This window comes from Dermacentor silvarum, chromosome 11 (genome assembly GCF_013339745.2).
Source record: "Dermacentor silvarum isolate Dsil-2018 chromosome 11, BIME_Dsil_1.4, whole genome shotgun sequence".
Taxonomy (NCBI): domain Eukaryota; kingdom Metazoa; phylum Arthropoda; class Arachnida; order Ixodida; family Ixodidae; genus Dermacentor; species Dermacentor silvarum.
The window spans coordinates 75402696-75474784 of record NC_051164.1 but is presented as its reverse complement, the minus strand read 5'-3'; the positions used below and the strand labels follow the sequence as shown (position 1 = coordinate 75474784).

Sequence of the window (72089 nt, the reverse complement as noted above, 5' to 3'; positions counted from 1 at the left end):
ACTTGAAGTCATCGATGTTTATTTGACGCGCGAAAGCTTCTGCCTTTTGCTTCAAGATGTAACCCGAGACCAGGATTTGCTTTGCGATCATGGTATTCAGCCACACAAGGAGTGCTTCCTCAAGCTTCGGGTAAACACCCTGACTCGCACTCATTTTTTTGAACCCCGCTTGACTTTTTGGCCACTTCCAAGATCTTCAACTTGCTTTTCATGAAATCCGAAACTGTTTGCTTCAAAATTCCGAACTCCTTGCCCACATCAGCTTGTGACCAGCCGCTTTCAACTTGCTTGACGATGGTGACTTTCTTTACCATCGTCAGCCTACGGCTTTACGTGCTCTGAAGCCATGGGCGAAGATGACGAAGGCGTAGTCGGCGCCATCGCCAGATGCTGCTGACGCGCTCCTTGTGAGCTGTAGATGCTGACGCTTCAGTACACTCACTTGATGCTTCTCCTGGAGAGCTCTGCAACTCAGTTCTTGCAAGCTCCAAGAGCCTTGCTTCCTGGACGTTTGAGCACAAAAGAGGTTCTTAAACCTTGGGTCATAGGCGATTGCCAACACATACTCCTTTAGCTCGTCCTTCCCTGGAAACCTTGTCCTCATGCCTTTCAGCAAGTTTCTTGCAAACTCTGAGGTGTCATCATCAGTTGCAATGCAGTCTTTCAGGACCATCTGTGTTCCATAGAGAAATGGTACTACATACTGACAACAAAGTTGCATACTTCTGGCCACTAGGATCTTTGGTCGGAGATGCAATTGGTTCAAGAGCTTTGACGAGCCCAGCCACTGCTTTCCACTCCTGTGGTGTCAAGTTGGCCACAGTTGTCTCAGAGGTGGCAAGCTCTAAACAGACGGCTTCTTTCAGCTGCACAAGACAAGAGAGCATGTCATGCTCACTGTTTTATCTTGTTTCCACGTCTTGAATAAGTTACGAAACTGAGAGCCCCTCCGTCGCTGGCAGTCCTGCAGTTTTGCCGCAGCTTGGGCACTGTGTTTGTGATGACCAACAATTGCGCGACACTTCTTGAGAATGGCAGGAACTCCTGCTGTTTCTTCCTTGGCATCTTTTATAGCTAGTTGCAGTGTATGGCCCATACACTGCATTGGGACGCAAGAAATGCCCCTAAGGGCCGCACGGAAGTTTCGTGTATTATCTGTCACCACATAGACTGGCACTTTCTGCAGTGACAGCTTCCCAGTTATCCATCATTGCTTGCAGGTGCTCCGGGATGTTGCAAGCAATGTGGCTCTCGGTCACACTCCAGCTGTCCAATGCAAAGCTTCTCATCGCGAAGTTGGAGGTTAAGAAGTGGCAGGTGAGGCTGATGTAACTTTGGTTAGACCTCGACGTCCACATGTCACTTGTAAACGAGATCGACTCTATGCCTTCCTGGAAGTCCGCATGCATTCTCTCCTTGACAGCCGTGACTGTGTCTCTGTACAACTCCGGGATGATTGTCCTCACAAACGTCGTGCGGCTGGGTATCTTGTACAACGGCTCTATCTTGTATCTTGTACAATGTGGTTCATCAGCTCTTTGAAACCTTGATTTTTGACACAGATGTAAGGTTGAAGGTCGAGAACCAGCATTCGGGCAATCTTGGTGGTTATCGCCGTTCTCTTGCGCTGCGATAAGTCCTTGCCCGACTTTAGCGCACTTTTGATGAGCGGCTGTGCACCGTCTGGTCTTCCTTACTTCCCGCTGTCTCTCAAAAACACACCGTGCAAGGAAAAATGCTCATTCTTGAAATAGTTCGCAAGTGGCAGCGTCGTACTCGATGGTGTTTGAAGTTTCATTTCACAGCTTTTGCATGTTGCCTCTTGGGCCAAGTTCTTTACGAAATGTTTCCAAACGGCTTCGTTCTTTCAGTCATGTCGCCCCTGACCGAGAGCAGGATCGTCGGACTACATTTTCGAATATATAATGCAGATGAAATTCGGGAGCAGAACACGTCGGCTTGGTTTTTGATAGCGAGGGACTTGGTGGTTTAGGATCACCCGTCGAAACGACGCCAACGGCCAACGAGGTGGAGCGCGCAGGGGAGACGGGGGAAGAGAAACTGGCGCCACCTCTATTCCACTTGCAAAAGCAGGAGAGAAATTGGTTGGCTCTGTGGCCGAGAGGTGGCGCGAGTGCCGCTGGCGCCGGCCACGCAGCGACGCGACGCAGCCAACACAGCCCGCCGTGGTGCGCGGTTTCGCAGTTCGCAATAGCGCACTTTGGTTGTTTTGTGCTCGCGAATTGCGGTCTCCAATTCCTCTCAAGTGTAACTACAACTTTTACTTGAGAAGAAAATGAGACATGGTGCAACCTGTGCGAGCGGCGCAAACAAAAGGCTGTTTTAGTTGAGTTTCACAGTTCAGCTGTGTCAAGACCACAATTAAATCTGCATGCTATCAGGTTCACGGCATTCAAACTTTTTGTGTATTTAGAGTCTGTGCGCTAGACCATGAGGGAACAGTAGAAATGAAATGTGTTTCGCATATTACCCGCCAACCAGGCTCGCTGAATATATGGAATATTCAAATAACCGAATACTTAAGATTCAATTTGCGAAGCTACAATTCGATTCGTATTGGTATATTCGAGTATTCGCACACCCCTAGTTTAAACGGCTCGGACACAAAAGTTAGGAATCTGGAATGCACAATGTGGTTGAAGTGACGGTACTGCAAATTCTTCAGCAGCTTCAGTGTAATATGACAGAATGCCGCATGAGGGTTACTCTTAAACAGCAGAACAACCTGGTAGCTAATGCAGTGCCCTTTCTATATTCATTGCTAACACTCTCAAAACAGTGCTCACTGTCAATGTTCATGTCCAGGGTTGCATTTCTCAGGGTTCTGCATCAAATATTTACTGAAATTGATTAAATTTCACGACACCAAGCGGTGCCCACTTTGATTGCAGCTGGAAGTACTCATGCAGAATTCAATGAAATACTATTTCATTGCCACTAATTCAATGAGCATTAAATCACCTCATGCTGTAAAGGCATAAGCCGCTGCTGCCACAACGAAGTATGGACCTTACAACGTGGCTGACCAGCAATGGCCCCTGTGTCATTGTGTAAAATGTCTGGCACGGCTTCGCAATACATGAGAAAGGGGCACAAACACAGATCGCATCAGTGGTACTTCGGCAGTGTCCATGTAGTGCTCCAGAAAGTGCAGCTTATAGTGGACATGGGCTTTATCTTCAGCCTGCAGCTGACACAGAAATCAGCAGACCAACATACATTTGGTTAATTAACAAGCAGAAGTTTTGAAACGTGGAGAAAGTAAGGAATTTCGGAAGTGTGACGACTGCGGAAAACTTAATTGGGCTGGTGATGATGAAATATCTGATGCCAACCTGGTCATCTGGGTTGTCAGTCTCGGTCAGGAGGCCATGCTCGCGAAGCTCTCGTCGCACACGTCGCTCCAGCTGCTGAGCGAGGCCAGGGTTCGGACCAAGTGGGGGACCCAGCTGGTTTTCCTCCAGGGGAGGGCACAAGAGGTTCTCCTCCAGCAGGCAAGAGACAAGCCGTTGTGTCAGGCTTCCCAGGGGCTCCCCACCACTGCCTCCCTTGCTGTTGTTGCCGCCCGATGATGGCGTGTCGCAGTTGAGGCTGCCCTTCGTCTGCTGTGGCGACCTGGGTTCAACACACCAGAAGTGCAATTTCAAGCTTCAGCATCAAAATGACGCACCTTTCTGAACGTGGAACACAACAGTAGCAATTCATGATGTTTACCTGTGTATACTTTTTTTTTTACTGCCACGCATGATTGGAGAACTTTCATATGCACTTAACTAGAGCACGGGTTAATCGGGCATTCACGCAAGTTTGTCTTAGGCCCAATCACTTTCATGTCCGGCACTAGACTGCGCTGTTTTGAGTTAATGTCTTAGGTCCAAAACCTGCCCAGTGGGCAATAAGTCAAGAAGGTACTGACAATAATGACAAGCTGGAGACGGTATAAGGGATGCCACAGTGCATCCTCAACACACTTTATGTTTTTATTGCGCTACCAGTGAAATACAGCTGTGGCGGCCGGGAATAAAAAATGATCACCTCATACTCGGCAGGAGAACAGCACAGCTAGTGATTCACAACTACACGCATTTGTTGACTGTAAGCCATATCTAAAGAACCTAAAACGTAATCCTGGCAACTGCAATGGCATGAAGGTTTTAATGGCCTAAAATTTTTGCATTTCCTCACCATGCTTTTACATTAAAGCGTACTTAAGAGGAAGCTCTAGCTTGGGAGCTAGAGTTACGCAGAGATGAACAAACCTTTTTCTATCAGCAACCACTGCATTGATTTTGAAGAAGTTTGCCGCATTCGAAAGAAAAGGTTGAAATCTAGTGACTGTAGGAAGCAGATTTTTTCATTTAGGCCAGGCATTCTTTCTGAAATATTTTTTGAAAATTTTCAAAAAGCTGTACTGTCAAGTTTGCAACTCTATAACTCACCAATAAAAAGTGTTATCACAATTCTGTGAACTGCACCTAATAATGCATCTAAAACTCACAAAATTTATGCATACACACTGCTCTGAAATATGCCACTAATTTCTGAGTAGGACTTTTGCAAAACCCTCTAAACATGGTAACAATTTTACGTAAGCTGTAAATTCATATATCAAATCTGCTTGCTTTAAATGCTCTAGCACATGTAGTTTACAGAACTGGCAATATCTGTTTTTGGTGCAGAGTTACAAATCTGTAAACATTACACTCAAATTTTTTTAAGTTACCAATTTTCGGGAATTTCTGTAAAAAATTGCCAGACAGAAATAAAATTTTGTTTCCTAGTCACTAGAATTTTTCTCTCTCAAATGCAACACATTTCATTCAAATTGGTACAGTAGTCGTCTCATAAGAGCATTCCTGCATTTTACACGCATTTGAATAGAGAAATCTGAGTTGGCCCTCAGTCAAAGCTTCCTCCTTGGATTGAGGCTCTTATTGCACCTTGGAAACTACAGAATCACAGGTATATAACAGTGAAAATAGGGCTATAGTTAGTATTACTCTACAAATGTTGGCAAAATAGGTATTATTTACACCTGCGTGCTGAAGCGAGACACTTTTATTCAATGAGCTTGGACAATGAGCTTGGACACAATCAACTGTGTTAGTGCTGAATGATAGGCACTCAATTGCATTAAGGGCATGCTGCCATACAAGAAAACTTAAAGGGGCCCCGAAACACTTTTTGAACATAGTAAGGAAACGCTAACGATCTGTCAACGAGGCTCCTGTCAACATGTGAGCCAAATATTATTGCACTGCATGCAGCAGGAATTTACGCTCTTGTGTCAAAAGCCATCAACAGATGCTTGCTCTCAGATATGCAATGTCGTCATTGAAAGCAGTTGGCCGACCAACGCTTATTGGCTATTTCGTGATCGCGAGAACATTCTCAGTGATACATAATTGCTAATTTTGAGTTAAATGAAAAATATGTATGTCCACAATTTCAAAAAGACAGAAAAATCATTTTATCTTCGCATTAGACATAGCTGCATCTGCAGCACTTGGCCTCCCAGTTGGCAGCAGTGTGCTGCATAGCATAGTCTACCGCGGCCACCATGGGGTGCTGCGACGAGCTCTTTTGCCACCGCGACACTCAACTTTTGGCTTCTAAGCTGTGTAGCTTCGAGCACACTAGCGGAGACGAAAAGAGAGAGAAAACCAGGTATCGCTGCGATAACTCCACTTATAGCTGAAGGATTCGAAAACTTTTCCGGCACGAGATTCGTGGGATGACGTCCTTTAATAGCGAGGCCATTCTATGATCAGTTCAAAAAGTGTTTCAGGGCCCCTTTAACATGCGTCATAGAATGAAAAAAAGGTAACAACAAGCATTCTCAAAGAGTCCCATGGTCAAGACAAGAAAAATGTATGTACAGTAGAACACCGCTGATACATTCCTCGTTCATACATTTTCCCAGGTAGAACGTCGCTGAAACCTGGGGGGGGGGGGGGGGGAAGTATTCTGTAAGAGTCCACCTAGTGGACTGTCCATTTCGGCTTTCGCTGATTGGCTGCAGCTGTACGAGCGAGAAGGAGACTGGCTGGGGGCACCTGTCTTCTCCTCACCAGTGCAGCTCCAGCCAATCAGCAGCGGCCGAAATGGACAGTCCAATAGGTAGGACTCTTCCAGAATAACCCCCTGGTCCCAGCAAAGGATTCATAGACACCTGTGTATTAAAATTACCTTTGATACGTCATCATTCCTGCATTATAAGTTGCAATATTGGTGTATAATTATAAGAAAAATATGAAGTGTACCATCTACACTATAAAAATCTAAAGGTAAAACTTGAACCTCGCTGTACACCATAGCTGCGTACGTCCAACCACCAACATGCAATTTTGATGTGCCCCGGCCTTGGCGAGTGTGTCTGGTGCAAATTTCAGACATCTTATAACGCGTCTATCAATATTGGAGGAATGTTCAGGATATTCAACGTAATGAGGGTATTATCGTGTCCGATGCACATTATAACAAGGTTTGATTGCATATTTTCATGACTGCAAAGGGTTAAAGAACAAGCCCTGCACAGCACCTTGCTCCCTGGGCTCCACCACCTGTGGCTCGTGCCCCCTGCGTTTGTTCCTCCTGAAGGTCCTCCTGCGCCCACCGCTGGGCATAGTGACGGCCAAGGGCTGGCACCTTCAGGTACTCCGAGGCTTCTTCCTCACGGGCACGCATCAGCTCTTCCAAGGCACGTACGTCCTCAGCTGTCACCTGCCAAGTGGCCACAGACGAGAAACAACATAACGCTGGAATGTGGAAGCGCAGACAAATTGGTTTTCCATATCAAGGCTTTTTTTCACCCGATTGTCACTGTTATCAATTTGACACTCAGCGCAAGTCGCGCCTGTCACGCTTGTATATGCAGCTTCGACACGTGCTAGCAGATCAAGACAGCTGCCATGACGACGTCAATACAAACCATGTATGGTCTTGGAATATACAAGGAACGCTTTATGAAAAGGCTTAACCTTTTGGTAATGCCCTTGCAAGGCCTTGAAGCCAAGGATGCCCTCCAATACATAGAAACTATTTTTAAAAGCCTCAGTCATATTACGAGGACCCGCCACGATAGCTTAGTGGCTAAGCTGTTGCACTACTGGGCTCGAGGTCATGGATTCAATCCCAGCTGCCGCAGCCACATTTTGATGGGGGTGAAATGCAAGAGAGCTCGTGTACTTAGATTAAGGTGCACATAGAAGAACACCAGCTGGTAAAAATTAATCCAGAGTCCCCACTCATTACGGCGTCACTCGTAATCAGATCATGGTTCTGACATGTAAAATACCAGAATTTAATTAATTAATTAGTAACATTACACATTACAACGCATTTACAACGCATAGTAACAAGAGAGCATTTGAATCTATGGCTATTTATACAGCAAAGAAAGATTGCAACGAACACAGGTGAATAATTCTCCAGGGTGGGACAAAATTCAAGTACACACGACCAAAAGTGGCAGTTTGCCATAAGACCACTCACTCTCATAAGCTCAAGCAAAGAACAACACTACACAACGTGATTGTACAGGGTGTTCATTTTTAAGTTTTACAAAATTTTTAGAAATCGCCTGTGGCAGGTAGCACAATTCTTATTTAGCTGGGTTAGTCGATTAGGCGGATATTAGTAGCACGAGAAATCGAAACAAAAATTCACTAATTAACTTCTTGGTTAATTACTTTAAGACACATATTGCAATTTACAAATTGTAGCCAGTGAGCTTGTCGGGCAATTATCCACTTGGAATGAATTTCCAGAATGACACTAGTTTGGATATATGCACCATCAAACTCGCCGTAAAAATGCACTGTTGTTCAACTTACTTTTTTACCAAAATGCTGTTTTATACATTGAAGCAAAAAAGTGACTGGAACGCCCATGTATTTCATCCCACACTTTGAGAAATGATATCTCAAAACTAGTGTCATCCTGGAAGTCAAGTGGATGCGTCTTGCAAGCTCGCCGGTTACAATTCGTAAATTGCAATGTGTGTCATAAAGTAATTAACTAAGAAGTTAATTAGTGGATTTTGTTAATTAGTTGAATGTGTTTCAATTTCTCGTGCTAATAATGTCTGCCTCATTGAATAACCCAGCTCAATAAGAATTATGCTACCTGCCACAGGCGATTTTAAAAAATTCCGTAAAGCTTAATTTTGAACACCCGGTATAATGAGAGAGAACAAGAAAGTTTTCAGGCATTAGACGAACTTGCTTTTGTCGCAGCTAGCATGGGGAAATTAAGTTCTCAGTATGAGTCAACAGCGAGTGCAGACTATGAGATGTGATTCAGACGAGACTAATCGAGGCTTGCAATTCTGAGCTTTGTGCACTTCGATGATGCCATCTACTTAAGGCACATGCAAATGCATACTCTCATGCACAACCATATTTAAATAGAATCCGATCTTTCTCAGAATTTACGGAATGAACCTTACGCAGAACCCACACATACGTGATGCATACAGATGCTTATTTTTACATTATAACTAGAATCAAATTAATTTTATCCATTATAAGAGTAGTAATTCAATTTGCCACAATTAAAATGGCACATGGCAGCGCTTTTGTGGTTGTCACTTTCTCGCCCAACTCATTATCCAGAGTTATTTAATATCCATAAAGTTAGTAATACTGACTCTATGATCGCAGTAGTCTATAGTGGAATGACTGGCAACTATGCTTCAATAAGTCACATTTGTCAAGTACCAAAGAAAAAAGTGCACTTTTTTTGTGTGTGTGCATGCACCATGCAAATGCAAGAAAAAATTACCCAACAAAGTTCTAAAGTTCAAGCGGTGACACGCTATCAAAATTCCTAACTATGTCAACCTTAGCACACCTCCCAAGATAACCATTCATCATCCAGACATAGCAGTGAGGTGGTGGGACTAAGCATCATAAACTGTGCCCGATCAGTGAAAGTCTCACGAAAACAGTCTATTACGATGGTAGGCATATAACACAAAAGCAGGCTTACTTGACCGCAGTAAGGTTCCAGAGAAGCCCAAAAACGGTTTGGCGCATCATTACGTGCAACTGACGGCCCTTCTTCAGTGGTGACACCAGTGGCCAATGTAGATGAGCTTGATGCTACCTGCTTGCGTGGTGGCCGCCCACCCGTGAAAACCTGAGAAATAGGGTCGACACGTCATTTCAGTGAAGATGCACACAAAGCAAAAATGCACATTCTATATCTGATAGTTCTTTTAAAGGACGGACATTGGCGCAAATAAGAGCAGAATCTTTCCGGCACAGTCATTGAGCTCTTCAATAGAGTGATTCAGACATTCCGCTGCGCTCGGAAGGAGAATAAAGGCATGGAGCTGGTATGACCATTTCCTTCATGCTGCACAACCTAACCGCTGTAAACACGTCTAAACTAGCTCTATGATGGCAATGGTCTATAGTGGAATGACTGAAAACTGCAGTTAGGTAAAACAAAAACAGGTTTTGATTGGTAAAAACAAGAATGCAATCTGATGTGTGCGAACAATAGTCAATAGTCATCGTCTTCGGTTGGCCCCAAGTAAAATATAATAAACTCCCGATAAACGGAATTTATTTATATGGGACTGGAACAAGAACTACCATAGTTCTCACAGGCTTTTGCATGGCCTATGAAACCGCAGCAGTCCAACGACCACGTCGTAACGTATTACTAAACATAAATAGCCAAGAAAGTCGAATCCGCCTGGCAAGTGTGCAACTTTCTCTGCAACATTCATGTTCCTCAGTTCTGTGTCGGGTGGCTGCGCAATGCGCTTACCAAAGTGATTCTATCAAAGTGATCATGTGAGACCGCACAAAAAGAACCAACTTTTGTCTTCTGACTGGTTGATGCGCTAAATTAAAAATAATGCTGGGTTTTATAAATGAGAGACAACGTTTACCTGCATTTTAACAGAGGTAAAATGTTTGGTAAATTAAACACTGATTGATAACCTTGCTAACAAGACAGACATTCCCCAAAATCTGCCACACATTAATGTCCCCAGTGTGCAAGGAATTTAAGCACGCGCACCAAAAGCGCCGAAACCGCCCTTTAAGTACACAATCGCCGCACAGCCGAAACGCGCTTTCGAAAGTGCCGCCCTCTGGCCGCCAGCCATTCCCTATATATCCCTAAAAGCGCACTGCTTACCTTTCCACCGTCCCTGAACTTCTTCGACGGCTTGCCATCAGGCGATACTCGACTACGTTTTCCCGGTGCCGACGGTGTGCCACTACCGGTGACGGGAATCTTTTTCTCTTGCCACGAAAGTAGCAGCTGCGTCTCGTGCGCCAACCGCCGGCGCCTCTCGCACACCGACACCAGAAGCGTCTCGAGCTCGAGCTGCAACGGCTCCAAGTCCTCGAGAGAGAGCGTAGCGTCTCCTTGCGCGATTGCCGTGTACCGGGGGCATTCCTGAACGTGGTCCACCGGACTCACGTCTGGAAACTGCAACGGACACTCCTCGGAACCTTTGCCTTTGCCCTTCATGAGCGCACTTCTACGTCACAACAAACAACAGTGCCACAAGTGATTATGAAAAAACGCGGAAGCGGCGATGCGTTTACGGCGTCTCCACACCACTCCTAAAGAAAACGCGGGCACCGCTGCAACGCACTGTGTTCACCCAGCTCACGGGTCTCCTCCTTCTACGTTGGCCATTTGTGCACTTTCGAACCGGTAGCAGGTCACAAATGTTGGCGGTGTAAAGCCTTCTGATGGCAACTTTCGTAGTGAAAGAGAGAACGACGCGTCACGTCTCACGCAGCGGCCCGAAAACGACTAACGTCCGCCATGACAGGCAGAAAACAATGTAGGCGCTATATGCGCTGTCAGTAGACGCGTATTGAAGTAAAAATGTAAGCAGCGCCACCTGTGAAACCTCTTCCCCCATGAAAACTAGAAAACGGCAGTTAGACGTAATTGTTCATCAAGGTTTTTTTGACCGACAAGAGTGTTTGCTCTTGCGTTAGTTGTTAAACAAAAAAAGAGCACAAACTAAACCAACACAGCAGTACGCAAAATTTTGGCTTTCGAGATGGCTTCTGCCCTTCGGCATTCGTTTCAAGTGTCGCGTTGTGCCTGACCACAATTCCCGAACAGGCATTGCCCGAACTTATCGTGCACCGCCGTGAACTGGTTTAGAGTGGTGCAGGCCAATTGGGTGGATCTTGAGTAGTAACCAAACCCATGCCCCAGTGACTGATCTCGGAGGCTTTTGCTGGCGGCATGCGCCGAAATAGATTGAAGAAGCCGGAACACGTCATGGTCACCATGTCTTGGCAATAATAAACGTTGTTATATAGCGCCAATCAGCGGCATTGTACGTAGCAGGCCTGTGGGCCAATCAGAGCTGACAAGGTGAGCGAATTTGACAGATCATCCCCGGTTTGCTACCCTGCCCTAGGGGAGGAGAGAAAGAGGAAGAAAAGAAAGCAAGAAGTGATGCGCCCATGACAGCGTTCACTGCGCAGTTTTCTGAAAGCTGCAAAAGACCTCAAAGATCTTCACCGTGCACTGAAGACGGGGTGTACACGAGGACTCCAGCAGCAGCTATGTGATCTGTAATTATGAGGAGGAGGAAACAACTTCATTCAAGAGGAACAGGGCTTTGTAGTTGGTCATTGTCTGCGGCGACCTCTTCCACCCAGACAATGATTGCTTTTTTGTAGTTTTTCTTTGGGAGACCGTATTAGGGTCCACCATGTCGTTTCTTCTTTCTGGGGTTTTACGTGCCAAATACAGTTCTGATTATGAGGCACGCCGTAGAGGAAGGCTCCGGATTAATTTTGACCACCTGGGGTTCTTTAACGTGCACTACAACGCAAGCACACGGGCGTTTTTGCATTTCGCCTCCATCGAAATGCGGCCGCCGCGGCCGGGATTCGATCCCGCGACCCCGTGCTCAGCAGCGCAACGCCAAGCTGACTGAGCCACCCCAGCGGGTACCATGTCGTTTCTGAGGGAGCTGGCAGATGCTCTCTGGGTGGGGGAAGGCCCTCGCATTCCCAGAGGGTGTGGCTTCGGTTTGCTATGGCATTTTAAAAGCGTAGCTGGTTAAGCCGGCCGTTAGTCCGTCCAAGCGCAATGGCACATACCCCTGTGAACAAGCAAAGCTGAACCTGGATAAGTCTAGTTAAGCATGGTTGGGACTACGTAAGTTTACTCAGTCATCGATAGCCAATAAATAATCAATCAATAATCAATAAATTCTGGAAAATGCTGAGGATGACTTGGTAGTGCTTAGCCTAGTCCAATTACGTGGCCAATACCTTGTGACAGCCAATCGATAGTCAATACATAGCTAATCAATAATCAATAAATTCCTGAAAATGCTGGGGATGACTTGAAGTGCTTAGCCTAGCCCAAATACGTGACCAATACCTTGCGATAGCCAAGCGATAGCTAATCAATAATCGATAATTAATCAATAAATTACGGAAAATGCTGGGGATGACTTGGTAGTGCTTAGCCTAGCCCAAAAGCCAGGACTAGCTAGATTAAGCCGGCCGTTAGTCCGTCCAAGCTCAATGGCTATGCTAATTTTTTATCGCAGTTTTCCATCTGTGAAGACCGCTTCACAATAAGAGTTTTCATCCTCCTGGAATGGCTATACCAAGTTTCAAGCGTTAATTTCTTAATCACACACACTGGAACATTCTCGTGTGCACCCTTTCATCTACAATCAAAGTCCCCACGTACACATTTATGAACGGATAGCTTTTGCGAGCATCCTCTTTACGGCAGTTGGTGCTATCAAGCTCATTTATTTTTTTACTTCTGCATTTTCTCTTGACAGTAATGTTATTTCATCATGTGGTTTCGCCACATACCTTACTCTTTTACTGGTTATATATTTGTCACACCTATATAATTACATTCACCTTTTCTCTACTATCCTTAAAAACCTAACACATGTGACATTCTTTTTGCTTTTACTTAGATACAGCAACACACTAATAAAATATGCTCAATGGTATTGGCACTATTTATGCACATTTCATAGGTCGCCATACTCACTCACGAGTGCACTGGCTCATATTTGCTTCACACTTATTTCACAGGCGTGAGACAGAGCATTAGTGAGTGACAAAGGGTGTGAGTGGACGTGAATATGAACCGGAATGATCGAGTGCCAATGAATTTGAGCAGATGTGCTGTATGAGCAGGAGAGATGGACTGGTTAATGTGAGTAAAGATGTAAGTAGTCAGTGCCGGTAATTTATAGTGGGTGTGAGTATGAACATGGGTCACTGTCAAAAAGTGTGAGTGGACGAGAGTATGTATGTGAGCGAGTGGCAGTGAGTGGGAGTGGATTAAAGGATGATTGTGAGTTGCGTGCCGATAAGTGTGAACGGAATTAAGAGACTACGAACACAAGTGGGCATGAGTAGGAACTTTAGCGAGTGCCAACAAGTGCAAGTACATAGCCTGTGAAAATATTCGCGAGTGAGTATCCACTTATTCTGTGGACAAATGCATGCTGTGCAATGGTGCACCGAAGGGGGGGGGGGATTCTAATACCCCCCCCCCTGAGGCCGAGTTAACCCCCCCCCCCCCCCCCCCGCCGCTTTTGTTTGACCACTTTACTTTCCTTGCGCCTTTGAGTACTGCAACCAAGGTGTAAGACCCGCAATCGTGTGCACACTCGCAACAAGCACATTTTTTGACAATTTTCCTTGAAGAAATTTAAATTAGTGCTGTTCAGATGGTATTGGCAAACTAAGGCAAACTGTCAACGCCCCCCCCCCCCCCCCCCCCTGGCAGAGATCCTGGGTGCGTTACTGATGCTATGTATAGATAATTGTAAGTGGCAAACCACCGTTGGGGCGGTTGCGCCTTTATGGGAATGATGGACAGTACATTTGGGTTGTCTAACTTTCTTTACACTCGCTTCAAACGTCTTTCTGGTCTCCTAAATTAACCTTAAGTTGACTAGTGAAAAAAATAATCTGTTGTAGCCTCGAACTGTTCCAACTGTTTCCAAAACACAGAAAAAAAATTTCAGAGTGTCTAAAATACCGATACAATCATAGTTAGAGCTGCTGCAGGAAGTTATTCGATAAAATTAACTGAGAACAAACACACAGCACTTCGGGCTAAAAAAAAACACACACACACAAACATTGCAACACACGAAAAATAGCTTCAAAGAAAAATGAGCAGTAGTGCATAACCTCAACGAAGCTGTGCCAACAGCAGACAAATTTATGTACTACTCACAATTGCCTATTGTGGCTCTAAGGTGGTTGCAGTGCCACATTTTAGTTAGACTCTATATGGTTTATACTGGCCATGATGTGCTTGCCCATTGACATGATGCAGAACTGCATTGCTGGTGCCAACCAACATCTTAGTTTTTAAACAAGGTGTGCAAGGCTTCTTTTTGCCACGAGCAGCTGTGTTTAACTTAACTGCTTTTGTAATGCTTCTGGCAGCAATGTAGTCTTTGTGAAGAGCAATCTTTTTCTCATATTTCTTTCTGTTAAGAAGAGTGCAATGGGAAAATGTTAGAAACTCCTTGTAGTCCTTGAATACAGTCTAAAAATGCTGCTGATAGTTGTTTCCAAATCATCACTGATGTCACTCACAATAAGCACTTCTCTGGATTGCCTGGTTCGGTTTTCATTTGCCAATAAGTGTATTTGTGTGTTGTAAACACACAAATACAGGGAGTTTCAGCGAACACTTCCGAAGAGTTTTAGAGGCTGCCTGTGGCAGATCCCACAATTCTAGTTCATGAGCTGGTCTACTCGAAGAGGCGGACATTACTTGCCCAAAACATTCAAATGCATAACCGACTAATTGACAAATTTTTTTATACTAATTACTGTATATTTGCTGGGCCTTATATTATATATGGCCCATATTGCAATTTACAAATTCTAGCCCTGGAGTTCGCAAGGCGGATCCACTTGGAACGAATTCTCAGGATGACACCAGTTTCGAAATATTAATTCCCGAAGTTCGCAGAGAAATGCATTGGCGTTCCAGTTACTTTCATTAGAAAACGTCGTTTTATGCATTGAATCACGTAAGTAGCTGGAACGTCAAGGAATTCATGGCTCCCTGGAGCCTGAATTCCTCGACAGCGCAACAAATAATTAATTACGTCGCCTTTTAAAGTGACTAGTTCAAAACGTGCTCAAGGTGCAACACAGCTTTCAAAGAAGATAAAGGAGAGTATTCACATCTCAAAAACGTGATGTGCCAGTCTTTTACCAGACACTACCTATGTGTAGCACGCACTATTGAGGTTCATAAACCTCTTTGAAATCCTTGAAAACCCTTGAATTCGGAAAACAAGAACCAAGGGGCCTTGAAACTCCTCTAAAATAATTGCGCTCCTTCATGTCCTTGAAAACTGGGGTTGGGGGTGGCTTCTGAACAGTCAGAGTAACGAACTTCGCATCAGTGGTATGCTGTGGACACAGTCCATCAGGAAATGATCCTATATAGGTATGCTCTTTTGAAAGTTTCCCTAAGCGATTGCAGTCCGACATTTCCGCATGTAGACACCAACTTGTTTTAAATCGCCATCGTGATGCTACAACTGCTTGTTTTCCTAGTTGGTTTACATTGCAGCCATCTGGGCTCCCTTTTTGAGGCCTGGACTCTAGAAATGCCTGTAGTTAAACCCCCCAAAGCCCAAACACCATTTCACATCAAGTAAAATTAAAATAACTTATTCACATTTGTTTCTAACAATGGAGAGTATATTGATACGAAGAAAACAGTGAAATGAAAATTTATGAAAATTTTGTACAATAATTAATATTGTTGTAATTAATTTGGTTAACTATCCACAACTGATAATAGCCTCCAGCATGTAAAGAATGGTAGTATGGGCTCTACATTGGGTTTCCAGCGTTTAAATCGGAGTTCTTAGGCATCAAATTCAGCAGATAAAAAATGATACGTTGGGCTTTGTGGGGCTAAGTAAGGTTGAGCCATTCTACTTTAACCTGACGAGTATCTTTTGGTGAAGCCAGACACTCCAAAATCCTCATCGAGCGAAGTGTCTGATCACTGATGTGCCACAAGGCAATTGACATCGTTACAATGAGAAAGTCGACATTGAAAAGCCACCAGAAGAGCTTGCAGCAGGTGTGCAATTCAGTGGCTCCTTAGCCGAAAAGAATTGCTGCTAAGAATATCTGAATATTTTTTAGTTTATGTGTATGACTGAAGTTTGTTTCAACCTCCTTGAATTTTGGTCTTCAACAACCTGGAAACCCTTGCATTTGACTATCGCTGTGCTGTCCAAAGCCAAGTGCATTCAGCAACACGACAGGACAAGATGGGAGAAAAGGTTCCCTGCATTTCCAGGAGAAGCACAATCAGAAAGGCCAATTTGGCAACAGAGTCATTGTATGGCCTTCAATCACTGTCTTGTTTGTGATATCATGCAACTGCCACGTCCGCTTACAGTGACGTGAATAGTCTCCTTTCTCATGTCTGAAGCTGCGTCACACTTTGCGTGTGCTTCGATTAGATCATATAAAAAGTGCCGTAATTTGTGGCATTCTCAAAGAATTGAGGCTCTATACCATAATTATGGAGTAGACAGCTATGTAAAAAGAAAAAAGAAACTGTCAGCCCTTCCACTGAGGTGGAGATGGAAGACCAGCAAAGCTGTACTATGGTGGGAATTATGTATTTCCAATTATGACTATTAAGATGTGATGGTGTAATTGGTTATTTGAACTATTAAAGAATGAGAAATATATATGATCCAGTGGTTTTCATTTATTTAGTGACCACAGAGACCATGTCCTTATGGTCGCTACGGTACACTGCCATAAGTGTACGGCAAAGGTTGGCACGTTCTTCATAAAAACGTAACCAACGCCGCGCGCGTTCGGTGCGAACGCGGGCAAAACGCCGCCGCCGTCCACAACAGTTCTGCGCATTGTTTGTGTACCGCACACTACCGCTGTCAAAACGCTGGCTTGAGCAAGCATGCCAGCAGCAGCGAGCAAAGGTTCATGTGGTCTATCGCTTCAACGGAGACTGAGTGGCGAAAGCACAGCGCATACAAAGGTAGGAGCCGTGTTGCAGATCACTTTCAAGATACGACGCGACTGCCCAGCGCCGTGCAAAGTACAAGTTGCTAACAGAGCAGAAGCCGCAACTCCTCCCTCCCGCGCTGCCTTCGCGCTGTCCTCCTTTCACGTGGGAGATTGAGTCGTCAGTTCCTCTTGCGCCCGGTCGCAAGATATGCATTCGGTGCCGCAGCTAAACGTCGCCTCCCCTCTCTCCCTCCTGTCCCCCCACAGCCTTTTGTGCGACGGAAGAAGTGCGTTTGCTCTCCGCCGTGCGTTCGCTCCCCGTGAAAGTGCGTGTGCCTCGCGCGCTTTCACTCACACATACAGCATACGGCCAATGACAGTTTTTTTTGTACTTCCGGACGCGACCATCGAAGACTGAGCCCTTAACAGCTTTGCTGTAAAAAAATAAAGGACAAGATTTTTGTTCAGTATTTCTTTAACCAGACTATGCAACAGCGAAACCAGAATCAAGGCAGTAACAGTAAAAGCAACTCATTTATTGCGGTCCTGAAACCACGTGACACCATCTTGAATTGCACTGAATATGTTGCAGATTTCTCTCATAAGAGGCGATCATGGCACAGCTACCAATATGTCCATGTTGACATGACTCGTGCAAGTGACATGCTGGCAGAAATGGTCAAGTCTATGGGCCAAACGCCAAGTGCCCATGCCTATCAAAGGCAGCTGGTCAAACAGCAATGCGTGGTCATATAGACATTGTGATGACTTACGCAAAGTGCTAAACAAGGCATCCTCCTCAATGATGCACCGACCATTTACACTTTCCAAAAAGTAACCAAGGCACACAACTGAGAAGATAAAAATGTTGGTAACTGTAACACTAACTAGCCGCCAGTTCAAACAGAAGCATGGACAGCGATTCTTTTGCATCACCTATATTTTTTATTATTAAACCTAGAACAGTCGCACAAGTAACTGGACATACCACAACCTTTCACACTTGATTGAGCATGCATTCTTATCTACATGCAGCTTTGCAACTAATAAATTCAGCTGGCCATTAGAAATTTTTCTTTAATAAAAAGAGAACACGTACCCTTGCAAAAGAAGTTATAAACAGTTAAAGAAGCATGTTGTACAATGTTATTCTGTCCATCACAGCAAGAACACTCGCAAACGATATTGCACACACCTCTCGTACGCCCATTCTGTTTAAGATGCCGAAAATAGTATGTAAGCTCCAAGTAGAACACGTGCAAATTGATTGGGCTCCATTTGACCCTGCATCGGAGTTAAAGTAGTAAATTACACAGCATGCAAATGTCATAGATACTGCACAAGCAGCTCGTACATAATCACTTTCATGACAAACAAACATGTCTAGAGTAAGCTGAATTTGTACAGCAACCTTAACATCGAGGTTGTTCAACGGCTTTCTGGCAACAATTCACATCTGTGGAACAGCCTTGCATGCTACTCAGGCACACAAACACACATCAGCTGAATTATGTCAAAGGGTAGAGAGACTTTTGAAGGAAGACCCATTAGCAGGCCACACAATCCTAAAGGTAGTTCCTCGACCTTTTAGTCAACACAGATGTTACAATAAGGGAGTGCAAACACATATTTTCGAGGTTACAGAAATTTTTCCTCACACTTCTGGCATGTAAAACAACAATGCTTAGAAAGTTTTAAGGTTGGGAAACACCTATAACATATCTTAATACTAAACTTAGCCTTGAAATACCAGACCTGGTGTCCTTGATTTTATCGTGATGTCATGACACAGGACATGGTCTACCAACATCATGTAGCAAAAGGGCTAGATATATGATGACATTGCTAGTGATAAAGTAAACAAACGCATGTTTTTTCTTGCTGGGCTCGCATATGGCATGGAGCAAGCAAATGTATTGCAACGTCATGACGCATCATCCTCCGGGGAACGAAATCGAAACTGGATCGTAAAATAACATGCATTATAGCAAATTATGTGCTTGGTGCACTCAGATGCTTGCTAGCATTTTTTCTAAGGTTTAAAACACTGGGTCTATATTAAACAAAAAGAATGACAACTCAAAAACTTTACGCCAGTACTCCTTTTTAAGCTTGTAAGCTGGTCTGGAATAGCACGAATGGTCACGGGTTACAAATCCAAGTATAGTAATAAGTGAAGAGCTCCATTAACACTGCTACGCCAGCAGCAACCATTGCAAGTCAGTGACGCAAAAACTGCAGCTCTCAGAGCGTGGCATCGCCGGTCTGTGTTAACTGTGTATTACCGGTGTATGGCAATGAGGTTACGCTCAGTCAAATGCACGATAACCAGTCGTGCACAAGTTCCTGCCCCCCGCCCAACCACAAAGTTAAAAGCGCAGTGCAAAGTGCCTCATTGCACATGTACGAGTTAGCGACTCAGCCCTGATGCGAAGTTCAGCAAGGCCAATGTTAGTCTACTCGTTCCTGTATTCAAATAATGTGCAGCATGCAAATCGATCTTTATTTATTGAAGACTGTGGAGATTGGGATTGTGACTTACAGAGCTGACTTATGTGCAATTGGACATGGTCACTCTCTACCTTAAATTGCACATTGAAATAAGCTGGAGGGAGCTGGTGTATATCACAGCTATGAAAGCAGTAATGCAAATGGGCACAAGTAGTTTTGAAAAAAAAAAAAAGGAAATTCTGACCTGTGAGTAAATACGTCACCGAACGGACTTCTTGATATTAATGAGATAAAATTAAATCAACCATTCTTAGCACAAACATTGTAATGCGTTAAGTGCTAGTTTCTATCGGAGCTTCAACTGCATGCGCAGTAGTAAAAGCAGCATTCACACATGGCGTTCCCTACATGTGAATGCATGGCTTCTCAGGCATATCTGGCACATGCTCGTGCACATTGTTGGTCTGGTGTGCAAATGCCAATAGCCGTTTCTAAGTTCATTCATGTCCAAAAACAACTAAAATTTTATACAACACAGCGAATTATGCTTTTGCAGTGCATTTTACGTCATGAACCCACTTCCTCTCTGATAACAAGCAGCGACCACCTCAGTAAGCCAAAATTGCAGCCTCCGAGATCATGTTGCATGCCACAGAGGAAACAATGCACCTTGATCTTGGAAGCCGTGCAGAAACTCAATGTTTTGCTGCAGTAGGGTCATCAAAGATCAAACCGGGTTGAGTTGTATAATACATCATTTATCACAATACTAAAAAATCCACTCTTATCGTGACAGGATGCCTCATAAGCTAGAAAAGACACTAACAGGAAAGATTGGTGACGCCACCATCAAGTTTCTGCACCAGCTCACTGTGACATCACATTTTGACGGCACCTGCTTGGAAGTGACTAACTTTTGTTTTTTCCCGTAAAGATACACTACACTGTATTCTTTGGAGTCAAAGATTAAACTTGGCAGTTTTCAGCATCTTTCCTGTCCTGGTCTCCTTTTTCCACAACACTTCTGCGCTCCCCTTTGAAATGTCAAACCAACTAGCCCAACAGCTTACTTACTAATCCAATTTTTAGAACCTTTACTATGCTGCAACAACTCAAACGCAAGAAAATGCTCTGAAATCCTTAACGCCACACTCCAAGTACTGGTGCTGGGCTTTTGGCGCAAAGATTGATGAAATGAAAGTTTTGCCTTCATTTTCTCCTTCACTAATCGACCTCTTAAAGCAAAATTAATGAAAAATAAGGCTTTGAAAGAATACTTATCATTCTAAACTGATATAGTGTTTCCCTTTAGTGTCCCTTTAGGCTGTGGGGAGGTGCTATATAAAAGCAGAATGCCTGTAGACTGCTTTCCGATATCAGCTGCCATAAGCACGCCTGCACCACAGCTGTTCCCACGCTTGTTTTCCACAATTCTGATTCGACGTGCTATCTGTTTGCATCGTGCGAGGAACTGCCTGGTGCAATTTAGGCACCATGTATTTCCAAAGAGAAGGTTAAAAGTGATGCACATCTTGTAAATGCCTACCTTCTGTTTTGCATGCAAATGCACACGCAGGCACGTGAAATCATGCCGACATTGAGGCTACTTAAGTGGGAGAGAGTTAGCTTCTTGTACAAGAACTTAAAGAATGAATAAAATAAGGCAGTTGCTCAAATAAGGCAGCTGTTCAATGCAGTTCATAAGGGACAGTTGGGTTCCACATTCCTTTCCATTTTTCCTGCCCTGTCTCGGTGTCAGCAAACGACGATGCTGTACAGCCCCGTCTCATACGAAGCAAAGTTTGGGTTCTATACAGTGCAAACCAGCTTACAACATGTCACCAGAATCGCGAAAATGTGCACTGTAACAAAAACACACATGCTCAGTGCCTGTACACACGTGGAATGCACATCCCGAGTGGCCAGGAATACCACACCATCATAACATCCAAACAGGATGTTCGGCAATTTCGAGCACTCTTGCCACGAAAGCTCCCGCTGCCTAACTTGTCTACAAAGTCTTTCAGCTTCTATAGCTGACATTCTGCATCATGTGACTGCATTATAGGTGTATAGTGTATGCTTTTAGTTTTGTGGCTGAGAAACCAGTAGTTAGAAAGACTGTGATCCACTATACACGGTTACTTTACAAGTGGTCTGAAATGTATAATCAAATTGTATAAAGAAACCCACTGAAAACCAAATGCAACCCAGAACAACGGTCAATAATTCTGTCTACAAGTAAATGCAAAACTTTTTATTTAAGCACGGCCACTCAGGTTAGCAGAGCACAATGCTGATGACAGCAGCACAGCTGTCACCAGCATGTCATTGTGCTAGTCTTGTGGCTGTCCGTTCTTGGCGGCAATATATGATTGAGCAACTGTGGAAAGCCTTTGTAAGTGCACATGACTATGCTGTGTAATCAATGTGTTCAGACTCCGCAAACAAATGCAGAACCCCGGTTTTCTTCTGACGTTATTACATATAACCCAACTACTGAGCCACAGTACGTGATAACCTGCATATTTGTAGACCATACAAGAGCCTGATCCCTGGCCTTTGTTGCACTTATTAGGTGTGAAACCATTACTCAAGCAACTACAAGGCATAGCTGCACATGTTTGAATTAACATCTGCATCATCAGCGCCGTAAGAATGCGCCAAACCATAAGTGAGAGTAGAACTAGTGAAGTTGGCATATGTGCACGCACATGCGGTCAAATTGCCGTGGCAGGAGAGGGCATAACAGACTGTCCACTACTAAGCCATCTACCGCAGCATTTTCTCATAGTTTAATTAAAACGTCTTGAAACCAAAGATTAAACTACCCATGATGGTAAAAAGCGCATTATCGCATACAAGTAATATAATTATCTTCTCCACTTGGCAAACCCAGTGAAATACAATTAGCAATACGTTCTTCACATAAGAACTTCCACATACATAAAATAAGCATACTGACACTCTCATTATGGATGCGGCTGGCAAAAGCACAGGTCCCAGAATGATGTGCTCTCTTTGCAAGCTTGAACAGAGTGGTCATGGTCTAGCTGGTATTGATGCAGGTGCCGAGCTCCATGAGGAACAGTACTGAGTGTGCCCGCAACGCTCAAAGCCGAGAATATAGGAGGCTTGTGTCGGCTTGTCTGTTTCAGAAAAGCTTAGGTGATAAGTGTCCCCATCACGTGCATTAGGACTGTGCTAGGAGGACTACAATGCTACCTTTGCAGCGGCAGATCCTCATTCTCTTTCGTTCTGAAAATAAGAACTTTGTAGCAATCGACCTGCGGGATAAAATCAGCAAAATTGCACTCTTGGTAAAAGAAGAAAGTGGCGTTGGTGACAAGCTCTCCAGACCCTCACAAAGTTCACAGGAACGGCTAGGCTTACGAAAACTAGCATGCAAAACCTCTCGCACAATAGCGAGCTGTGAAAAAGTATCATAGATGTAGCTGTTTTGATCCCGCTCGAGGAGTAAATGTGAAGCTGTTTCACAGGACTTCTCGGAGAGCTTTTCTCTGGGCAGTTGGCTCTTCACAATATTTCGGGTTCGACGAGGGGAAAACATGGGGCAGGTGACAGATTGGAAGCCATGTAACGCTCATCATTGTGGGTCGCCACTTAAAACAGCTCACAAAGCTGCTTGCAAAGTCAGTCGTTCACAGGTGCTGTTGATGTAGTAGTGCCCATTGGATGGGCTTGCTAGCGGAGTTGAATAGACAGTAGCTTGCGCACATGTCTTGTGAGACTGGGCTGCTGCTGACATTCTGAATCCTTTCACTGGTAGATGACGTGGAAGAGCATCTCAATGTGCATGGGTTCCTGCGGCCCGGTAAGCAAGGGCACCAATGCACAGTCCAGTGGCTCCTGACAGACAACTGGCAGCGGTTGGCCCTGTGCGCCGGCTTCATAGCCGACTTGGTCTGGGCCCAACTGGGCACGGAGGCCGAGTGGAGACAGGGGCTGCAGCAAGGTCAGGTGTGGCAGCAGCGCCTCGCAGAAAGCGCGAGCCAGCCCCTCAGCAGCCCGCTGGGGGTCCTCACACCTAGAACATACAGCAAAGGAATTCTTCTTAGACATCTAGATGCTTTTCGTTTTACATCACAGGATGGAGTGGAATGATCTGCCGGAACAAATAGTTACTCTTACTAATGTATCATCCTTTATGACAGAATTGCTGATGTATCTGAATCGAGTCGACATTCAGCAACCATAATCACGTCAATGTAGCATGAAATCGATATTTCACATAGTATGCATACCGCTCTCTTGATTGTGAGATGACATCTGTAGTAATCTCCTGCTTTGATTTGTAAACGCTCCATTTCTATTGTACTTATGATATTCTGTTAATTTCCTTGGTATTTGTAACCTTGTACCCTATGATTGTATAATAATCCCCCCTATGTAAAATATATAAAAATACCTGTCAATCTGTGAACCTTGGAATTTGTGGAAATCTAGCGGGTACAACACCGGAAGGATAGCGGGGGTGGTATGTATGAAGAGAAAATAAGGCTTGCAGAATGAGCAATGAAGAGGATACTACCAAAAAGACACCAATGCAGCTTAGAGAGCAAATGTAAGACAATGGTATTCTTGTGGAAAAGAAAACAAATGTAGTTTGGCAAGTCCTGCAATGCATGGAATAGACAAAAATTACGCTACGAGAATATGGGTGATGACAGAAGAGAAGGACAGTCAAACATGGAAGAAGATTAAATGGTGTGATGAGATTACATAATCTGTGGCTATAGAGTGGGCTTGCTTGACACAGGTCAGGGGTGATGAAAGATCTCCAAGAGAGGCCGCTGCAGAAACAGGCTGTTGTCGGTACTGCTGCTTACCCGCCCCATGTTGGTCCTCCGTCGCAGGAAAGGAGAAAGAACTCGGTCCACCGAAGGCACAGGCCCCGAGCGCAGAAGTCCGAGAAGGCACGCAAGCGCACACCAGTAATGCCCTCCAGACTGCGGCCGTCTATTGGGCTTCGCACCCTGTAACAGCCGTGCCAGAAAGCGAGATTAGGATGCCAAATGTGTTGCATCACTGCCATTATGAATGTGGCTGTGTTTGCACAGTCGAACTCATTATAATTAACACATCCAAGAGAAAAATAGTTTCATTATATTAATTATTACTAGCTATCATATTTATTGTATTAATTAGAAACTCATAGCAGTGAGAAAAAGTATTCATTTACTTCGTTATATCCAATAATGGGCAGTGCTTAAAGTCTGTTTATTACCGCTGTGATCTACGGCGCCGACTACGCCTTTTTCATCCTAGACAATGGCTTCGAAGCTTGGAAAATATGGCAATGATTTAGCATTGCATAATGCTGGTTCCCGAAAGTCACCTTCGCCCCGCAATGTATTGGGGCAAAGCAGACTAAGAGCGGAAAGGGGTCACTGTCGCAGGACACAGTATGCAATCTTTAATTTACACGTGTGCACCTGCCGTTCTCCTGTCCCAGTACGAGAACCAATACACCTAATACAGTAAAACCTGGATATAATGAAATTGACAAATTCCCTAAAAACTTCATTATAAAGACGATTTCGTTATACAGTAAAAGCTCGATGATACGAATCTCACGGGGTGACGAAAAATATTCGTATTAGCCGAAATTCGTATCATCGAAACACAATTAAAACTACTGTCGAATCTCGATAATTCGAACTCGAAGGGGCCCGAAAATTTTTTCGGATTAAAAGGACGTATTTTTGAAGTATTCGTGCACCATAGCACGATGCACGAACGGTGCAAGTCGTGAAATATCGCAGTGCGCAAGCGCATAGCAAGCGCGGGCCACGAAACTGCCCACGCCGGCTAACGGTCGCTTCCCGATAACGACAGAAAACGAAGCTTCAGGGAGCGAGCAGGCGGCGCCGGCACACGGGTGCGCACGGAGACCGTCGAAGGTGAGGGAGGAGGGCGGCAGGGAAGCGGATTTGGCCGTGTCAACTCCGCCGCTTCGGTGGCTCCCCTCGCCCTCCCTCTAAACTCCCTCGTAGCTCTCTCACCTTCGACTCCGTGCGCACATCTCCGTGCCGCCCGCCGCCGTGCTGGCGCCAGCTTATTTTAGCCGCCCCCTGAAGTTTCGTTTTCTGCCGTTATCGGGAAGCGAGCGTTTGCGGGCGTGGCAGTTTCGTTGGCCCGACTGTGCCTCCGCCGCTGCTTCCCTCTGCGCTGCTGCCGCAGCGTGCAAGGTCAACATGTGACTAGAAAATAGAGGAGAAGGGTTCACTGCCATTTTTATCCGCGTGGCTGAGACGTCGGCACTAGTGTGTGCTAGAACACTCTAGTCGGCACGTACACGCTTGTTCCGGCGCGATGCAGAAACGGCGATGTTGCAATTTGAGAGGGGGAAATTTGCGCCGCGGGTTTTTTTTTTTTTTTTCTTTTTCCCGTTCGTTCGCGCGTGGCATTGAGAGGTCTCCCCTGAGCTTTAGCTCTATGACGGTGTCGGAGCAATGCCAGTCGGAGGCGCCGCCGCGTTCTTTGGCGCGCTGCTAAGAGCATTGTCGGTGCGCGGTATGTTCGAAATAAGCGTATTCGAATTAACGAGATTCGACTGTAGCTAAATTAAAGAGCCAGAGGTGAACTCACTCAGGCACATGTACGTAAAAAGCATTTATTTCTTGAAGCACTACTGCTTCAAACTCTCCGCACCCAGTCGCGGAGTCCGCGCTGTCCGGCGCTGCGTCTCCGCACCAAAAGAGTAGAGAAAGCGCGTGACTGCGCGCTGTTCTCTTTCGCGGCCGTCGGTGGGGCGGCGTTTATTCGTATCAACCGACGCAGGCTGAAAATCGATTCGTAACAACCATTCTCTAGCACGTTGCAAAGTAATGGGGCTCGGCCGGGACCACAGAAAAATTCGTATCATCCGGAAATTCGTATTAGCCGTGATCGTATCATCGAGCTTTTACTGTATGCAGGTTCAGCACGAAAATTCGAAAAAGAAACGCTTACCATATTTACTCGATTCTTACCGCTTACCGATGGCGTCGTAGCATCGTATAAGGCCCGTTTATAGTCCGACATTATCAGCGCGCGGGCCAGCGTCGTTTGCGGCCAGTCACGCTACGCCGGTTGCGCTGTGCCAGCTGTAATGCCATATCCTCTATAATACTCATATGCGCGCGCCGTCGGCTGTTATCTTCAGAGCATGCGCAGAACGATCCCAAGCCCACGCGCCGCTTTAAACAGCTGTCTGCTACCGTCGGCGAAGTGGTGTGGGCGCCTTTACGCCGGCAACATTAATTTCTTCGGCAACATTAACTGGAAAAGGAGAGTGCCGGCTTGGCGGGCTAGGCCAGCTGCAGCAAGCGGCGGGATCAGGTTTGAATGAAGGGAGGGGGAAAGGTCACACCCGCGGCGGCAAGATCGCCGGGTCGAGGGATGCATGCCCGCCTCGCGCACGCTCGTACGCACGCACACGTGCACTCACTCTCGCCTCGCAGTTGCCGTGAATTCGAGCGCGCCAAGCGCGATGTAGCCGCTTCGCATTGTGTCGCGGCGGAGAAGGTGCTTCCGGTTGCTGCTCCCGCAAAAATGACAAAATTTGGGGCGAAATCTCTAGGTTGTTGGCGGGGAAAATTTGTTATTTCGAGGGGGTCTCCCGCTGCCACTTTGTTACGTAGAGGTCTTAAATACATGTGCTTCTATGGAGTAACGGCGGGGAATAGAAAAACATCGTTATATCCAGGAATTCGTTATATGGAGGTTAGTTGTAAGCAGGTTTAACTGTATGTAGTGGCAGGCCTTCAGAGCCATTTCAAATGTGTCTATGGCAATTTGAGCCCTTGGGGGCAGTAAAAGGCATGCATTCATTTTTTCAGATGGGCAGATTTTTCTGACATCTTTGCGGCCTCTAGGGAGTCCAAAGAATCAGGGGACATTGACTGTATTCTACAGTTGATACTGTTCATGCTAGCACTACAGGAAGACCAAAGTGTTGCACCAAATCATGTTACTCGTGTGAAAGAGCCAAAGCCTTTATTGAATTTGAGTGAGCAGTGTATTTACGTGGGAAATCGGGCTGCTAACCAGGCAGATTATAGCTTTCTACAAAACAAGGAGGCAAGCGTCACAAACCCTGTATTCTTTGGCCGGTCATCCTCTGTCCAGATGACGGCAATGTGGCCAGCGTCTTCGCCAGGCGACGCAGGAACCGCCGGAACATGCCAGTCACGCATGGCACGCAGCGCTGTCCGCAGACTTCCCATGCTGGCTGGCGAAAGCTGCACCAGCACACCGTCTTCGACAACGCTGTGCTTGGCTTCCCCTGGACCCTTGAGGGCACCACTGAAGACCACAAATGACGCCCCTGTGCACTCTACAGGGTTTCCGGGACGTGCCTGCAAACAGAAAGACAGCCTCAACAAACAGGCAACAAGTATTTATTTTCCAATTAGCCTGGCATTTACATTAGCAGAACAAAAGCATTTGAGCTGTGAGCAGATTCCAGCTGGTGTGGCTCTAAGAGGTGAAGTACCAGGGACAAGTGCTGGCTTCACCTCTGATCATAACGAGCTACAGGGGCTGCTGCCCTAATTAAGTGACGAGACCCATGCTGCGATGGAGACCTGTGCTTCTGAAGCAGCCTACCTGGAGTGCCTGAGAGTGGTAGGTGCCTGCTTCAGGAGACTGCACGCAGACAAGGTGAGCATCTGCCTCGGGGCTCATGTTCCCTGCCAGGGCAAGCACATGCTCGTTGCCATCCAGGACTCGCACGAGGGCATCATAGCGGTTCCGGGGCACCCGCACTGTCGTCTGCCGCCCCTCCAAGTGCACCAGAAGCCCTGGCAGACTGGCCAGCTGGTACTGGAAGTTGCGGAAATCCTAGCAATGTGAAAGAGAAGGATGACAGAAAAACAGTCACATAAGGGCGTAGAAGTTTTGAAATTTCACATTTTCCAAATGTCCACAATGTGGAGTTGAAACTACAACTCTTCATAATTGCAACTTCAGAGCTGTAATCTTCAGATTTGTAAACATATACAATTCTGTGAAGATGAGGAAAATGCACTGTTTATACACTCGAACCTCGTTATAACGAGGTTGAAGGGGAACCCAAAATTACTTTGTTATATCCATTACTTCATTGTACCGACTATTGCCCTTTACTGCAGTGTGCCCAATGGTATGCACAACTTTGAACATGCAAAAAATACTACAGTTCCATGGCTCGCCGAACCACGACGCGGCCACGTATGCGATGAAAATTCAATAAAACAGCAGCAAAAGACTCTCCAGCGTGTGCAACATGCGACTTTTTAGCACCCTGACGTGAGCACCGTTATGATAACATCCTTATATTCCATTGTGATGGGCTTTCACTGCCACTTCTTATGTGAATCGCTGATATTGTCATGAAACTGGCGAAACAGCGACATGGTCGAAGGAAACGGCTTGCATGCTGTGATGCAAATGAAGTTCGTCGTGTTCGAGCAGCATGTGGCACACAACACGGTGCACCGACTACGTAGACAGCTGGGCCAGTATCTCGGGCGACTTCTATGACTTTCGAAGATATAGTCACTTTCACAAGATTTCGCAAACCCATCGAAGTGTACGGCCAACAGAGCTTAGCACAGAGGAAACACAGGTATAGGCGGACACATCCAGCCCTTGAAAGGGAAACTATCTGATCCGCCGCTTTCACGTGGCCACACAGCTCTGCTGTGTAAGCACATTGATAGGTGGCGTGGCGCAGCTAGGTGTGGCCTCCGAGATTGCTGTCTTGAAGGGTGCACCTAGCTTCCCTAACTACGTGCCAGAGCGAGAGAGAGAGGTACGTTAAGATAAGAGCGAAGTGTTTCCCGTGCGCGGCCACCGTGCACGCGGCTAGGCGCAACAGTGACAAAGACTAGTGTTGCTAGACGGCACATTCGACGCTAGAATTTTGAACTGCCATGCCAAACGAATGTGGAACCTGGTGGAAAGCGATATGCTTAGTGTGCAACAGTTGGTATTTTCGGTTTCAGAGACGAATCTAGTTCATTATATCCGTTGGCAGAGCAATTTTACTTCATTAAAACGTGGCTTTACATACATGGATCTCTATGGTGATTTCAAGGGAAATTGCATTTACTTCGTTATAGTCATTATTTTGTTATATCCAGTCTCATTATAACGAGATTCAAGTGCACTGCCTTAATGACTCCTGCGAAGCTCGACCATTTGCTGTGTCTGTCTTTCCAAAACTATCCACGATTGTTGGCCATTAGGCGGCTGTGGGAGTGTGCATTCTGACTGGCCAAGTTGGACAATGTAAAAGTACATCAAAAATGAAAGAAAGCGACAAGGGCTGGAGGAAGTTAACCAATGGTTGTGATAGAAGTCTAAAAATACCGCATTTATTCGATTATAAGGCGGTCCCAATTACAAGGCGAGGGTGTCTGTTACAGGACCCAAGAAAAAAAAACTTTAAACTTTAATATGCAGACTAATATAAGGCGATATAGAGCAGCCGATGGATTATTTAGACTCGGCAGGGATGGCCTGAAATACTGAATTACTAACACAGCCAAAACGCAAAATGGCGACCACGAAATATGGGGGAATGGAGCCCCAACACGTGGAGTGCAGGTTAAATGAATTTTTGCTTTTAAGTGCAGCTTCACGGCATCGTGACGCACGCTGTCGTAAAGCCACACATAAGGCGAAAGCCGTGCTGTCGTGAAGCCACACCTAAAGGCAAAATTTGCCTATAAGGCCGGGGTGACTTCGAGGCTAAAGATTCAGGGAAAAATCCTCGCCTTATATTCGAATAAATACGGTAGGTAAAATCATGCTTTCCAGTTTGTTACTATCGTAACCCTTCAGCCGCATGAGCCAAGCTAAGAAACAAGCTGTTGCATAATAACCTGTACAAAAGCCAGCCATTCTAGGAAGCACCGACAAACGAATAAAACTGTACAGTTGGCATCGCAAGTTTATGGACCACAGGATCTGGAGAAAAGCTGAATATTTATATGGCCTGGGCATGCAGCCTGGTATTCTAGTTTTCTGTCGTTCTTGACTGTGCTTTCCTTCCCTTGGAACCCATTATGTAACTCTTATGGCCCACCAGTTATCTAGCCCATGCATTACATGGCCTGCGCAGCTCCATTTTTTAGAGCCCAGCTCTTAGGCGGCCATTTCTGCGGCGAGCGTCGGCGACATACCTTGTAACCGAGTGAATGAGCACAGCGAAAGGTGAGAGTGAACGCAAAGTGCAGCAGGCGATGAAAGATGGCGGGAGCGAAGAGAGCGCGAGGAGGAAAGCGGAGGAGGGCATCGAGGAAGCGTGAGAAGAAAAGTGTAGTGCCGCGCAAGACAGATTATGGCGATGATGGCTACAAGATGGCACCATAGTAGCACACGTCATTAGGGTGCCTCGATGTGCTCGCTCGCCTCCGCACCGCTCGCCGGGGCGCACACATCATGGCACTCTATGCGTCGTCTGTTCACCAAAGCACTGCATGAGCAGAGGTGGGTCTGCGGCGGCTACTGTGAATCGTGCCCACGTGTAAGTCATGCACAAGTCTTTCGTGATCTCCCGATTAGCGAGACAGTCGCGCCAGCCACGCTTTGCTCCGTTTGGAACGTGCCGCACAAGACAGATTGTCCGGGTCAGCCAATATACCGCGGAATGAAAACACGTATAGAGCTGCGCTCCGCTAAAATTTCGCATTAGGGAGTATCGTACCCGTCGGTGAATTTTTTGTCTCTTAATGCCAACTAGAATATTGGATATCCCCGTATCGAGTGGGATAAATTAATACTATGTGTCGCATGTGGCCATGCCAAACACAAGGAGTAGAATTAGTGAGAATGGAATGGTGGCATCATCTGTCATTGTTAGGGCTAAACCATGGGCTATGAGAGAAACAGAGCAAACTGACAGGACAGATGGCATCGCATTTCAGATTAATGTAAGTGACACATACTACTACACTAATTTGTTTTACACTAGACAGAGTGGAAATACACTCAAAGGTGTTCAAAATTTATTCCACTGTGATATTTGAGCCTCCGTGCAAAATTTGACTACAAACAACACAGCGGTTTAGCGAGGAGAATAATGCATCCCTGGCGCTCCTGCTTACGCAGCATTCTGCATATACACATTTATAAATGTGAAGAAATGAGTCTGGCAATAGAAGCAAGTGACCGAACCAGTACCACAGCTGCAAGCAGGTGTGCATCACTCACCAATAGAACAGTCATAATAGTGTGGCCAACTTCAGCATAGACAGAGCGACGTCCACGAACGCTGACCATTGGGTACGGGTACACTGCAAGAGAATGGTGAAAGAACAATGTGCTCACTACCCACCTCCTCCATTTCAACTTCAAGCTGGACAGAGTTAAATATGCAAAATCAAATCGGCAGGGAGGACAACCCAAAAAGAGAGTCAGTACACTAATGACCCACATCAACCTCACTCGAATGCTTCATTTTGCAGCAAAGCTGTCTCTACCCCACCTGATGCAGGTCCTGTCCCCCAGTTTCTGTCTATATTCCGAGCTCCTTGCCTAAAAACTTAGCAGTGGGGTACAGCCCCGACATCCTGCCACGTTATAAAACAGCAATGTGGTGAAAGGAACTAAGCAATGTACTGTCAAACGTCTATACAATGACGTCAGTAAAATTGGCGATTTGTTTTGGTATATCGAAATTTCGTTCTACTGAAATTCGAACTTTTATGCAAGTGAGTACAGTCCCCGATGGATTTTTATTAGATGGAAGTCATCGCGAAATTTTCCTAATTATCAGGCAACTGGAAAAAGCAAACTTAAATGAGAAAAAAAAAATTACGTTGAATTTGAGAGTTGGCGACAAAAACTATTTCGTGTCATGGCGATGATATCTTCACATAGACGGTACAAAGCGAAGCCAGCTCCGTTCTTACGTTCACTCTGTGCAGGTGATAGTGTCGCCTGCAGCGGGACGACGTTATCATGAAAAGTACCGCCTGCCTCTGCTGCTATGCATGTCCAAAACTCAAGATTACGCAACCTCCGGCACGAAACGCGCGGGAAGACAGCGCATGTTGCCACAGCCTCTCAGTTCACCCAGCCTATTCACAAGCGGCAGATTACCTTTAAAGCAGGGCGCGTGGGCTGTGTTTATGCTCAGCAATGCTGAAAGCCATGCGCAGTTACGGCCGTGGTAGAAAAGCCAACCTGCCCCCAACTCCCCCCTGCAGGTTGGCCCTGAACTGTTGCCACAGGGAAAGGGGGGGAAAAAAAAGCTGTTTTTGCAAAGCAATAAAAATATTGTTTTGCTGTAATCGTTTTTACCATGGAAAGGGCTGAAAGCAAAACAGTTTCTTGTGTGACAGCACTCACCTTCAAATTCGGCTCCAAGCCTCAGCAGAAGCCGAAGAGGCAGCAGTCGAGCCCAGGGCAGTTCCATCCGTTGGAGCAGGACAGCACACAGCCACGGAGGACGGGGAAGAACAAGTCCGTCCAAGCACTGTCCAAATAAAAAGGCGGGAGGGAATGTCTTGGTGCACCTTTCCACATTTCTTTCCTGTCAATTTAGATAACCTCGCCACTTCTTCCCACTTTGACAACAGAAATAAACACTTATCTGAGAACACAATCTTTGCCGAATTGGGCACTAAACTTAAAAAAAAAAAGAAATTATGAGGCTTTACATGCCAAAACCACGATCTGATTGTGAGGCAACCGTTTGGAACGTGCGATTATGAGGCACGCCGTAGTGAGGGACTTCGGAAACTTGGACCACCTGGGGTTCTTTAACGTGCACATAAATCTAAGTACACGGGTGTTTTCACATTTCGCCCCCATCGAAATGCGGCCGCTGTGGCCGGGATTCAATCCCGCGACCTCGTGCTCAGCAGCCCAACACCATAGCCACTGAGCAACCACGGCAGGTTCGCCGTGGTTGGGCTAATCTGTCACAAGACACAAAGCACTGTCTCTAGTCTCCCTGCAACACAAAAATGGGAACCTTAGATTTGAAACATTATAAACCTGTACGAGATATGGAACTGTCAATGCCAACTGCAGGAACCGCCGGCATCGCAGGTGGTTGGCATCAAGTCATCGAAAAATCCCGCAGGCTATTTATGTTTGTCAGAGCCTCCTCTACTTTGGGCAGCAGTGGTGTTGCTGCCTGCCGCTCAAACCTGTTGACATGATACTGCCCAGTACTTAATTGTTGCTGTATAGGCAACAATGTGAGCCATTTCTTGTAGGTGGCATGCACCCACATTCAGCAATGCAACAGATTTGAGATGGACACTTGATGCATGCTGTGTTTCCATCAGGGTGTCGGAATGAAATGTTTTTCGTTCTGGTTTTAGTTTCGTTCTCCTCAAAAAAGTTCTGTTCCGGTTCCGCTCTGGAACGAAAAAAAAAAAAGAAATCATCCGTAATGGTTCATAACGGTTTTGGTTTGTATATAAAAATTTCCAAAGCAAGGTAACAATAGAAACATAGTATTAATTTTTCTCAAGTGAATTCTGAATTTTGAGATCATGCTCAGTGCCTTGAGTCACGGCATTGAGCATGATCTCAGAAGCAGCACGTCATCACGTGTACTCGCAGTAATTCGAGACCGCTATTCTGACAGAACGAACTTAAATGAACACAAACGAAGGAGAAAACTTCGGTAACAAAGCGTCGTACCCGTAAAAAACCAAACGATAAGCTCTTAGCGCGCCAGCCCTGGGTTTTGCTATGATGCCGATTTGCTAGTGCATGGAGCGGCAGGCTCAGATTAGCGGTGCGCTCAACCTGCTATCGCTCGTACTATGCCTACCTGAGATACGCGCTAATTCTGACTTTGCCTGAGGTCAGTTGTTTCGGATTGCTGAATTTCCCCTTGAACCGAAAACTGATAAAAAATATTTGTTTGTTTCACTCCAAAACAAAATAATAAATAATGTTTCGGTTACGTTTTCGTTCCGGTAAAAAATATTTTGTTTCATTTTTTGTTTTTCGTTCCGTTCCGACACACTGGTTTCAATGCTTTACTGCAGGCCACATCAAGAAGAAACTAGACTGAAAAATGTGCTGCCTGAAAGATGCCAAAGATAGTGTCAGGTTAATGCCAGAGGTGTGAACAGTTATTAATTATAGATAGCAAAAAGTTTAAATATCCAATAGACAAGTCGTGGAGTTGTGTACTTGCTCAAGTCTAATGCACACACGCTGAGTATGCTGCACACACTTCTCTCAAACTCGAGCAATTTTCTCCTTGCAATCTTGTCTTGTAGTAACAGTTTCAGATGTGCATGCCTCAATCTCGATCTATGAAATCGAAATGTCGTTTCAGCATACATCATTCCAGCACAAGCCAGAAAGCTGTATAGCCAGTGCCAGAGTGATCAATGCGCAGCTGGGCTCAAGTAATTTAAAATGGTGCTGTCCAAAAAAGTGTGCACAAGTCAAACCGTAGCAGTCAATTCTTTACATTTCACGATTCCTGAACGGCGTGATATGCCTGCGACTTATGCCTGGTGTGAAAAAGTATGAATTCCACTGGCTGAAAGCAGAGAGATAAAAGCGATAGAAAATGGAGTACAACTGTGCTTCTGAAAATGTACTGTTGGGCAAGTTGGTTGGACCTATTGCTAATCTTCCAGCACAAAAACGAGACAATCAAACAGACAAGGCAAGAACAGCACTCTGTCTTGTCTATTTGGTTGTTCCACCTTTGCATTGGAAAATAGACAAGAGCCAGTGTTGTCCTTGTGTGCTTCTCTGTCATCCCTATCTCACCTGCGCTTAAGTTTCAAAATGAACCAAGACTAACTGCAGCCCAGCGTTAAGTTCTTTTCTTTTTGCCCTCTCTTATGCACACCTGTCCCATGTGGGGCAGCAGAAGGAATCCACCGTGGTCGTTGCTGCCAAGCACCCCCTCGGGAAAGGGCAGGCACTGGAATGCCCCCACGGCCGTCGTCGTCGTCATCGTCACACCGGGGGCAATTACGCCTACTGGTCGGTGGCCCCCCGTGGCACCGATGCCCTGCAGGGTTGCAAACAGCCGCAGGGCATCCCGCGGGAGCTGCGACTCCCCCGGCTCCCGCTCCAGCAGGAGCACCACCTCGTCCAGACCCAGGTTGCAGAGGCCGCGGCTGCAGAAGTTCCAGCACTGGCGCCTCGCGCCACACTCCACTGAACACAAAAAGAAAGAAATGGAGAGGCGATCAGTGGAAATGTGCCGTAGACTGAGCAAATGTCTATTTTGACTGACTGAGCCATTCTAACTGAGCCATTGTCATGGCTGAGGCCATGACAAAATTCATCTAGACTGAACCGAAACACTGAGAAAATGTCTATCAACAAATTTCCTGCACCACTGGTGCCATAAAAAGTGTTCAACGAATTATGTTTTCGTTTAAAATATATCTGAATGACAGTATTTGGACAAAAAAGCATTTTTTGTCGAGGGGACATTGTTTCCATCTTTGCAACAAAGCACCCTTTCAACATTTGTAGACTTTTTGCTGTTGTGTCAAGGTTTTATGCAAATTCAACAACTACTATTTACTCCAACAAAATTACTCAACACTGTTAACAGCCACTTCAAGTTTACTTAGAACAAAAAAAAACTGATCCTTACACAAGCCTAGGAAGCAGATATGGCGATGGGGAGCCTTTCAGTAATAATAAACAACACACTTTTTCTGCTATAAAATTATTAGGTCAGGCTAAGGAATCCTGCTTTGTGGGGGACAGTAAGCACAAAGTGGCATGAGTGTTACATACATACCTGTGACAATCTTGACCAGCACATGCAAGTTCCTTGTGAGTGCAAATGCGACAGGCTCCACATTTGGATCTAAAGTGAAAGCAATAATTGTGATGCATAAACGAATAAACAAACTTATGTGCATAGCAAAGACACAAATCTGAAGTGCACTTATGCCCAATGCAGTTGAAAACAGTAAAACTGCAAGCGAGCATTCTTATGGCAATGCAAAGTGTTAACCAAGGTGCTTGCACTGCAGGGATACTCTTATCAACTTGATTTCTTGGAGAACTCATTTCCGCGATTTTCATGAACAGCCTACTATAAAAAAAATGTTGGCTTTCCGAACAAATGACACATTATAATATGCATCCATGCCTCCCACTGAACAAAATTTGGTGACCATAAAATATTCGGAAACATAATATAGGGTTGAAAATGCAGAATATTTAGCTCACTCCCAGAACTCAAGCTTTTCAAGAGAACAGGAGTGAGAACACTGAAGATATTAGTAAAACCTGCTTCATTAAAAATTGCAAATATGTATGCGACTTGTAACCTGGCATCACTTTATAAGGAGGCAGGTTAAATATATATACGCATATTAAATTTAGTTGATGCCAACCTGGGTGGGTATAGCCCACCGATTTTATTTCAATGATATTCCTTTTCACTTTTCATCAGTGTCCAAGCAGCGCTCATGTTAGCACCGAGATTCGCCTGCCGTGAACAGTGGTTCATAAATTAATTGAGTGAGGCCCTGCAACCAGTATTAAAGAGGGGTGAATATAAATTCACCACTTTTTTAAAGCTGTGCATCATAGCACTGCACAAAATAAAGACCTGTACGAGATGTTTGCATGGGGCAATCAAGAACAAATCTCCTAACATAAAAATGAAGCAGTTTTTTCAAGTGCTTCTTTTGTCTTACCCTGGAGCACAATCATCAGGTCATTCTCGTTCTCGAGCTTCAGATCTCGCTGTGAAACTGTAAATTGATAACACACAATTATTGATAAGGTGCTAAAAAACACATCAATTAATAAAAAAAAGAAGGAAAAATAAAGATGACCATCAGCTCTTATGCCTTTTTGCAGGTAAACGTGGAAGGAGCAATACAATATAACAAAGCATTAGTGATACCGTCGTGCCTTTTGCACTGAAGCTAGCAATTACTATTACTGATTACAACCAACTCCCTTTACCTCTTTGCGTATGGCACCCATTTTGGGCATCGTTAGCCTGCTATCTATCCATGGTTTGAAACGCCAATTTCGAGACCTTCCATGCCGCTCACGGACACACTGCGCTATCGGACGTGAAGGAGGCGAACTATATTTTATTTTTCTAAGCAGTTCGCTTTCTTCCCACGAGGCGGTGATTTTTGAATGCGCTCCGAAGTTTCGCGATCGTCAAAACAGAACAAAAAAATGTCTGGCTCTGGAAGAGGCGCGCGCACTTGCGGACATAGCAGATCTCGCTGCCTCTGCAACTGATCTTATCGATGCATGGAGCAGCAGCGAGTCAGAGGACGCTGAATTTTTGTCGAACTTTGAGTCTGAAAGCGACGACGATGCAAATCAGCGGCTGCAGCCCGGCACGCCCAACTGTAGTGCTTGCAGTTATAAATTTTTGTAGCAGAATAACTATTCAATGAAAAATTGTGATTTTTTCAGAGATAGTGCCTATTAGATGGCATGACATTTTGTATATCTCATAATTGTTGTTGCATTTTTTTTCTTCGTAGATAAAGCGTGTCTTTACAAACATTGTTAAATTTTATCGCACAATCTTGATTTTGGTAACTTAAATGGTAACATATCTTTTTTTATGACATACATCTCGTTAATAAAACTTTTATGCATGGAAGATGCATTCAGTGTGCTTTTTGATTATGTATTACATAAAACATTGAGTACAGTAGTTCCTTCAGAATAAAAAGTCTGGAGTAACCTACAAAAAACACCTATTTTCCCCATGGTAGGGAAATAGCTAAGGCAGACGTGGAGGCATTCTTGAAAATATGTTTATCTTATCAGCCTTCACCTTGAATGAAGTGCACTAAATGAATGAGAAATTAGACAATGCCTACCAAACTGTTTAACTTATCGGAAACTTGTCAGTTCATCCTGAAGGGAGTGTACTCCATGTGAAATGCACAAATATTTCCCTGATAATGGCAAGTGTAGGACTATAGTGTTCTTATATCAAATTGCAACTGCCAGTAAATTCAGCACCACATACAATACAATGTACAGCACCCCATCCAGAAAGGTGCAATTTATAACTGCACTGGCATTGGCTTGACTGACTGCACTCACTTTTCTCGTGTGAAGACTGGCTTCAGAGTCGCTTCAAGGCACTTGCGCATCAATAAGCGATACCACTTTGTGCGCATACAAAATGGCAAAAATAATTTGTCTCTTGCATAAAAATGTACAGCAAATTGCAATTTTCGCTAATTATTTTGCAACAAGTAGCGACAAGATAAGTTGCATGAGTATTCCAGTTGTAAGCTGTGACCTCTCATTGTCGGAGTGAGTCTGTTGAGCTATGCCAATGCAAATATGCACCTCAAATCTTATAACATATCTATGTATGGCAAACACTTCTTTCAAGATATTTTACTGACAGCTACCAACCACTGGCATTGCACATGCTTTTGTAGATTTAGTCTCACGTGATGTGCAATATTTATAATCTGCAACAAATTTTGCGTTTAACAGCCCAATAAAAAAAAAAAAAAACATTTTCTCAACATTACACTCCCTTGAAATTGAAAGCACACATGATCTCTGATCACCAATTCTATATCCCAATTGCGAATAGAAAGGGCTCACCACTGAGTGCCACTGGCGGTAGGGAGCCTTCAATGTCTGACAGGACTACCCGACGCTCTTGAAGCAGGCTCTCCGCGGGTCCATCTGGGCAGCTGAGCTCCCGAGGTGGGCCCGGCATTGCAGAGGGCATCACTTCATCCGACAAGTCCCCACCAGGCCGTATTCCATCTGAGAACATCACCTGTAAGCCAGACATCAGTACTTGTAAAATATTAAAGAAAGATAAATAACAAGAAAGAAAGAAAGAAAGAAAGAAAGAAAGAAAGAAAAAGAAATCACATTCATAGTAGACAAGCTAGAGAAGGCACATTTACACATGCATTGTGTTACTACTGTGCCTGCATGAATAAAACACCACAAGTTTTTATAAAGTTAAGGGGTAAGAACTTAGACAATGCAGAAAAGAAAGAAAAAGTATTATAGAACAAATATAACAAGGACTAAAGATGCGCAGTGTGATCATATAAAATTTTCACATGGCATAATACACCATTTGCAATTTGCACATGTGAACATGATGGTGATGTTTCCACTGGGGTCGTGTTTGTGCAGATGACACCATCTGGACACAGTGGTTGTAGTTCTCTTAGTTCACAGTGGTCAGCGAGCTCTTGATGATTCCTTGAGAGAAGCTGCGTCGCGACCAGTGGGTTTCTACAGTAGCATGCTTGGCAACCGTCTGGCGTGTTCCCACTTGTGAGAAGAAGTGCGTGCGAGTAGTGGAGCCGGCAGTAAGCCCGCTAGCTGTTCTTTCCTTTGGATGCGTTGTTCACTTTGTGGGGAATCTGGGTGCGTGTTGGAATCACCCGACTCAAAGCACTTGATGAAAGGCTCAGGCCCTTCACACGTTACTTTCTGCTCCACAGATGAGTCCTGCGCTCGTCGCACTGAGTCAAACTTCCCTCACACACTGCGTCCTTCTCACTGAGTGCTCCGAGAATGCAACTGGCAACTGCAGCAGACGGCCGTTGCCCATTTGTCACATGTGAAAGAGCCTGTTCCAATAACACCAGCCATTTTCGATCGTACTCCTTCAAGGTCTCTCTCAAGGCCCTCACCATGTCGTCTTTAAGTTGCTTCATTATATCCAATCGCACTGCTGCCACCAATCAAAATGAGAGGATGAGGTAGGCTGGCTATCACAATTTATGTGCCAATATTAGTAAGCAGCTCGCCATCTTAATGCCCCTGTCTTCCTCGCTCGCTCCCTGCATTCACAAATCTTCCTTTGCAGCCGAGTTGCTGATGATGCTGATGACTGTGGGTTGGCCCTTTGACGTTCATCCGTAACAATATTGTGGGAGCAGCTCAGGCCTTAGAACTGCTTTGTGCATTTCTGCTTTGTACTGTATGTTGCACTGTTGCTGACACATGCATTCAAAACAAGAGTGTCTGGCTTCTGCCTCGATACTGAGTTGTTGGATGTCCCTCGGAGCACAGCTGTTAAACGGTTGGGCTTGCCACATTTTGAAATGTCAAAATGGGGAGGCGGCGGTGAAGGTGCCATCTCAAGTTACATTAAAAAAATGCTCATGAAAGATATATCATGCAAGATTTTGTCATGACTCCTTTTCCCATCCATTCTTTATGCCTTTTGCCAATGGCTTGCACATGCTATTGTGTGCTGTTCTTGCTGAAATGAGCTACTCCGGACAATAATCGTGGGCGTGCACGTCTCGTGTGCCCACGATTATCACACTCCAGCATTGGTTACTTCCTGGCGTCATGTAGGTGTCTGGCAACACATACCAGTGGGTCACCAGCTGTTGTCAGGAAAACAAAGTACAAATGGAAATGACTGACCTGCTTGGGGGCCTCTCCATCTGGTCGTGGTCCCCGCCGTAGCACGGGAACTAGGACCGTGAGGGGTGGCGACTGCGCTGCTCCGTGCAGTGGGGGTGGACCCCGTGAGCAGTAGGCCGCTGGATTGGCTGGGCTTGGACCACCAAGTCGCTCGACTGCAGCCACTGCACGTGTCCGTCAACACGCATTGTGAAATGCTGCCACACGAAATGATTTCCACCAATCACTTAGTGGATTGGTAGCGAAATGTAATTGCAGCATTGCTCTATTTGTGATAAGCACACGTCATTGCATCGCGTTGAGGGGCACCAAATGGAACTCGTTTTTCTTGCTGTAAAAGCACTCATCAATGCTATGGAAGCAGATGCAGCAGTTGTTACAGCAATGATGAGCCCGCCGATCTGCATGGTCTGCGCCATGACCATGACACACACAGGAAAAGCTCTTACGCGAGGAAAACATTTAGCTGTTCAGCATGCTTATGCTCAATGTATTCTATCGTGAAACATGAAAAAACAATGAGAAACGATGGACGAACTTCCATAAAAACTCTGCTAATCCATTCCTTTCACAGGTACGTCTAACGTCCCTGTAAAAGAAATTGGAGGGAGACGTTGGACATACCTTTAGTCCCAGCCTTTTTTTATACAGTAGACGTCCATCAATTCAACTCCTGTTAATTCAATCTTTCGGTTAATTTGACCTCAGCCCAAGGTTTCAGTCTGTGCCAACACAATTTTATGGGCCAGAACTTTCAACTTTCATTATTTCGATCCTGAAATTGGCTCTCGCCATGTCATTCAAATTTGACTAATCAGAAGCCACACACCTGGCCCAAATGATAAAACTAATGGTGACCGCAATAGCAATGGCATCCGTCTTGGTGGATATATAACAGACAGTGAATGTGACGAGGACACGTTATATAACACCCATCAAAAACACATACTTTCGGCCTGCCATAGGTAGATTTTCAAGTGAAATTGGCAGTACACAATGAATGATTACCATATTTACCCGATTCTAACACAGGCCTTTTCTCCAAGAAGATTGGTACACAGCATTTGCAATAACATAGAGTCAAATAACATAGAGTCACATCCAGCATCACCGCAATGTCATCACAAGATGGCAACAATGTTCTACATTCAGTCTTTATTTGCAGAAGCTCATTCACAAGATAAGTTGTGCTACATGCCAACCTGCAGCGACAAAGTTGCATCACGTGTTTTTGGTGTTCTAGAGACTACATGCAAAGCATGTCAAACTGGTAAAGTGGTTAGCCCAGGTGCGGGCCACTACACCGTGCAAGCTCTTGCGGAGTCATTCAATAAATGTGAAATGTGAAATGCAATGGACCACATCGCAGACGTGTTGTCAGTAGAGAAAAACACAATTTTTTTCTGCTGAATAATTTAATAAATTCTGTTGGTTCCATCAAAGTCAAATTAATGGAAGCAGACTATTAAAATCTTCAGGCCATAACATAATTTATGAAGTCATGTATGGATCATGCTCTCTAAATAAATAAAACTGAAAGGGCACAAAAATGAGGCTTGCTTACCCCTCTGTAAAATGGTGAGGCAGGGAAGGCAAACACGACCTTCCCGGTTCTCCAGGCAGGGCAGTGGTGCCTTCTGGTTGCAACACGAGGAACACAGCACCTGCACATTTAACCTTGGGTCAGAGGCAAGACCAAATATTGAAAGACCAACTACAATATTATTTCCATTCAGCTTAAATTTGTAACAAATGCATAGCACACTCCATCGACGCTATCATGACAGAGCCTTGGGGCTCTGTTTACTATTTAAAATTAGGTGTTGTTGTTGCTTTTACAGACAGTCTAAGAAGTGTGAGAAGACAGTGTCTGGCACAAGGTAGGTGCGACATGAATCTTGGAAGTATTAAATGATACTGTAGAATGAAATATGTGTTGGAGAATCACATGCGCAATGACACACGCAGTGAGATAATCAACTTTTGTTTACTAAAGCTCCTTGTGCTGCAGGAAAAAGTCATATTCGCTGAGTAGGAGAGCAATCAGCGATAGCGTCTCAAGCAAAAGCTTGGCCAGCAATGACCATCATCACCACTGGCCCCTTTGCGCAAACTGCAGTACGCAGTGGCCTCCATTCATTACACTCTTGCGTCAGACGACTGCACTTTACGCCTGCAAATTTCCTTATCTTATAGTTATCCAAAGCAGTCACGGGTGGAAGATGATAGTGCAGAACATCTACTGTATCACCAAAGATGTGAAGTAATGTACTCATGCTGCACCTCATGGTGCAAATGCAGGGAGTACGTTATATCCACAAAGCATATTCGTGCTACTGCTATGCATTTATTGCTGTCAAAATGAGGAAAACATTACTGACATGCACTTTCTCAAGTCAGAGAGTTTCTAGGTTCTACATCATTTTCAGTGAGCAGAGCCTTATTCAATTTGGGTAACAAAGAAATTATCTTTCCAAGCTTTCCAGAACACACTCAAACACACTTTGAATGTAATTTTGCATTGAGCCTTACCTGTATTCTATGTTAGTGTGAACGCAATTTTTTTATGCCTGCAGTCAGCCTATAAGCTATACCGGCAATTCTGCAAAAACTTCCTCCAGGCAAATGTGCAGTCCTTTTTTTTTTTACTATCAACATTAAAGAGCCCCTAAACAACACCTAGGATAATTCAATAACAACCGCATGCTCCTCTCCAGACTTCTGTGGTCCCTTTTTAACATGTTGCGATGAGGAAAAACCAGGAAAAAACCCATAGGTTGGTCCATGTATGCAGTAAATAAATCAGTTCCAGGCAGTCGGTGAGAATGCCTTTGTCACGCAGTCGCACGCCCGCGTTTCACTTGCCCGGTGCATGCAATCAAGAGACTTCACTTCGTGTAGCATGATTTGAACCTGCGTGTGCGGCGGCAACAGCGGGTAGCCAAAAAGCTTGAAGTCCTGATCAGCAAGAGTCGATGGTGTTTTCGAAAAAGAAAAGGGTGCCAACGTGACATTTGGTACTGACATAATGCCTACATGTCTTCTAGAGAATATGTGGCAAGGAGGAAAGAGTGCCTGAGGGGAGGGCAACAAAGGCGAGAGAGAAACCACTCGCTCGCCTTTAAGTACAGAATGGTTTAGGGGCCCTTTGAAAGACTACTGACACCTATATTACAAGTTGTACAAACTCAACTACACGCTTGTCGCACTTAACGAGATGATACTTAGCAAGTATAAGCGTTTGGGAAACGTTCGTAGATTTGAGTTTATACCGAAGGCATCTATATTATCGTGGCATCCTGACGTGGTACAAATTTGCTGATGTCATACCGCAATCAAGCGAGGTATGTTGATGTTGTTAACACCATAAGAGCTTTGGACAAGCCTAGCTCATCAACGCTACAATGCTAAGCCTTGCTTTGGGTGAGCTGAGCTTGTCCACGGAAACATTCCCGTTTTCAAAGCATTCCGGATAAACGGAGTGTGTGAACTTAGTTTTTATTCTATTGCATAGATGGCTGTACAGTATCAGCACTTTAAAGCCGCGTTTATTGCGCTGTGTGTTTTACGTGAATGGCAGCCCTCTTGCGGCACTCGAAGGCTGCATTTATTTGATCTTTGTGTTCTACTACATAGATGGCAGCATTTTCTCAGTGCTCAAAGACCACGTTTTTGAAATCACACTATCTGGGTGCCACAAGGCAGGCGATTTGGGAAGATGGTGAGAGCCTTGTGACAAAGCTCTGTGTGCCATTCCGTGCTTGATGAAATTTTACACACTTCATGACCTGTCTTAGCAGTGGTAGAATGGGTGAAAAACTTCCTTTGGTGTGGAACTTCGTTTCGCAGAATAGTTGATTTCGAAGCACTGTAAAATAAAGCACCTTCCGCATTTCCGACCGTCCCGATTGTGGCAATGACAACTACATAAACATTGTTTAGAGAAGAAGTAAAATGAGGTTTGCACATATAAAGTATGAAGTAAACTGGTCGAAGACACTTTAGAATTGTTTTGTAAAAGGGGAAGCTCGGAAATGTGCCACAAAAATAAAAGCAAAATGAGGTCACTTTTGGACAAAATAATAAAGCACTTAAAGAGTTAATATAAACATAAACCAGAGTACTGGGTGCGTCTCGCATGTGGCAGCAGTAGCGATAACAGGAATAGAGCAAATCAACATATAATGACATCATGACGTGTCCACTTTCTGTGCACTGAGAAGGGGGCTCGTAGAATAAAGTATTTCAGTAACTTACTTAGGGCACCCTAACGCTTGCTAATATCTCTTTCTAGGGTTTAGAGGGCTTGAACCTTCATTTATTGAAAAAAGAAAAATGACAATTTGCAAATGTCACGTTAGTACTCCTTTAACACTAACAATGTATGACGTTGTGCAACCCAATTCAAAATTGAAATCACTAATTGCAGCTAGAGAGTGCATGAGGTTCACTAGCAGCTGGGAAAGAACTACCCATTTGTTCATTTGAAAAATGAGAGGCACAAAAAAAAAAAGAAAGAACAAAAAAGAAAAAGTCTGCTGCCAATGAACTTTGCTGCACAGCTGCGATGCTACTACTCAACAACATACACGTTTAGAGTGAAACGTAAGCCTGCACAAAGTGCAATCATAAAAAGCGATTCAGGCAATTCTGTAACCATGAAAAAGTTGTACTGTGGTTTTAGATTTTGCGGCAACTACCGGCACATGCAACAGTGGTCAATTTTCATTAAAAAGCATAATCAAGCATAGGGGGCTCACTGGATAAAATTTCTGCAAATGCAACATGTCCTCCAAAGCAATTAACCAAGAAATTATTAATATATTTGGTTGGTTATAGCACAATTTCTAATGTTTTCCAGCATGAATAATGTGTAAGCAAAACAATAGCCTCGTTTCTGCGGCCACTCTGGAAGTATTTTGTTGAGATATCTGGTTATGTTTTGGAATCAGAACAAACTCTTGCCATGTTGCATGATATAATAATACTGCTTAGTTTTTCACTTAAAAACACTTACGAAAATCGCTGATCATATTACCTACAAGGGTACACCAACTTCTGTTTTCATTTTTTTTTGCATACTAGATGCAGGTGTTGTACTAATCTGCAATGTCTTGGAGGTAGATTGCGACATGAAGCAACTGCGTCCTGCTAAACTTTGAAATTCCTTTTGCATGATCGAAGCGCTAAACTGACAACATGATTTGAAACAATGAGAAGCAGGCATAACTGCAATGGGCAAGCTGTGCTCATTCAGAACAGTAATGAGAAAAAGAAAATAAGTTAAACTTAGATAGGCTAGTATAAAACATGGGAGTTTATAATCTTTTCCCAAGCACTGCTGATAACACAATTTAAAAGCGAATTTCGTTAGGATGTTTTAGAGGAAACTAGATCTGTATTACAATAAATAATGTATTGCAATAAAATACGGACAAAAAAGAAAGATGACAGAGAGAAAACTGCAGCAGTGATAAGTCTAAGAAGGAAGACGGCGAAATCATATGGAGAAATTCTGGATATATGGATTAAGTTTGTCCTCTCTGTCACCGGATGGTGCATGAGCCCTACCACACCTAAGACTCCAAAACTTGAAATCTCCAAGAATAAGCAACCAAGAAACATACGTGGATCACTGCATTTGATTGACTGACAACACCATAGGCAACACAGCAAGAAATAACACACCAAGGGCCTCATTATTTAATCTATCTTTTCATATGATTATATTCATTTCATATCACCTGCTTTGTATGGGGCCTAACATATAAAACTTGTTTAACACCTATACTACAGTTGCAAAAGTGTGCCTTAAGAATAATAACGTTTTCCTCTGTTCACCACCCTAATAGCATTCTGTTTATTGACCTTCGCATCCTTTCTTTTACGGATTTAAGAAATTTATAAGATCACTTGTTTAGTTCACAAAATACTCAACACCAACTTCCCCTTACCCAACACCATACTTAACTTGCCACGTGTAAACACCAGGCAAGCAACTCACTTTAACTTAAGCCTTCATTATTGCAGCAATGTCTACAGTGAACGATTACAGTCGAATCCGGATATATCGAACCCACATATAAGGAATTATTGTGTGTAACGAACAGCAGTGAAATCCCCTTGAAAATATTTGCATAAAATTTTTATTTTATATATCGAATTAATTATATATCGAACTTTTTTTGTGATCCCCTTCAGATTCGATATATCTAGGTTCGACAGTATTAAAGTTCTTTGGTGCTATAACTGGGAACACTGTGCCTGTGGAAATAAAAGTAACGAGAAACTGTGACCCTGCATGCAAATGCTTGTCTAGTCAATCATAATAACTCTTCCTTAGCAAATTAATACTTGTTCATGTAAATAATGTTCTTAGTCGTTGAGCAATATGTATGTGGTTGACCTATATATGTTTTTTTCTATATTGGACCAGGTACTAGCCACATAGGCTATTGGTCCAACTATTTTTGTAACATTCCTTGAATTGTTTAAATAATGCTCATTTTTCATTGTCTGAGTGCAAAGATGATGAATCTCCCTCAAGGAAGGCATGTGGATATCCGCAGTGATAAGAGATTTCTGCCCCTAGAACTATTCTTTTTATGGTGCAATGGCATCACTGCTATCAGCTGCAGGACAAAGCAGCATTCCTACTACAATTGCAATGAATGTCACAGTGACACAGGCTGATAACACATGCTTTCCAGATTATTGCTCCTTGACTCATTGTGAATCATTGACGAGAAGCGTTAAAACTGAACAACAGCAGCACCTCATGAAGTTTCCCAACAAGAAAGCCATGATAGAAAGTTAGAATCTTGTAACAATACATTAAGATAAGCATGTCATTGCAGAACCAATGTCACAGTGAAGTTGTGCTTAAAAAAAAGAAATGTAATCGTAAGGACAATGTGAAATGCGACAAGAAAATGTCCTAAAAGTCTCCACAGTGCAGGAGTTCCGACATAAAACAATCACCCCCTGTTCCACTGTGCTGTGATAACCGTCAATTTATTAAACTGATAGGAATTTATGACTTGAAGCCACAGCCAGGCTATTATTAAAAATGATGGATCACGGAGGGCCCCCAGATGAATTCTGACCATCCAGCCTTCTTCAACAAGTGTCAAGGTATGAGCTCACGGGTACTTTTGTATTCCGACTCCTTCTAGGTGGAACGAACGGGAGCCGAACCCACCACCTTAGGTTCAAGCAATGGAATGTCTTGTCACTAAGTCATTACAGTGAGCTGTCTAAAGAAAAAAAAAAAAAAAATATGCACCCTTTGTTATTGTGTTCTAACTGTTGACAGAACAAAATACGCACAAGCTGTCAAGGCACTAGTCAGCCAATTCTGTTTGCCGACAAGAGAAACACATGGCCTAAAGATAAGCAAAAAGCAGCCACTTATCTGTCAGTGCACTTGTTTAGCCACGGCAAGCTGGTGCTTGAGAAACTAATGCAATGTTTGTTAAACTGCAAGTGATGAGCACTGCGTGGATCATTACCAACAAACAGCAAGGAATTGCTAAGTGTAGAATATCCGGCAAGACACTTTTTCCAAGTTCACCGACTTCTGCAGGTTTCCCTAAATTATTCTGGCAAAATTTCCATGATTAAGAGAGCTGGAAACCTTGCTGTGGCAGCCACACGAACCATCATTCTAAAGACATCTTCAGTCTGGTGATACCTAGTGTCATCCACAGTTTTCACAGCACAAATAATTGCACTGTATGCCTGCCGAATCATGCTTCATATAGCTAGCAACTAAAACAGGAAACCCATAGCATGTGTTTCCATCTCAATAACACCACGGTTATTATGCTTAACAATAACAGGCACACAGATGCTACACACCGAAGATACATCACCCCCCATGAAAGCCTAAAAAAATAAAAACCTCTCCAGAGCAATCTTGTGCCGCCTTGAATATCGCAGAACGAATCACATGTGTCTATAGCTGTCTTCCATCCTGCTCAGTTCCTTAGCCTGCTGATTCACACAAAGTGTGCCAGATGTCAACAGATATCTCGTCACTTAAGTGTACCACCGCTTGCGTGCCAAAATCAAAACGCCTGAGGAGCAATTGTGGGATGGGAATAGCTGCAGCATTTTTTAAACAGACTTTGGAGAACAGCAAAACAATATTTGTAGCAGCTGTCTACAGTTCTGTAGCAAATTCTTGCAGACCAAAATGCAATGCAAATGCCTAACTTTCAGCACCTCTAGGAGAGTAGCTGAAGACCCCAAAAAGCTACAACATCATGCAGGAAAGAATTTTCTTTTGATGAGAAGTGCCTCCCAGTGGTCCCATAGAAGCAGGCGGTTTCCAAGCGAAGCAAGAGTTCCAACTGTCCGTTCAGTGACGGTATACTATAATAGCTTTTAATTTTAATACTAGCACACTATCTTCAGCATGCACAATTGTGTATGCCTTGGAAATTTTATTTTATTACAATTCTTTCTTGCTTATTTTTTAGTCATGGAAGCTATCCGTGAAGTACTCTTCTGCTAGATGCCTTGTCCCCCCAAAACAAGTTGTGTGTGTCTCCAACATACACCTTTATAGACTGTAGCAATTGCTGTAGTACGTATTTGGAAGTAATTTGGTGGATGTAATGAGTTCACAGGTAGAGGCACAGATAGACTTGGCTTATCATCGAGAGATTTTGTTTATGGGCATGTAAACAGCAAAAGAAACGTCGAGGAGAAAAGCTGTGAAACAGCGGTAAAACAGCCATGTGCCAAATTAAGTATACTGTTACGATGGGATGCATTTATTTAAAGATGAAGAGATAAATGAGGACTGCTGTACCGGCACCTGGCCACTTCCCAGAAAAGCGCACTTCACCCTCCTTTCTTGTCCCTCAACTCCGGTGTAGCAATACTGCATGTCTCACTGGAGACTGCCAAAATTTCTAAAGGTCATCTGTGGCAGGCAGCACAATTCTAGCCCTTAAACTAGATTATTCAAAAAGGCTAACAATATTTGCACGAGAAATCGAAATGCCTAATTGACTAATTACTAAAATACACTCATTAAGTTTTTAACTAATTACCCTACAGTGCATATTGCAATTTGAAATTGTTGCAGGGGTGTTCGCAAGACGTATCCATTTGGAATAAATTCTCAGGATGACATCAGCTTCAAGATATTAATTCCTGAACTTTGCAAAGAAATACATTGGCAGTCCAGTTACTTTTTCCCTTCAATGCATAAAATGGGGTTTTGTTAAAATTAAGTCAAACGACAGTGCGTTTTTACCGCAAGTTTGATGGTACTTATCTCGCAAAATGGTGTGTGCCACATAATTATTTACAAGTTGATAAGCACTGAAGTCTTATCGGCTACAATTTGTGATTTGCAATATGTGGTTTAAGGTAATTAGGTAGAAATTTAATTTGTGAATTACAGTAATTAGTCAATTATGCATTTCAACTGCTTGTGCAAATAATGTTGCCCTCTGCGTAATCCTGACTAGAATTTTGCTTTCTGCTACCGATGATGTTTAAAAATTGTTGGCATTCTTCGAAGAAACACCTAGTACATATGTACATGTATTCATGCATACATGGCTTACTAAACATGCCCAAAACAACAGCACAATGAAATAAAATACAGGAAACACTGCACTGCATGCAAGTGTGAGCTTTTTGGATCATGCGGCATGCATTGCGTAAGCTATTAAGCAATAGAGCCCGACGTTTCTATAATTCACTAAGTCCGCATTTGTAGTTCTGTTTGACAGGACCATTCTTCACAGAGACGTGACTCATACGCATCGCCACAATGGAAACTTGGCATGGTCATGGTACCTGAAGCAGTGCAACTGAAAATGTAATGCGCTTCCCAAGTCTTTGTATTGTATGTGGGTCACTTGACCCTCACTATGCACTACATTTAGCCGTAAACAATACCTGAAATTTTTACCAAGTTGATGAATTAAAATTCAATTAAATTCTAGGATTTTATGCGCCAAAACCACAATCCGATTCTGAGGCACGCTGTACTGGGGGACTCCGGATTAATTTTGACCACCTGGTGTTCCTTAACGTGCACCTAAATTTAAGTACATGAATTTTTTTTTATGCATTTCGCCTTGGCTGGAATCACACCCACAGCCTCGAAATCAGCAGCACAACACCATAGTTACTAAGCTACCGTGGTGGGTTAACTTATTGAATAAAATAGCACCAACCAAGTGAACAACAAAGATTTGATTTGAAATTCATCAGGTACTTAAAAAAATGCAAGCTACTTAGACATCTACAAAACTAAGTAGCTCCAAGGTTAACTTTTGAACACAAACATCTTTTCATTTTGAAAATGTTATAGTTTCCAACGCTTACCAGAGAAATGACTCGCCGTCAATGCTCATGGCTAGTAATAACATCCCTGTTTTACAACACCGAAGAGCAATTGCTAGGCTGAAATTTCTCCACTTTCTGTATTTTGGTAAATTTAACATTAAACCTGAAACTTACTTAACACACCGAATTTCTAGGCTAACTAGACATACACATGCTCATACTCTTTAACCTTACCTTGCGTGCACAAGTTTTTTCATGTATTCTTTTTTTTTTCGCGGACCATAAATGAATGGAATGCGTTACCATTGGAAGCATTTTGTGATGGGGATAATCCTGACTGTGTACCTGTGTGTAGAGCTGTGTACCTTTCTGTTTGTGACCACACGGTACAAAGTGAGGTGTTTTTTTCATATTGCGTATTTGTTTGGTTGTGCTTTGCACTTTTGCTCTATCCTGCTTACTTTTGATTATAAGTATGTATTATACTGCGTTCTACCTTTCAATACGTTTTTTTTTGTTTCATGTTTTGTGCTCTTTGAATTTCTTTTGTCAACTGCTTTTGTTACGCCCCCCTGTTTGGTCTTTCGACCACAGTATGTTGTAAATAAATAAAAATAAAATAAAAGACTGAAAGGGAGTCATCATCAGTCCTATCTTTATGTCCACTGCAGGACAAAGGCCCCTCCCATCGATCTCCAATTAACCCTGTCTTGCACCAGCTGACCACCATTCTATGCCTGCAAGTTTCCCAATTTCATCTCGCCAACTAATTCTTTGCCAGTCTTCGACCATGCTTGCCTTCTCTTGGCACCCATTGTGTAACTCTAATAGACCAGCAGTTTACCAGCACAAAGAATTGCATGGCCTGCCCAACTGCATTCCTTTCTCATAATGTCAACTAGAATGTCGGCTATCCCTTTTACTAGTTGCATCACCGTCATTCTATCTTTTAATTTCATGCCCTATCATCTTTCGCTCGATCGCTCTTTGAGGAACAGTAGTAGTTGTAAGCAAAATGAAGTAAGCCTTTGCGGTTTGAGTACACGAGGAAAAAAAACTAAAGAATGCTGCTTGTTCGACCAACGGATGTGCCAACGAGAAGTAGTTACAACTACACTGCCTAGTCTAGAACCAGTGACTGCTACAATCCATCATATACAGGTACCAAATCCTGCGAACATTGTTATCATTAAATTTCTGTGTCAAAAGGCATTTAGAGTAAACACAGAAGAGCGTGAAATGTTGATGAAAAGAGCATGTTAAAGGGTCCCTGAAACGGTTTGGACTAATTTTGCAGACGCATAGGTTACAGCTACAGTAAACATTAACACCACAATTTAAGTGAAGTGTCTGATATTAAGAAAGCTACGGACGATTACAAGTTACCTTCCTCCCTAGCCATGCCTTTTCTCAACTCGTTCGCCGAGTGATCGGGGCTAAGCTCTGCCTTCACTGGCACTGATCTGATGTGGTGTCGTCTTCCGGTTGTCTTGGAGCCAGTGCGTGAAGCCTCTCCAAACTCTCCCTCCAGCCTGGCCGTAAATCCCCCGCGAGAGCTATCCAAGCAGAGTGCGTTCTGTTGCAGCGCCAAGCATGTCTGGTATTCTGGTAACTGCAGGCGAGCTGGGCGTTTTGGCGGATCGGTGGAGGCGTAAAATAAAACTCCTCCATACTCCAGGGCATTGGCAAATAATCGCCTAGCCTGCTCGAGTTACTCAGGCATGCTATACACTGCACATGCTTTTCACTCCAGCATTTTTGTATGCATGTCTTTAATCTTTTTTTCTCGTCCTCAAAACTTCTCTATCTACCTTGCACTGCTGCCCATGCCTGTATCGGATCCGGTCGTACCAATCTCTTCCCTGCTTTTTTCCCACTAATACTCTTACATCTTCTGCTTATCTCGGCTGCTGACCGGTTGATGCTTCCGTTCACTTTAAATCCAAGCGCTTCTGGAAGGTGTATGTTGCCTACGGGTCTCACTGGGTGAATCCTTTCGCATTCTATTGGGATGTGCTGAGTGGTCTCCGGAAGCTTGCTGCGACATACACATGCCTCATCTAGTTGCGAATATTTGCTCCGGTATGTTTTTGTACTTAAGCAACCTGCTCGAGCTTGAAGGCACTTTCCTTCGAATTATCGTACACATTTTACCTTCTAATTTCTTTCATCTCATTCTTGTATGTCTCCATGGTCTTTTCTGTTTCCATTCTTTACATCCAATTCACCTGTCTCTGTTTCTCTCTCTTTCTGGTGGCTCCTGGTCGTCTATTTACACATTCAATGACCCTGTACATACTTGGCTGCCAACTTTCTTGACCTCTTCCTCCATTCTGTGTCCACACTTTTCAGGTACAGATACTTGTGCACTTTAGCTGCCCATTTATTTTGATCCGTGTTCCCGAGTCTTTCTACAAAACTAATTTTACTCTGCGCTTCTCTGACTTCAAACGAGGCCCAACCCATGTCGCCCTGCACTGCCTCATTTGTGATTTTGCTGTGAGCTCCCAAAGCCAACCGGCCTACTGATCTTTGGTTAACTTCAAGCCCCGACAAGAGATCCAATTTTAAGAAAAGAATGGCATTTGCGGACATTAGCACTGGCACCATTACTCCTTTCCAGATTCCACACACCACCTCATATTTATTGTGGCCCCAAAGTGCTCCATGTTTCATTATTGCTGCATTCTGCTTCCCCTTTATTTTCAAAATTTCTTGGTGGGTGCTTGACTAAGTCTTTCCTTCGTTTATGTATACGCCAAGGTATTTATATTGCCAGACAAATACAGAGCTGTTATAGACGAACACAGAGACACACAGAACTAATATATCTGTAACCAAGTGTAAAACATTTTACAGATTTTTACACATTTAAAAAGACAATGTACTCACAATTGCGCTCCTGCTGAAAATTTACATTAGCAGCGAAGTAGAATACACTTAGTCAATGCTATATTAGCTCTGTCTTTGGTTGAGCTATGTGCCACCAGGTGGCTGTACCGTATAGGCCGTTCACATTTGTGCCTCTGCTCATCCGGTAAAATGCCCAGTCCGCTTGTGTTTACCTGAAGACCAGACACGCTAAAACTCTCTACTATGGTAGTAATTGTCTGGCGTGAAGTGACGGCCGCAAACCATAGATCTTGGCGTCAATCGGATACCGACAGTCGGATGCGCTGCAGCTACTCCGCTTGTCTGTGGCCTTGCAGAGGGAAATGATGTTGCAGCTTGACATATTGCTGATTGCTACTTTTGCAGCCCACAATGCAACAAGGGAGAACTATGGTGCTCGCGAAAAGAAAGCTCGAGACCAAACTGACCGCGCAGCTCTCGTCAACATGGAGCACGTTGTAACACAAGCGGACGACACTTGCTTTGTGCCTGAAGTGCTTGAGTATAGTGATAAATTGTCGTTGTGTATTCTCTTTATGTAACTTTTTTTATAGACAATTTTAACCAACATTTCAACTATTAAGAACAACATTTCTTCACCATAAAATTAGAATAATTACTGATGACGCAAACTGGGTAGCCAATCGGATAGCTCGCCCAACTGACATCAGTTGGGCAAATGCGTCAATTGGGAGGGGGGGCTGAAAACTGAGGGGAGAGGCGCCGCTGCGATTGGGAGCAATGCACATCTTTAAAGCATTGTAATATATTATTACATGCATGATTTATGCGGAATGCTTAAATGTGCCACTTAATGATCAGAAGGACCTATTAATGATTCAGTACGTTTGTATAAAATCATCAAAATAGTTTCAGGGTCCCTTTAATAGTAGACCTTACTTTGCACACTGGAAGTATCTGATAAGATAACCAAATTACAAAGATATAGGTATGCATCATGTATTTTAATGTAACATTAATTTTCATACTTCTATGTCACGGAATATGATGCAATTCTTACATGGAAGGTGTTACATATGTGAACCTATTTACCACCAAATGAGCGGAGTGACATGTTTCTGTGGCACGTTTCAGCCACAGCACAACACTTGCACTCGTGACCAAAACACAATATGTTTCACGCTAGAAGCAAACAGGTGCACAAATGTGATCTGAGGTCACGTTACGTCCACAAGTTGTAATTGTAATATATTAAGTAGTTGTTTTGTAGAAAGTGCTGCAGATCAAAAACAAGTGCGCCGTGAAACGCCCAAAATGAGCTTCTGGGACCACACTACTTTGCATAGCTTCTGCCGCATTACCTGCCAAGTATGAAATCAAGTATAGAAAATAGGTAGTACATCCACAGCACTAGTAATATGACGCACCTTTCCGCAGGCACGGCAGTGGTGTCGGCGCTTGAGCACAGTGAAGCGCCCAAAACACAGCATGCACGCGGGTGCCTCCTCGTCGGGGATCCAGAAGGGCTTCACTTTGCCCAGCATCTGCTCCTCCTCGCTCAGCGGTGGTAAAAAATTTCGCTCGCCTTCGCCTTCTTCTTCTTGCAGCAGCCGGTCAAGCTCTTCGTCGGTGACATCGGGTGCAGTGTCAAATCCAACCACGGGCTCTTCGTCCAGGCAGCGGGCCTCAGTTATCACAGTAGCCTCGTCCCCGAATGAATACGCAGGGACATCCTCTGGGTGTGAAGTGTCATCGGGTACGTCCGTGGATGGGCCCGTCGAAGCAGATGACACTGGAGATGATGAGGCAGATGACGCTCTGACTGGAGACGCAGGCAACGCACCAGGAGGAGCAGACGACGACCGTGGTGGGGAGTAGGAGAGCATGGCAGGATCGGGTGTCCGTACTTTCGGTGGGGAAGCAGGTGGCGTTGCAGGTAATGCAGACGATGCTTCGGATGGAGACGTTGACAATGCATCTGCATCTTTACTTGAGTCTTGTGTTGAAGGTTGCACGCAAACCTGTTGCCCCTGAGAGGCAGCAACGTTGGCAGGGCCAGGAGACTGGGCGACAGGCAGTTCAGATGTATCACAGCCTGGCCCTTCTGCTGGCTCAGCCAAAAGGACATCATTTCCTTTTGAAGGTTGCACAGAAGTAGCTGGATCGGTTTTGTGGTTGTCCTGCAAACACAAATCACTAGTAGGACCTTCTGACACTACTGCAGAGGCTGTTTCGTCCTTAGCTTCTGGAGAAGATTGCTGCAAAGTGTGTCGTACGGGACATGCAGGACTGTCAACAGTTTCCTGCTTGGTAGCATTGTCTCCAGATGCAGCTAATAAAGGCTGAGGCCTCTCCAAAGAAAGAGAAACTGTTTGTGAATCTAGCAGTCTGCTAGATGCCAAGTTAGCACTTCCTTTTCTAGAACTGCTGGAGGCCTTGTTAAGATCAATGTCTGGAGGACAGTGTTCACTGTCAAGCAATGAAGGAGCATAGTTTGTTTCATTGTTTTTTGTCAAACCATCATGTGGAAGCAACTTTGTGCCATTTGCATCTGGGATCTTTGCACCGTCGGGAGATAAGCTAATGAGTGACTGTAGCGGTTCAGCACTCTTGTGCACAGAGGCATCCCCAACGGGACTCAAGGAGAGCAAATCAGGGTACTGAAAGCTGTCTTGAGGAACTGAATTCTTTGGAAGCCCATCACTGAAAGCACCATCATCAGAAACTCTATTTTCGATTGCTTCAGATGCAGCAGGCAATGTTTTTGGTTCCACACGTAACGCTAACTGTTCAGTTGCAGCGTTCGTTCCCAGCCTCGCTTCATCGCCACAACTACTCACTTGCCCATTGTACATAACACCACCATCACTGCTTCTGCAACCATCAGCCGCGGAAACAGCCCTTCCACAAACACTTGAAACAGTGCTGCCACTGGGAGCCACTAAAGGCGGCAACTGTGCGGAAGAGTAGCTGGGCAACTCAACTGAGTCTCTTAAACCACAGGTTCGTTCGGGACCACTGACTTGCACTGGGACAGACACATTATGACCAACGCTGCATGCACCAGAAGAGTCAACACATTCTCGTAAATGACCAGCTGTTGCTTCCGAAGGGATGGACGGTGAAGCACTTGAGGGCATGTGCACAGGGGCATTTCTGACACCTTTCTCCGAGTACAATGATGTTGCGGTTGAGTCAAGCACTGTCGTCGGACTGCCGTCCCAGAAGAACGCCTTGCCGCTAGTTGCGTCATCGCTGCTTGGCTTCTTGGAGTCTGTTAATCCTTGTGCGTTGGCAGAAGGGAGGACTGGAGGAGGCATGGCATGGTCCCCATTTTGTCGCGGCACGTCTCCACGACACTTGGGGATTGCCTGGGTCGCTGGTCTAGGCACTTCAAAGGCATGAAGTTGCGTCTCGGGAAGCCTTTCTGACAGCAAGCCTGCAAGTTTCAGACAACACAGATTTATCACCCTTTCTTTTCAGATCTCGCCAACTGACTGAAGGGGTTCAATCTCCCAGAGCAACATGTGGGTGCCCGAATAGGGGCCTCTGGATTAAAATCCAGCTGCAATAAAATATCAACAAGAATAAATTGGCTATAAATGAGTAGTATTTACTACTGAAACAATCCTTACAAAGCTGCAGCGCTGTTAATTATCTAACTTTTTTATTAGACTTTTGCAATACTGGCCAATAATTCTTGAATTCTATCTGAATATTGAACTTGAATTGCGCTATCAAGCAATGAGTCCTGGAAGTTTCTTTTCCTTTTTTTTTTTTTTTAATGAACACATTTGAAAGTGCATGGTGCCTTTGGTCATGTTTTTCACTTTTGGATCTGGAGAACAAAGCTTCCCAAACACGAGTCCACAGACCACAGAGAATGCATTAAGGCAGACAATATGTAGAATACCTGGCACCTTCTAAACGCAGAAATGCTGTTATGAGAAAGCCGCTCGACCGATTTGAATGAAATTTGTTGCATTCGAGATAAAATGTTAAGTGTTAGTGACTATAGGGAGCATAATTCTGATTTAGGGCTTGGGATTTTTTTACAAAATTTTCTGAAAAATAGTAGGTTTAAAAAATATTGAATACTGAGGTTTACACACATCCATAACTCTGCATCAAGACCAAATATAGCAGTTCTGTAAACTGCATCTATTAGCATCTAAGGCGGGCAAATTTTTTATTTGAATTTATATGTTACATTATTTTGATACAATGTTAATGAGGGTTTCGCAGAAGTCCTACTCCCATATTAGTGCTGAATTTCAGAAGCATGTAAAATACATCAATTTTGGCTGCCTTAGATGTACTATTAGATGTAGTTTACATAATTGTGATATCGATTTTCATTGCTCAGTTAGAGAGTTGTAAACCTGATAGCTATTTTTTTTTTATTTCCAAATTTCATGACGGTAAAAAAAAAAAAGAAACTGAAAACCGAAATATAGAATCTGCTTTCTACAGTCACTAGATTTTAACTTTTCTTTTAAATGCAGCAAACCTAATGAAAATTGGTGCAGTGGTTGCTGCAAAAAATTATTTTTCCACTCCAATGTGGATTGGAGTGGAAAGATGGCTTGGGATGGAGCTCCCAAGCTAAAGCTTCGTTAAAAAAAATGCAGGGCAACATGTTTTCCATGTGCCTTCACCTATGTACGTGTCTTTAGCACTGTTCCTCCTTGAAAAAGAATACCTAAGAAAGTGTTCAAATCATTGTTAATTTAAAACGATCTTCAACAGAATTATTGAATTCGTTATCAGGCTTTATAGCATTCAAGTATTTTTCTCAGATGCCTCATTTGCAGTTTGATTGTGTAATAGAAAACTAGGACACAATATATGACTGTGTTATGTCACTGTACATCGGCATTTGAACGTGCAGGTGTTGGAATTGTTGTGTTTGCTTTTCTGTTATATTTCAGGTAGTGTATGATACTTAAAATACGTTTTACTCATTTGCATCTAAAGCCACTACTGTGAAACTTGTATATGCTTATTTTGTATTTCCTGCTTATTAGACTGCGTGCAAAGGAAAAGCCTTCTGTCGAGCTTTTATAGACTTGTCTGTAAAAGAAATAAATAAAAGTCAAATGAAAACAAAAAATGAGTACAGACAAAGACTACATAAGTTTAGGTCTGTAGCTATGTAGGAGTGTGACACCAGGGTGCACTGGCAAGCTGCTGCTTTTTTTTTTTTTTTGTAACAAAGAAATGGTAACAAAGCAAGTTACTGCATAATTTAAATAACCCACATAAATGTTTGATACCTGTACAACAACTACAGTCATAACCAGACGTTGGGCAACTCTTGCTTCTCGTTCCAGGGTTTGCCATCATCTGCTCTACTGCGCAAGAGATCCACAGCATACTCATGGCTGTGAAGCTACTGCCATTACTTATTTCTATGAATACTAAGCATAGGTAAAGTTCTGGATTTACCAGAATACCAGTTAAAGGCATGGAACATGGTGTGAACAATGGCAGGAAAGTTTTAAAGGCTGTCTCGTTTTTTGTCTACAAGGTTACTACAAGCACCAGTAAATGACACCATATATTTCCGAAAGCTGATGAACACTTCAACAGGGTGCATATAACTATTCTTATGAATCACTGAAGCTAACACGACACTACAGGTAGCACAGAAACAAATATTTGGTAATGGCATTTCAATTATGAGAATTCAAAAATTTACTTCATATTTGGAAAAATAACTACAAATTTAAGTTGAAAGTCTAAAATCTGTCAAATTCAGATGCATGAAAAAGAGGCTTAGCATTACCTGGGCAAAGTGACTGAACAGCCTTGCTCAAGCAATCTTTGTTATTGATATTCAAAGAATTGTTGTGGCACAATGCCAGGATCTTGCACTTTTCTATCCTGGTATGTGACACTGCAGTGAATAGCCCCTCCATAGCTAAAGTGGCGATAACAGGTAAGCTTGCATTATATGCATCTCTTGTATTATACGGATGTCACACAGTACACTTTTGATCGCGATCGAACCTGATCTGGATCGAATTTATCGGTCACGATTGGCTCCTTTGCACAAGCTGTTGGAGGCAACCTATCGCAGTCAAGAAGTTTGATACGGAACGATCTTGATCAAAAGTGCACAATGTGACATCCTTATTAGACAACTCAAGGCTATGTTGTTCTATTATTAACGCCAAGGTGATAAAGGTGTTTTATAGAGACGGTTCTTCTTATCATATCTGTTGCTGAATTTGAAAAGTAGATGCTTTCTGTTGCTGCTAGCTGGAAAGTGAAACTCTCAACTTGTACACAATATTTTCAGTATATTCGAGAACTAAGTAAAATCAAATAGTGCCACATTGTTTTGAATAGAGTTATCAGTATTCAATTTGATATATGGAAGTGGTTAAACATTCATATGTTCCTACAAAATTGGTGAGCTTCTTGTGCAAAATGACATGTTCAACAAGAGGTTTGCAAGTTATGATGAACTTTTAGATATTAAGATCCCTAGTTTATATTAAAAACTACATAAACCAATGCTAGTATTAACAATCCTTCGAAGGTGACAGGCCGATCACAGTTTGTGCCACCATAAGAAATACGAGACACCACTTGTTAGTAGTACAAGTGGTGTCTAGTGGCTTCAGCTTTCGCCAAAACCTAGTTCAGTTTTTCAGATCTCACTACTAAGAGTGTCTCAGCAGCATTTCCTGTTATCTCATTTCCTGTAAGTGGCTTTAAACAATCTTTTTAGAAAGCATCTAGGCCAAAGCCTCGGAGTACGACACAAGCTTTCCTCAAGCAAACAACCTTGGTCCAGTTGTAAACGATAAGATATTGGATGCAGGGGCTTGTCAGCAGGTGGCCCAGGGTCAGTTCAAGACAATTAGCGCGATAAGTTTGTTGGCGAAAGGATTAGGGAACACAGCGATGCTTCGCCGCACTGCTGTCTGATGCCGCTACCAACGTTGGCCGCCAAGGCGTCGCGCATGTCGGCGTTCGAGCTACTAAAGGGCGGAACCGGTAGTAGTGACTTTCTATTTCGCAACACAGCAATAGAGAACCGAAAATATCGAACATTCTCCGTTCGTCCTGGCTTAGCAAGTCACGCCACCCAGCCGCCTGCTATCAACAAACCCGCGAATGTCATGAGTCTTAACGCCCACCTTCACTTTGCTCAAGCTCGTCAAGCACTTTGTCTAGATCCACTGCAAACTTGTCCATCGCTGCCTGACATCCATGCCACGTTTCGAATCACTGCAAAAAAGAAATTAAAGAATGAGGGGGGCAAGGAGCGAACGGGAAACGAGCTCACAGTTTTGTAGGGAGAGAGAGAGAGAAAAAAAAATGTAACAACAGGAACTTCGCACTGCTCTGTCGGCGGCTTACCTCTGCTGAAACCGGCAGTTGTATCATAATTCAATCGACCACGGCGATGCACGTTGGGTCTCTCTGCGAGCAGTGTTCCGTAAAGCTGCCCGCACGTCGACAAGGCGAACCGGCAGAATACCAACACGGCACTAGCAACGACGTAGCGAATACACTCCCGCGGTGATGACGATCACTGGCACACAACACACCACAGGGTCTCCAACGCCCGTCCGAGAGCTCCGTGGGCGAAGGAAAATAACCGCGCGGCGGAGTCGCGGATGACGGACACAGGGCCCCTAGGGGAGCGCGCAAGACGGCTAAAACCCGAGGGCGGGCAAGTATCGAGCAGTCAAGGGAGCGGGCAGAAATTTTTTATCACAAATTACAACCGCCACTAAAGCACAACACCACTCGACGCAAACTCCACTGCCGACAGATACCACCACACTGGGCCAAAAATGTCTACTGAGTGTATCCACGCACACGAACAAACAAATAAAAAGTTTATGTTCACACTCTTCGCTGCAAGCTTTGTAGCGCTGCGGTCGCTAACGTACAATTATTGCCGCAACAGCATCGTTACCGACATCAGCTTGATATCGCTGACAATGCAGCTGAGTTTTAGAATGCTTTCAACTGAAAGTCGAGCGTAGACCCACTATGTGCGCTATATGCTACAGCGTTTCAGCATAAAAGCAGCGGAAGAGCCCGCAAGTGTTGCCGCAGTTGGCGCGCTATGGGTAGTAGTGTGGGACGGTGCAGCGATAAAAGTACTGCAGTTGAGTGAAGTTGCGAAAGTGCGGTGTGCCTTTGATAGGCAGGAAAGAGACGAACGCCGCTGGTTTTCGTTTTCGTGAATGCCCCGAGGATCGTTGCCAGCAATGCCGCACAGCAGTAACCTTGCGCTCACCGTGGCATGTCACTTCGTGTGCCTCTGTGCAGGTGAGTCGGGAAGTGCCCTGTTATACCACGCCTTGAAAGTGCTTACGGACTGTTTGCGCTCAGCGCGGATGTTTGATCTGAGATATCTTCTTCCCGAGCGTAGCGCGTTTGGGAGGCTCCGATAGGAGCTTTGCGACTGCCTGCGCGGCGATAGCGTGCTAATGCCGACTTTCAGTATAGTTCTATTATTTGCAAAAAACAAAAGGAAGTCGAGCGTAGCGCGAGCAGGTTCCGCGTCACATTTTCGTTGGCCATAGCATCGAAAAAAATGTGCTGCACCTGATCGCGGTCCTAGAAAAAAAAAAAAAAAAAAAAAAAGAACCATCGCTGTTTCGGTTTCGTCATTAAGCAACGCGCTCGATTACCCGTCAGACCACCACGAGGGTTCTTGCATTGGTGCGTTCGGGCGGCCGTATGCTACCCTCCGATGCCCTCCGTCTCTAGACGCTGTGCGATGCATAAATAATGCATCCTTACAAGGACAGCGGCCCAGGAAGGGACACGCCTATGATTGCTAGAGCAACGGTGATTGAGCGGGGAACATAGCTGACTGCGCTGTATTATGATATGAAACATATTCGATGCTTTCCCAAAACGCTTGCCAAAATAGAGAACATAAAAAAAAAGAAAAATGTGTTGCGAGTTTAGAAAAAGAAAGTGCATGCTCGCTGTATGTAATTCGATGGAGATCGGAATGTCGCAAAAGGTCAGCAAAAAGGTCGAGACCATTTTTAAGAGGAGCGAATCGAGGTTGGAGACAATTAAAATCGCTGCTATAACAGGTGTGCGCTCACGGTCACACACACCTAGATAAAAAAAAAGAAACAAGTAAAGAAAACGTGCGACAATGAAAAATAACTGTAAACAGGAACACCTTGTTGGTGAAACAGGTACTATATGGAAAAATGCCGCACAACGCTGTATTCATAATATATTTTTTTTAATGGAAGAGTTAAACCCGTAAAACCAAGCTATATATATTATATAGGTGTCACGCGGTGAACTTTCACTTGCGATCGAGTCATATCGGGCTGGATCGCGATCGAAAAGTGCATGTGTGACACCCGTATCAGTGATTGTTCGAGTATGCCATGAGAATTATCGAAGAGCTAAAAGCTGGTTGGCTTTGTGTGAGACCAAACATAATGTTCTAACAGGTGACATGAAATTGAGAGCTAGAGAGAGTTAAAAAAAAAAAAAAAAAAGAAAAAAGCACTCGTTATCGTACCTTTTCCTGCTAGAACAATGCTTATTTTCAGCTAACAAGACATTGTGGCCTCACGGCAGCCAACACGTCATTACCGATTCGCCGAGTTTGGCACCTCAAAATGCTTATTTAAGCCTGAGAAACTTAATGCAAAACCCATAATAGCATTTCTAACACTGAAGCAAAATTTTAGTTGTGGATAGGTCAGAAAACCAATTACTAATTTAATGACTACTATACTTATTAATTGCCAACTCAGTAACATTTTTGTTTATTTCGGTGCAAATTTGCAATTACAGGCCGGAAATAAAGGTGAACAAGTTGTTTAAAGAAATCTCTGGCTTTTGTGGGGTTAATAATTCTACATTTCAATTTTTAATATAGCTTAGCTTCCCTATGCTTTAAATTCATATTAATTTTTCCATGCTCTCATTGGCTTCGATCATTGTCTGTTGGCTTCATATGGTTCTTCTGTGCAATTCAATCTAAGAGGTCCTTAGTGCCTCGTAGAATATATTATATAAAATTATTATTACGTATATGCTACCACTGAGAAACATTTATTTAAACTGCTAAAATAATAATGATATAGGAAAAATTGTTTACAAATCCCTGGAAGAATCAATTATTTGGTATGTTTTGACTATGGATTAACATCTTTTTTATCAATTAAGAGCATTCAATAACACACTACTCAGGAAGTTGTATCTTGTATTTCCCATGCAACTTTTCAAGCAGCTCTTTATGTTAAGTGGCTCTGTATTACAGTTAGAAAATTTTAATTCACTCATTTTTGATCTTGTCTAAAGAAGGACCTGAATAGTCCTGGACGGTATTTTTACAGAAGGCTGTTAGACATATTTGTAAACGACAGACTCATAAGCTACATAATGACATCAAATTAGAAAACATGATAGTGCGTAAGTCTCAGAAATGAAGCCAGAACATTACAGATAATTAATGGGTGTCAAGTCATTGAACTCCATATTGAAGCAAAAGAAATGTCACTTCAGAGAAGAAAAAAAAAATATCTGGCTGTGACGCCCAACTGGGGAATCAATTGTAAGTTTGGCTCACTGGGAGTTGAGGATGAAACAGCATAGTATATGCCAATTATTTGGCATCGCCAGCGAGAAAAGAGTGCTTGAACGAACATGGAAATGCTAAGCACAACCGACGCACTGATAAATGTGTACTGAAATTCACTGTTTCCAGGATGTTGCATACAAGGTCAACGTATGAGCAATGTGAAAGACGCAGTTTCCGCTCTCTTTTATTCAAACGCACACTGCACAAACACGCGTGCAAGTAGTCACTTTAACACAGTGCAGGTCAGCGCTGACTAACAAGCAATGGGTCCCGTTACAAAAACCTATTGTGCAAGGTTCCTTTGAAAAATTGAGCATTTATTTGTCACCATGTTTTGAGTGCGACATTCTAGTAGTGACCACCTGCAGAGCTCACCTCTTCTGTGCACAATGAAGAGTGGAAAAAAAAAAAACATACTATAAAAAGAATCAGCATGAAATCTCCACAAAAAGCAAGAAAGAACTTGCTACCCTTGGTAATAATGTTTATTTGCAAAGCCTTATGAAGGGAGATGACATTAGGTTTACCATACAGTTTGGCTGAGAAAGTTATAGCAGGTTCATTTTATTATTTATGCCTGTGCTACAAGAGTGGAGTTGCACCTTCCAAAACTGGAACTGATTATGCGCTATATTAGGTGCACATTTCTGACCACCCGAGTTGCAATTCCGCAAGGGCTTAACTGTTTCTTTTCAATCCACTTTTAAATCATATTTGCGTCAGTGTGTAATATTAAAACAAAAATATTCAGTCTTTCAAGTAGCAGCTGTAGCAGCTGTCCAATTTGAGGATTAAGTCGAATAGGATGATTAAATTTGATGATTGAGTCAAATGTTGTTGTGAGCCAAATATTCTGTGGATGAACTGAAAGCCCTCGCGCTGTAACGGAAAAGAAAACGGATGAAATGTGTCTCAGTCTTTGTTTTTGTGGCCTTGCTCACTGTCTCTGTGTAAATATGTAAAAAAAAAAAAAACTTGTTTGAATATCTCCCCCGTAACAATTCCACACCGCTACAGAAATTCGTGAACACAAATTTACACATTGCGCATTAGAATGTAGTATAAAAGCTGACGGTACATGCACAATTTTAACTTTAATTAGCGAGAGCAACAAGTGTTGCATTGAGCTGCTATGTGAAATCAATTAGCCTAGGCATCTCCACTGTCAATTTGACAAATACAGCACACGTTGCTGTGATTGTGTGATTCTGTCGTCACTTTCCTGCTAGCTATCCAAACAAGACAAAAGTTCACAGGAAGATGAAGGCATGAAGCACTTAACTGTGGTTAAACAACGAATGTCGCTGAGCTGCAGCAGCATTCCTTTTCTGTCAGCTGGCGGCAGACTTATTGTCTCATTGCTTTAGTACATTCATTGCTGCAGGCTAAAGTTGTCTTATTACCTTGTTACATACTCACACGTATACGTTGTTAATTGTTATCTTCTTTCGGTGACCATTTCTCACTGGCAACCACTGTTACAAAGCTATCGCTTGGCGCAAGATGTGCTTTCATGTATTGGAACTTTCTAGAATTGTTGCCACCGATTTTATAGAGAAAGAATCTTACCTAATCAGATTGCATGCTCAACATGAGTAGTGATGTTCATTCTGGAATGTGCGAAAGCACCAATTATTATGCTGGAATGTACAATGAGTCACATATAAATAGCCGATGTACTTGACCTGTACATCAGATTTCGATGACTGACAACTGTGCTCACCGCTTTCATTGTGCTTTGAGTTGCTACTTGTTTTTCTGGGTACGAGTTTGCCCATTAAAGAGTTAGATTCGTGACTTACAGTGTTGGTGCTCTCTGGTTCATCACTGCCACTACAATGTGACAGTATTCATCTTTTCCAGTTGGCATACCTGTCCTTGTCCTCTTCCTGGCTGGCAAGCCATTTAAGCGTGGCTTCTTCTGCGATGATGAATCACTGAGGTACCCATTTCGTGACTCCACCGTCACATCTCCAATGCTCTACACCTATGGCATTCTCATACCTATTGTCACGGTGAGTGCTGTAAATATAAGTTCCTTGCTTGCTTTTGAAAAATGACAAATTGCACTAGGTATATTAGAATGGCAACTTGCTTGTAGAATTCTGAGGCGTGCTACATCACTTGCCGTGCTTGAACAAATATTTTACGCCTATTTTGTTGCAAACAGGAGGAATATCCACTCATTTGATATGCACTTCTAAATAGTGGCTTTTGACAAAACAACACATGAACATTTTCAACACGTGGTGAAAGAGCATATTTTAACGGTGTTTAACGCATCAACATTTTCAACATGTGATGAAAGAGCATATTTTAACGGTGTTTATTTGTTTTTTTAGAATAGAGAAAGCTTTGTTATTAAATGAGAAACCTGATGTTTGAGTTCTGCAGAATGAAAAATGTGAATTAGAAGTAGATTAATTTACAGTGATATAACTTGGGAAGCTGTTTGAAAAACAATAGTCTGTCTGCTCATTAGCAAAAGGAAAAGGACTCATCATTACTTGAGAAATTAAAATAATTTCTAATTGCTGGTGCGCTTACATTAACCATCCAAGCTGCAATCTCAGTAGTGCCTTAGGCAGACATTTTGCCTTGTGTGCCCACTGTTCCAAACAGATGAGACAGAGCGCACTTATAAAAAAAAAGGTCAAAAGGCCTTTGCTTTTGCATTGCTTGCAAAAGCCAGCAATGCATTAAGACAGGTGCATAGCTCTTTGTTCACAAGCAAGAAAATATTCTCGTGTCACATGCAAGTATGCTTTCCTGACTTTTTGAGGCAAGGCTGACAATGGTTCAGATTAGATGTTGATATCAAGGGGGAAAAAAAGACTTTAAAAAAACTTGCAGACTCTTTACTCTAGTGTGTGAACATGTAATCGTGGTAGTGAAATCACACAATGATCACAAATCACACGATAATCACACATAGATCTCCAACGCTTGCAACACCAAGCTTGAGTCCTCCATGATGCATGTGAAAAGCGGTGCTCCTCATTTCTGCATCACACATGTTCCAAACTGCGTAACATGCCATCTCTTTGGCAGTGCAGTTGGAATTGCAGACAGTTTGCACCATGTGAAATGGGTTTCAGGCAACTTTGCATATTCTAATGAATTATGACACACCCAGAAGAAGAAAACACAGATTTGACCACTCACGTTTTGCAAACATATTTTTTAACGTCTCTCAGCTCGACACTCACTCGTGAATCTATAAAGTGGAAGGCAGTGCTGCCGCTGCCTTGATTGCAAAGCCAACTCTTTATCAACACACTCACATATCTCCTAGAGTGCTCTGGCATGAGGATGTGTTTCTCAGTAGACTTTGCATTGCAAGCATCATTGAGGCGTTATTGGAGCAGAATATCTAGTTCAGTCTAGGCAGTGCTCTCCCACATTTGCACCTAGGAATAGCTTCAAGTTGAGACACACTTGGAAAAGGGCCCGACCATTCTTTTTTTTTATTTTCGTAAAAGGCAAGTTGGCAAGCTTAGTAGGAAATCGTAGATAAAGATGCGGCAGTGACGAATGACAAGTTTTTTTCCTGCTACCTACATTTTTGCTCGCATTCTCCTTTCTGCGCTATTCTAAAGATGATTGTGCTGGAGGGAACGCGAACCAAACTGCGTGTGCCTGAGACGATCACCACGAGCAATAAACTGCTGTTCAAATGGAAGGTGCCACCATCACTACAGGTATGGACATTGTTTTGTACACATTGGCACAAGCTTTTCAGAGGAATAGAGAGGTTCACGTCTTTATGTTGAGCATTTATTCTGCACTGTATCAAGAAATAAACTTTCACTTGTCAGTGCACCTGGTGATTGTCTTGCTGTTTTCGTTGTCCTTCAAATTCTTTGGTGCCACTTCCAAGCCATGCAAGCCATCCTAAAGTACCTCGCTTCCTCACCCGAGCTAGCTTGCCTGAAGAGGACGTGCAGGCACCATAACTCTTCCTTTGGGAACCCTCAGTGACCTATACTCTTTCTGTCTGGCCATTTATAGGGGCTTTGTCACTTCTTTGCCAGGCATTACAATTATAGGGGCTTTGTCACTTCTTTGCCAGGCATTACAATCTCTTGAAAAATTTATTGAGAGTACAGCCCGAATTAGACTGACTCTTCTTGATCTTGCTACCTCTAGTCCACAACCAGTGATGGAATTCAGACTCCCAACACCACTGACACATAGTGCCCCCTCTACTTTTACTTATCGTTCTCATCCTTGACCAACCTTTCCCTCAATGACGCACTTTAGATGTCCTCTGTTAAGTTCACCTTGCGAGAGAAGAGTATGTGCCTTTTCCTCTTTCTAACAGAACTTCCTACTGTATTAGTGCTGTGAAATCAAACAAACATAGCAGCGTTTTTTATTATTGCACAGCACAATACATGAGAGACGTTGGCTGCATCTTCTTGCGCCTTTGCAGCATGGCAGCCAGAAAGGCAGTCGGGCTTGTTGGTTATTTATTTTCAGCAAGTAACATTGAGCACTTTGTATGTATTAATACAAAAGCAAACACAGGAAGCCAGAACTCAGCATCATGTAATAGTACTTTGCGGGCATCTTTTACGCTCGGAAAAACACATTTATGTAGCACGTATTGAACAACAGAAAGCTCTATAGGGAGTTTCTCATGTTGCTCCACAATTTTCTCATTGACACTTTTCATCTAATTATAATAATTGTGAAGTTTATTAAGTAATTAAAACTAATTATCTAATTTGGCAGAATGCAAGAAATAATCCGAGTTTTCCAAGCGATGGCAAACAACATTACCTTGGTTCTGTCCAGCTACGTAGCATTTGCATATTTTTAATGTTTTGCCCAAGTTAAGTGAAACACCCTGTATACCCGAAAACCCCTCCTCCCATACCCTGGAAATGACTCGTGCTGTATGGTGCAATCACGGAGGAATGACGTACACATCTGCAACGTGATTATGATTGGCTTCAAGCAACTTCGTGCTTAAGTTTTTCGGTGAATTGAAGAAAATGTTCAACATTCTATATAGCAAAGTGTGGAAGTGTAAATGTGCACCCTTAGTCAATGAGCGATATAGGAACGGCAAGGTGTATAGGTACTGAGCATCGCAGCCAGAACACCTATGCTGAAGAATGAAGAGACGCGAGGCACTACTACTAGTGCTCTTCTGGCCACTGGTGTTTGATGTGAGCAATGTCCACATGCGCAGCAGTCGTGATGTGGTATTCACAAAAGCCTTGGTGGGTGGCCTCCTTTTGGTTTCACTTCCAGTTCTGGTTTCCAGGTGCTACATGCATATTGCACTTTAGTCCTTTTTTTGCATCAAGCTTCTCGTCCTAATAGCACCTTGCAGTACAGCACATTTTGGAACACGGATGGTTGTAACTATATGTTCGACACATATCTTGTATGCAATGGATAGATAGCAGCAGTGTGGAATGCTGGCATCAGACATGCAAATGACATAAGCGTTGCAAAATATTGTGTCCTAAAAAATCGTTTCCGTTCTTTGTGTATTTGCAGCAACAATGTTCTGCTTTGCTGGTATTTTAAGACGTGTGATACCATATAAATGTGATACCACAAGGGGCACCCAGTTTTAATGGGTTGCAAACATGGTCAGACTGTCAAAAAAGTTTTCCTTGTCTGAATCAAGTTAGCATATTCACAGGCTTCCCCAAAACAGGGCGTTTATATTGAATCACAGCTAGGAACTTGTTAACACCCATGCATTAATTTTCTCAGGAATTGCGCCTCTGCGCAACAGCCACTCCGGCAGCATAATCATTCGGAATAACAGTCCCAACTTGCATCGATCACTCACCTTTGAGACTTCAATAGTGCTGTTATGCGTTACATTCGAACGGAAATGACTATTCGGTTTCGTACAGTACATCTTACCATCTTTATATATATATATATATATATAAGATGGTTTTGCCTGCTATAAATATTGTTTCTGCGAATGAGAACTTTATGTGCAGTATTCACTAATAAGTGTGTTTGATACTGCAAACACGTGCGCTTATTCTGGTCGGGAGTTCGCACTTTTTCAATTAGTGCATTTAGTATATTTGTAATTTTTTCCCCTTACATATATATATTGAATATATATGTCTATGTACCCTTTGATTTATTTACCTAGAAATACATTGGTCATTCCTCGCGCCACGCAGTTAATAAACCTGGTTTATTTCACTCTAATAATTTTTCTTCGATCATTGTCCCTTATCAATATCCAACAAGAAGTGTGCATAAAATGACGCGATATCAAGAATAAAATTTTCTTGCGTAGCCTTAACGTTGCAGAGATACCAGTTACTAGCTCTTAGAAGACAGTGGTAAAAACAGCAGTTCACCTGGTAAAACTACATTTGGTACCGGCCGTCAGGAGTCATGGGCGCACCAACGCAACTAAAACATTAAAAAAAATGTACTACACAGACGTTCTGCGAGAAAAACTGGGCGTCCGCCATCGTCCGCGTAGCGAACGCGCTTGCTAGCTAGCAGACGATGCCCTTGACAACGACGTCAAAATTGAAGACGTCGCGTTGTATAATACATGCCTCAAATACATATGTTTGGCAAAATGGTGTATAAACATAAATTTGCAGTTGGAATAAAGCACTATTTTAAGAGCGTACTATGCGCAATCGGCCTCGGCGCCCGCAGCGAAAGTACGTTGAATATGCCGCGGAGCGCGTCTCCGCCCCAATCCAGCTTAAGTCACTAGAAGGGACTTTAAATCCAGTTCGCTCGCAGCGCCCTCGCACAATTTTTCCACACGCGGCACCTCAGCGGGAGAGCGCCGTTCGGCCCACTCGACCGTTGGAACTCCATTGTCTGAGCATCTTGAGCAATATGTGCCGCGCATATATAGCAATTCGCTACTACAGAAGTGTTACCGATCAAGACGCATGTCCAAAGAGACCGCGCGCGCTCTCAAACACGTGAAAGCACCATGTGAGTCGCACGCGCAAATCAGCCGGCGCTGTTATGATCGGCAAGGAATTTGACAGGTCAAGTGGGGAGGACCTCGCCGCGCACTTTCCCATGACGGGAGGCGGTTATCATCTTCTTGGAAAACTGGGATCCGTTAAGTGCGGAAAACATCGCCGCGCGCTCTCGTCTTCCTGGAAACTGTACCTCTCAAATGTGGGAGACAGGCCCGAGCGCTTTTCCCGTGACGAGATAATCCCCTTCAACCCCGAGAAAGTGTCACACCTCTACGACCTAAGCAGACGCAAAGGCGAGCAACCAAAGGAGAGGACCCGAGGGGGAAGAGGTCGTCAACTTGACAACCCGACAGAGGACTGACACTTCCACAAGTTCCCCGACGGAGACATCGGCTACCACAAGACCACGAGGGGTTATTTAATGCCGTCCTGGCCCCCATGTTAGGCAGAACCGCTCGAGACTCGGATCGAGTCAAAACCAATGTAACAATGAAGTGAATACAGTCTTCTATTTTTCATCATCACGATGCC

The 72089-nt window shown here is 43.7% G+C and overlaps 3 protein-coding genes across 3 annotated transcripts in view; 1 reads left to right on the top strand and 2 right to left on the bottom strand.

The window, feature by feature from the left end:
- Positions 1–10838, bottom strand: part of LOC119433810 (transcriptional adapter 3) — a 19787-nt gene extending 8949 nt beyond the window's left edge. The window contains exons 1-4 of the mRNA XM_037701070.2: positions 10177–10838; positions 9013–9162; positions 6563–6744; positions 3357–3636 (exon numbers count right to left, since the gene is read on the bottom strand). Of these exons, the coding sequence (XP_037556998.1) occupies positions 3357–3636; positions 6563–6744; positions 9013–9162; positions 10177–10515 (951 nt within the window). The 5' untranslated portion in view covers positions 10516–10838. The remainder of the gene's footprint in view (positions 1–3356; positions 3637–6562; positions 6745–9012; positions 9163–10176) is intronic.
- Positions 10839–17551: 6713 nt separating this feature from the next.
- On the bottom strand, positions 17552–61304 carry LOC119433037 (zinc finger FYVE domain-containing protein 9). The gene is made up of 14 exons (XM_049659099.1): positions 61169–61304; positions 55445–57456; positions 42415–42514; positions 40851–41014; positions 39048–39228; positions 37139–37195; positions 36229–36297; positions 35317–35630; positions 32832–32958; positions 31692–31774; positions 28101–28334; positions 27588–27850; positions 24338–24484; positions 17552–23535 (listed from the first exon to the last, which is right to left on the bottom strand). Exons 1-14 carry the CDS (start codon positions 61224–61226, stop codon positions 23268–23270), a joined length of 4077 nt encoding a protein of 1358 aa, XP_049515056.1. The 5' UTR covers positions 61227–61304; the 3' UTR covers positions 17552–23267.
- A 587-nt stretch (positions 61305–61891) lies between these two features.
- On the top strand, positions 61892–68585 carry LOC119433038 (putative phosphatidate phosphatase). The gene is made up of 3 exons (XM_037700190.2): positions 61892–62315; positions 66475–66626; positions 68211–68585. The coding sequence occupies exons 1-3, from the start codon at positions 62231–62233 to the stop codon at positions 68382–68384; spliced, it is 411 nt and encodes a 136-aa protein (XP_037556118.1). The 5' UTR covers positions 61892–62230; the 3' UTR covers positions 68385–68585.
- The last annotated feature ends 3504 nt before the right edge of the window (positions 68586–72089 follow it).

Excerpts from the sequence above, each read along its gene's own strand:
- LOC119433038 (XM_037700190.2), top strand. The coding sequence starts at position 62,231 with ATGCCCCGAGGATCGTTGCCAGCAATGCCGCACAGCAGTAACCTTGCG. Across the intron at positions 62,316-66,474 it reads CTTCGTGTGCCTCTGTGCAG|TTGGCATACCTGTCCTTGTC; the intron begins GTGAGTCGGGAA and ends CATCTTTTCCAG. Across the intron at positions 66,627-68,210 it reads TTCTCATACCTATTGTCACG|ATGATTGTGCTGGAGGGAAC; the intron begins GTGAGTGCTGTA and ends GCTATTCTAAAG.
- LOC119433037 (XM_049659099.1), bottom strand. The coding sequence starts at position 61,226 with ATGGACAAGTTTGCAGTGGATCTAGACAAAGTGCTTGACGAGCTTGAG. Across the intron at positions 32,959-35,316 it reads TGCTGCCCCACATGGGACAG|TGCTTGGACGGACTTGTTCT; the intron begins GTGTGCATAAGA and ends TTATTTGGACAG. Across the intron at positions 27,851-28,100 it reads ACCACTCTCAGGCACTCCAG|GCACGTCCCGGAAACCCTGT; the intron begins GTAGGCTGCTTC and ends TTCTGTTTGCAG.